The sequence below is a fragment of the Pholis gunnellus genome (assembly GCF_910591455.1).
Source record: "Pholis gunnellus genome assembly, chromosome: 1".
In the NCBI taxonomy this organism is placed as follows: Eukaryota; Metazoa; Chordata; class Actinopteri; order Perciformes; family Pholidae; genus Pholis; species Pholis gunnellus.
Genome location: NC_136528.1, coordinates 27,767,524 through 27,839,184, shown reverse-complemented (window position 1 = coordinate 27,839,184; position 71,661 = coordinate 27,767,524). Strand labels below are relative to the sequence as shown.

The following is a 71,661-nucleotide window of genomic DNA, read 5'->3' as shown; positions in this document are numbered from 1 at the left end:
ACCCAAATATAGTTTCCTCACTTTCACATGACCTGCGTAATTAAAATCCCCTGTGCACATTTTATGACAAGCTGTTGAAGTTGTAGCAAAAGCTATGTGTCCCTCTGTGAGGATGATAGACGGCTTATTGAAACTCTTGCATATGTAGAAGATGGTAATAGGTTCCTGTGGGACAAGTTGCCGTGGCCGTGTCTGAGACTGCTCTCTAGTCAAAAAATGAATACTAAATTGTATGAAACAGTCCAACCTATTGTACAAAAACCATCATGACATAGTAACATCTGTTTACTGATGCATGCATGCACAATTATTTTGCATTTTTTTCAATCAGCTTTATATCAGTTTGATGCAACTGTAGCATCTTTAATCTTTTCTAGTTTTTTTTCTTTTCCTCATATTTTCTTCATTTAAAATAAATGAGGAAGGTCAGATAAATGGTATTCATTTCACTTCAGCCCTTGGAAACAGCTTGATTCTGTAATACATTTTAAAACCCAACGATATATTTGTTAATTGGTGTTCAACTAGGTATACCTAGTATGTGCTATGTCCTCTTGTCTCATGAAAATATGGACTTTGTTCAGTTTGATTATCGTATACAAACCTCCCTTGAATCCTGGCTTCATATAAAGTGTAAAGATGAATCATGAAAAGAATGTGTGTTTTCTCTCAAACCCCCCTCCCCCTCAATCTCATCAGCCACCGTGATTAAGGTTTGGCATTGGGGATTGTGCTGTCTTTTTGGAGAGATATTTCAGCTGCATTTCTGACACTCTGAAAGGAGAGGAAGATAAAGGAGGCGTCGGGGAAAAAACTCCTTCCCGTTGTGTGAGTCCTAGAGAGGGCCTTGAACCCTGCCATTCACGCCTTTCTCTCCATCAGCTGAGTCTAATTGCCAGAGAGGACAGGAGACCCCAGGCCCGATCGTTCCTTATCCTCTTTAGCGCTTTCAGGCGAGTGAAAGGCGAGCTTCTGCTTTTGATCTTTTCTCTGATTTGCTTTTTCTTCTCTGTCATCCCTACCATCCTCTCCTCAGGAGTGACACCAGCTCCTTTCACTGCCTGCCCCCGTCTCCATCTGCCCAAAATAATGACCAAGGCCCAGGCATTATTAAACAGAGGTGGAGAAGGGAGGTCAGCCTTGGGAGTGGGAGAGGGAGAGGGAGGTCTGGCTGGGGACTCCAAACTTGTCTAAGGAGGGGTGCCCCTATTCCAAATCTACTCCGTAGCCTCTCTGTGTTCCCCTAGATTCATCCCTTACAGTTTTCATGGCCTTAGCCTGGAGAAAGCCCATTCTTTAGCAGACTACGGACGGGAAGGCTCGTCCTTTCCCAGAGGCGCTGCTACAATGAGACCCCAGGCTGCTTGAAACAATGAGGCCTGTGTGATCTCTCAGCCAGACTCAGGATGAGACGATGCCTTGCCTGCCAGTCCCATGGGAGGGTAGACCCAGTGGTCATTGTTGACAGCTAATGGACAGCATATTTCCACTGGCAGGCCCCCCTGCAGACTGTGTCATTTTAGGTTGCTTAATAACAACACTCAGGCTGGACCGACTGAGGAATTCTATCAAGACCAGCAGTTTGTTTGCAGATGAAAATCATTCCCCTCACAAATCTGAAAAGCTAACACTGGGGGGTGATTGGATGAATGCAGCTAGCGAGAGAAGACAGCATTCAGCGGGGGAAATTCAATATAACTTATGAAAAGAGAAACTGGTCATATGTCTGAAAAGACCAGAATTAGAATCACTTCTTTCAGCAGAAACAATACAATTACAGGCATTTGTTTTTCTTCCTGATCACTATAGCCGTGGTCTTTCTGATCGCCGCTCTAGGTTCCCAGATATACTGTATAATTAGGCTAAACTTGTGTACGTTTCATATTGTAAGTATTGATATTCATGAGCTCTTTCACTGCATTAGTGCACTTACTTTTAATGCTGTTGAAGCCCCTGTTATGGATCCAACAACAGGAACAGTGAAGTGGACTGTTTTGTTGTCCTCGGTGCGCTTTTCAGACTTTTCAGCATAAACACTGAGGGGCCGTGTGCTGAAGAGGACATATAACGGGTCTTAAGGGCAAATATGTGGCCTCATTTCTATTATGCGTGGCCAAAATCCCAATGAAGCAAAAATACTGCCAGTCAAAGATTTGCAATCAATATCAGCATATACTGTATATAAAATAATTATTTTAGATTTATAATATTAAGCATCCGTTTTAACTTTATAAGAAAATAACCAATAATGTTTGCAGGGATCAGGCTATATGACTACATCTTTTCATCCATCCTCTGCATGAAATTACAAGGCATGCTCTTGTATTTTCATTCCACGTCTCTATTTGGAGCAGAAAAACTGGTCTGTACACATTTTTACATTCGTCCCTATATTGTTTAATTTTGTCACACTGGTGGTGTTTTTTCTAAATAAATGTAAAACTCCATGAAGTTATTTAATGCTTGCAGATCCTAACAGTTGGGCTTTGACCCTCATTTCTCATTCATGATACATTTAAATGTTCCTGTTTTTGAAACTCTCGATAGGAGTCTTAAATTGAAACTATAACAATTTGCTGGGATTGTAGTGATCGATAAATACAATCATATTTCAAAGTTATTATAATTCATTAATTTCAGAAACTCCGCTCGTTCATGTTCTGAGCTAAATGCAGCATTCTAACATGCACGCAATGTTTAGCAAGCATAATGCTTACCATGTTCACAATCTGACTTTGGCTTATAATGGCACAATATGAAGAGTCAGAGGACCAACAAATTCATTACAATTTATCCTGAGGGGGGCTTGAATGTGTGCGAGACACAGTTAGTACCATAAAGGGTACAAATCCTTAAAAGGGCGTTGTTTTTTTAGATACCCAAAATCTCATCTAATCTTTCACCTATTGTTTTGATTTAGTTTAAATGTCCACTAATAGTGCACTGTTATATGCCCTACACAAAGTAATTATGAATATGAAAACATTAATAATTTAAAATTTCACACAGAGACCAGAGTTTACTTCTACCCAAGGTAATATGTCACGGTATGTGGGCGACGTTAAGGCCATCACAGTGATTAAGAAATGTTCAAATAAAGGAAGTGCAAAATGCAGTTTTTCATGTTCATATTTAACAAAGTATGCAAAAAATGTTTTTATTGCATTTATACTTTTGGAGATACTAAAATTAAAATTTGTATATGGAGCTCAAGATTTCAAAATGTTTTCTTTCACAATATCTAATATCAGCACCTGTTCCCCCCAAAGCTGCGTTCTTTCCCCTCTTCTCTTCTTCTTTTACACCTCCAGTCACCAGTCCGTCAAGCTCCTGAAGTTCACGGATGACACCACCCTCATTGGACTCATCTCTGGTGGGGATGAGTCCGCCTACAGGTGGGAGACTGACCATCTGGTGTCCTGGTGCGGATGAAACAACTTAGAGCTCAATGCTCTAAAGACAGTGGAGATGGTTGTGGATTTCAGAAAGAACGTAGCCCCACCTGCCCCTATCACCCTGTGTGACTCCCCCGTCGACGATGTGGAGTCCTTCCGCTTCCTGGGCTCCACCGTAACCGAGGACCACAAGTGCTTAACATCAGCTCCATCACCAAGAAGGCCCAGCAGAGGATGTTCTTCCTGAGGCAGCTGAAGAAGTTCAACCTGCCAAAGACAATGATGGTGCACTTCTTCACTGCCATCATTGAGTCCATCCAACTTTTTTCAACATACTATCATAAAAACTTTTTATTTTCTGACATATTAAACTTTGACATTTTAATGTCTTTTTTAACATACTATACCAAGACTTCTTATGACATGCTATACTATGACTTTTGTATTACTTTTTTCGACATACTATATGTGTTTATGACTTTTCTTTTTTACAGACTATATGATGTATTTTTATAACATTTTTATAATTGTATAACAATGTACTTTTCGACATGCTAAACTATGACTTTTTTGTGACTTTTTCCCTACTATACTATGACATTACGTTTTCAACATACTATAAGATTACTTATTTTTTACATTTTACTTTTTCAAAATACTTTTTATTATGATTTATTTTAGTTTTTTTGATATAATAATATATATGATTTTTTTCAACTTTTTTCGATATACTATACTATATGTTTTTTCCTTTTATTCAATATTCAAAACTACATATTTTTTGATTTTTTTTTCGACATGCTATATTATGACTTCTGTTACTTTTTCGACATCTATACTATGACTTTTTTTCAACATACTATACTGTTATTTTTTGACATACTATATATTATATATATTATACCAGGGGCCACTAATAGCTGGACCGCGGTCCGAGTCCGGACCCAGACGCCGTTGAATTGGGACCTGGACCTAAAACCGATAGATAATCGAGAATTATTACATTTTCACAAAGCATTTTGATTTTAACTGGTGCAGTTTTTCTCGCCTTTATGGCACTCGCTCAGCAGTCCAGGAAGCACACCGACCAATTACATGCATTGTAAACCATCTCACGTGATGCTATTAGCCAATCAAATATGATTTTGGCCAGATCATGTGACATATGAGGTCACTGGCCTTCGCTTTGAAGGCTATAGGCAGCAACATCTAGCGTTACACGAACGGAGGAGAAGTTTCTTTGAGACACACAGGTATTCAAGTCAATCTAAAGGACATTTTAAATCTGTTCAAAACTATTCTTTTTTTGTAAATCTATCGATAGTAGTCGCGGACATACCGACACACTATTGATTAAAAAATATCGCATTAATAAGCCTATCAATATCCGCCACATACTGTATCACACAGTATCTATGTGTAGTTTGAGCTCATCGTCCCTTCATTAGGTATGCCTAAATAAAGTAATAGTTATGGTATGATAGTATTAATAGTTAAGAAAAACAAACCAACCAACCAACCAAACTAAAGAAAAGTAAGTATATATAAATGATACTAGATATACTTTCCTGTCCTACCATTTCTTCATTATTTCTTTCTGGAGCACTACCTTGGCTTTTCGTTTGCCAAAGTTTATAGCTATGATATCTTTCATCACAGTTGCTGTTTTGGCTATTGGATTTCATAGTTTGTGTCTTGCATACGTCATTATGAAGCACGTTCATAATGGACAGTTATTGTACCAAAAGGTGATTGCAGTTTGCGAGAATGTGCGCAGTCTGTTAAGCTGTATCGCCCAGTTTATAGTTCATGGCAAATCATCCAATATCTAAGATATTTCATCCAAAGAGCAATTATTCTAGGGTTGCAAAAAAACACATTAAACAAATTCTGTGGAGTTGTTCTTAAGATTATCAAAAGGATATTTTAATTTCTATTGTGCTGAATCTGACAGTTTAAGAAAAACAAATGAATTGGATGAGCATGACGCGGCATATCTACATAGATAACACGTTAGCCAACTGAACCCACTGGGATGCCCTGGAAATACCTCCTGCAAATACCTCTCTGAGTTTAGAAAGAGAGACTTCCTAGTCTTGTCTAAATTGCTGTCAAGTGCTGGAGGCATTAATGTGTTTATTTCATGTGATGGCTGCTGAAGAAGAGAAAACAAAGTTGTATTTTTTTTTTTCTGTATTTTTCCGTTTTCCTTTTTTATTGATTTTTCTTTTTATGTGTAGGAGTGAGAGGCTCAGGCTAGAGTGTGATGGATCCTGGAGTGCAAGAGGAGAAGTGGAGAGGGAGGGAGGGAGGGAGGAAAAGGGCAGAGTGTTAGGTCAGGCTGATAGAGATGTCAGCACTGCTTCAGTAATCTTGTGACGCCCAAGAGAGCGGCAGAATAAAAAAAAATAGGGAGGGGATCGGGACGGCTGAAAGACCTGCAGCTTGGTGACAGCAGAAGCAGAGACCACCCCAACAACAGCATCAGGGGATGCTGGGGGGGCTAGGATGGGGGTGGAGGGTGTGGTGGGGGGGTGGGGGGTTGGGGGCGGGGGTGTGAGGAGTGAAGCCGGAGGGGGGAGCTGATCTTCAGTTACACATTATGGCTGATAGTTAACCCTCCTCCCCACAACAATGTGTTAGAAAGAGAGAGAGAGAGAGAGAGAGAGAGAGAGAGAGAGAGAGAGTGGTGAGCCAGTTACCAACGCAGTGGAGGATTTAAGCCTTGTCTACCTCATTTAACATCTCCATCATGCTGGAGTTATTTGTCATGGTGCCGACTGTAATGTGCCTAATGAAAAACACCAGTACACACAGCGGTAGGGATGCCACAAGAGATCCCTCAAAATGAATGAAAATATATCTAACACATAGCCTCTTTCACTTTTCATTTCCTGACCATCTGAATCTGGAAATTTTAAATATATTTCATCAGGTAAATAGTTTTTGTACAACACATATCTACACATTGTTTACACACACGGTCTTCATGCTCTCCTAGTACACATAATCACTATGTGCTCTCAGAAAGATTCAATCTACCAACAGAAACAATGCCATGTTGTGTATTAGGCTGTAAAAGTGGAGCTTTTGGCGTTCTGTTTAATGGGTGACCCCATTAATGAAATGTGATTCAGGCGATAGATGGATATCTGCAGTGAAATATCTCTCACTGCTCACTGGCTGCAGCCCAGACGTCGCCTTCTGCTCGCTCCTGTTGTAAAGAGTGATTTGCGGTGTTTGGCCTTTTGTCTGGGACAATTATGTTCACCATTAACAAGCTTTCTTCAGTTATTGTTCTCTGTAATCTAAGCTGACGGTGGAGATGGTGCTAAGAGATTTTGGGACGATATTGTGAGGCATATGGGGGGCAATTAATGCCACAAAGAAGAAGTTGGACACTGTTGACTCTTGTCTCTCACAGTTTGTTTGTTTTATTTTCCTATTGTTTGGAGTGCAGGTGAAAAGGAAGATAGTCGCACACTTGGTCCAAAAAAAAAGTTTATTATTGAGGGACAAAACAGCTCCTCAGATATTAAATAGAGGATAGTACACAGGTGTGCTCTATCACTGGAAAGCTTAAGGTAGTATTTTAAGGAAAAGCCCAGGCGCTCCTGGCTCCAAGTGCGTACCAAAAGAGAAGACCTCATGGGATAGACATAATATCTTACAAGTAGATTTAGCATTAACATATTAGAAATATTATATAAATATGAATGTGGTAGAAATAAATAACATATTAGAAAACACTTTTGTAAAAAAGGTTAAGGACAGACATAGAGTGAAGACGCCTATGTATCTATGTACTGTACTGATGATAAAACTCATACAATGTTAGAAAAAGGGTTTAAATTATTAGATCCAAAAAACCTCTCTTTTCAATGAAAATCTATCAAACTCACCCCCTCCCTGTCTCTACCCATGCACCGGAGAGAAGGAATTGCATGGCCAACCTTCAATGAAGTGTGCTACAATAGGATAGGTACTATTTTTGCATCTTATGGAGATTTTCCGCTCTACATGTATGTACGTACCGCATGTGGAGTGCAGCAACATTCATATATGTTCTTTCTCGCTTCGGCCAGACCGCGTCGGTCTAAGATTTCCCTATTTATGTCAATGACACGACCAAATTGGCTCAACAATCCAGGTGACACTGTCAACAATACACAAGTCTGTCCTGCAAAGAAGTTCACCCAGGCTTAACTTTTGTCTCAAAGCAATGCAGCGGCATCTGCCAACATGATGCATTGGCCAATCAAACACATGCAAGCCTTATTCCTGTAGATAACTTTGTAACTTGAACAGGGTCATTTTACTGTTTACGCAGTGGTCAGACGGAGGATAAAACGACTGCAGTTGAGGTAACCGCCCAGAGTTGTGAAATCTTGCCTCGTAGTGATATGAATACTGTGAAGTGTTTTGGTGTCAGATAACCCTTAAAGGTCATGGATGTATTGCACGAACTGGACTTCCTGGATCGAGGTTATAGATTTGGTTTCAGAGGTGGAAAGAGAACCAATGAACTCAGATGTTTTTTGAACAAAATAGATAACTAGATTTTTAAAGTAAAAAGCTATTTTCGGGCATTTATATGCTTTTATATCAATAAAGTAAGTTACTATGCTTTCCATGAAAATGGTGTTTAAAAAAAATTTGAAAGAAAGAAATGTTTAGTCTGAACATCCGTTTATGGTGATGGCGCTTCTTTGTGGCATGACTAACACCTCATACCTGGACAGCATTCCAGCATTCCCTCCATCCTCTTTGTCTGAGCTGCAGAGAGGCCTGCAGGATGCCCATCAGTGGCAGGGCTCAGATAATGACTTATTGATAGGAAGGGATGCCGGGTGCATATTAGCATGATGCCAGCTGGCCGCAGCACCACTGCTTCAACACCTGGAGCATTGCTGAGGCAATTACCTGTACAGGGCCTGGACACAGAGGTCGCACTGCTGTCAGTTTATATCTTTATTCATCCATCTTACTCTTGGTCAGTTTGGTCAAGCACAAATCCAATCTGTAATATTCGTTTCTCGAAGAACTAAATGAACAGAACTTCAAGGAAATGGGCAGCTTATATGCCACCAAAAGGAAAAAATAGACATAAAAAAGATGGGTTTCACATAAAAAAAGTAATGCAGATTTACTTACAGCTCTATTCATATTGTTGTTGTTTATATCTTTGTGTGACTTATTTGGTCATGGTCTCCTCAGTGTGCCGCCAACCAACATTTTTAAATCACAATTTACATGTCAAGATGTCATCATATATGTCACCATGTATTTTACATATTTCCATAAAAATGTTTTTAGGCTTGGCTTACACATACAGTTCTGCTTAATTTCCCCTCCTTCATAATGACAAAAACTCAGCACATCTAAGCAATGGAGAATTCCCACACCTTGCCCGGTTGACATCCATGTATTGTGAGATGAAAAACATTTCTTACAGGGCCAAAGAAACAAGTCTGGAGCATCAAGGGAGCTCGGGAGAGGGGAGGGAGGGGACACGGTTTGCGAGATTCCCAGCATGTCCACAGATGACAGTCCTTCGCCCAGGGCTGGCCGACGCAGCGACATTGTGCGCCTGTCATAGCTGCCCTTCAACAGCAGATGAAGCTGTCAGCAGGACGATGACTTTATTCTGACAGCCGCTCCACCCTCTCTCTTCAGAGCGTTGCAAATAAATATGTTGGATTTCAAAGCTGCCAAGGCAGACGCTGGATAGTGGGTCAGGGGGCCAAACACGGAGCAAAAGCATTCCCTTCCCCTCGTAACCTGTTCTCAATGAGCCTGGTCACCTCGCCAGGGCACCCATTCAGCGTGAGCCATCCAAAGGGCCCCAGGGCCCCCAGATCTCACACACTGCCTGCCGGGGGAGTTGTGTGAGGCTCTCTCTCCCTCTGACAGCCATCACTCTCTCTCTCTCTCTCTCTCTCTTTCTCTGTGGATCTCTGTGTTTGCCACGTTGGAGAGCCAAAAATATCCTCAGCAGAGAGAAACAGCGAGCACACCAGCAGTTCAAACCATTTATGACAGAATGTGACTCAGTCTGAGGAGGATGAAATCACTTCTCCCTGAAAAGTCTGAAAAGAAATATTTATTCATAAACTTTCTCTTGATGATGAAGTGAACATTTCATCATCAGAGCAACATGCAGGTTGAAAGAGAAGCGCTGGTTTGTATCTGGTTGTTTGAATGTAGTTGACAGACCGTCTGCAGGATTGGAGGCCTCTCTTCCTTCTCCTCTCACTTCCTTTTTTTCCTCTTGTGTAATCCAAAGAACCTCAACTGTTCAACTCACTTCATCTTCATTTTGCAAACTAACTAAATGTAATACAAAAAAGGTATCTGTTTCACATATAAAGGGGGTTCACATATATTTACAGTAATTCATACAAAATGACTTTTTTTCATATGTAAACATTTGCTCACCTTCAATGCTTTTTACCAGCATGCAACATGATAGATTCAAGAGATTCAGACATTCAACATCAGCTCATGAAGGTTTTGCTGCTCTAAATAGCTTGTGTGTGTGGTATCAGAATACAGCTGATTAGTCAACCAATCATTCAGCAAAAATTTGACAATCGATTAATTTAGTCATTCATTATATTTCCTCTCCGCTTTCCTCCTCTCCCTGCTGCTCATTCTCAAGGCCGGACGGCGGTGGAACAAATGCTTTAAATCTCGACGGCTGCTCTTCACCGGGGGCCTCGTCGGAGGTCTTTTCACTTACGTCCTGTTCTGGACTTCAATATATCAATATATTTGGGTTTGGGAGTTTTGGTCAGACAAACCGATCAATCGGAAGACTTCAGCTTGGATTTGAAAGGGATGAGCATTTTCCACTAGTTTCACATTTTATAGGTTAATGAAAAAGATATGGCACCATAAAAATAATATTTAGTTGGAGTTTATCCCTAAAATCCATCAGTTATAAAAAAAATCAAAAAAGTCTACTTTGTTTTTCTAGGGAAACAGCCTGGAAGTGCAGCACCATTTCCCATTTCTGACATTTGATACATTCAATAGCTGCAAGTACACGTTGTGCTTTTTTCTTTAATCTCAGCCCAAAGGTCCCTAACTATATTGGGTCAACTATGTCATATTCTGTTTTCTAAGCAGGTTGTGTTCTCTGAAATGCATTCCTTCACATATGGCCACCAAGGTAAGCCTTTGTGACAACAACAAGGAATGTGAAGGTCTAAAGCACAGAAGAATATCAGAAAACAAATATTTCTGCAAAAGGCATTCATCTTTCTTTCCTAAAGATTGCTTTTTTTATGGAGATTTTGCTTTTATTTGATAGCAACAACATTATGAGAATTGACAGAACCACCGTAAACAATATCTCACGCCATGGCTGTAGCCATGCAAGCCAAAGCCAGAATGAAGCGAAAGAAGGGTTCATTTCACATTATAGGCAATATTTGTATATATATATTTTTTTTTCTAACTTACAGATAGGCTGTGAGAGAAAAACAAATCCTGGAAGCCACCAGTGTAAGCACAGCACATTTCACTATACTCTGTTATTATATAACAGATTACAGCCCCCATTATATAACACATCTAAATGGAGACTCTTTGCACGCAACCAAAATGCAAAACTGATGCTTTTGGATTGAGATTCATTTTGTCCATTTGTTTCACATCATGAAATGTGACTTTTTGACAATATCATGAATATATTGTGTTCAAATGAAACATTGTAAGTATCCTGTTACTGAGAGAAAGAGAGTGGAAAGCCACACAGACACTCAAAATCCATGTACTTTGAACACAAAGACAGACGATAAGCCTGAGCTCTGCTGACTTTCCACTTTTTAAAATGGAAAAGTGAAGCTGTTCATATGTAATTTGCGTCCTCTGAAATACACACAGATAATGCTGTTATTGAAGCTACCCCGACATCACTCTTAATAAGGCCTACAAAGCCAATGTTATGTATGTAAACTCATGAAATGCAATTACAATTTTCAGTTTTGCACATTTACAGATGGAGCGTTTGAGCTTTGAACTGATTTACCTCGCTCACTGAAGTGACCATTACATTCCCCCTCAAGGCTGCACTGAACAAGGATTTAGGAATCCAAATGTGTCCTTGGATACACTTAGATAAGCAGAGAGGAGAGCCCCATCTTCATCAAACACTCTAGTCTCGCCCCCATTTACCCAAATAACAGCCTACTATCAATGCAGTCACTGCATGACCGGTGACATGACTTGAGATTTAAAGTAAGAAACAGTATCATTTAAACAATTCTGGCCCATTTGCTTCTCATTACATTTAGCGAACAAGTTCCAATCCAAGAATGCATTTTATTTTACACAGCCTTTCAAATAAAAAGAAAATATGCTGAGAATTTTAGTTTGACATTTGTTGTCCATGCTTTTTCATACACAATGAAATAACAATAAAAACGGGGTCTTTGACCAAACCAAATGAGGGCTTCATACATCATATGATGGATTATAACCTTTGTGCGAGATGCATGCTCCATGAGAAGGAATTGCTGCAAATGGCTTCCTGTGAATGGACGAGTGAGTCATGATATCTGGGACCATGAGGGCTGCTTGTCAGGAATAAAAAAAAAAAAAGTAACGCTGAAGGAAAATCTAAATCATTGACTCCAATTCAGAACAGAACAGTTGGAATCCTTTATGATCAAAATTCAGAAGAGTCTTCAAGCGAGTTTGACTCATTAGTGTTATGTCTTTTGTTTTACATAAAGAGAGGCTGAGCCAGCTGAGGCTCTCACAAACTTATTGGTTTTACAAAACTAAGCTGTCTCTGTCCTCTGCCGTTAAAGGCTGGCAACACGCAAAGCTGCACAACATTACCTATGGCTTTCAGATCAACACACTTCCAGCTTGCGGCTTGCCATGGACCCAGAGCCCCAACCCCCACACCACATGTCTCAGATCCATTGCCATGGAGTCCTTCAAAAGGAGAGCAAAACAAAAGTGACAACTTCTGAATTAAAACAAGCTAAACTTGAGGAATTTCAATGATTCTCTGTCATCCAGTTGGCCAGACCGGCAAGAATGCAAACAACCAGTCAGGAGACCAAGAGGTCACAGGTCACAGCACACAGACAATATTCCTGTGACCCATGAATGATCATTGATGATTAAGAGGTGCTGAGAAGGAAGTCAACGTCTTTCTGTCTTTGTTGGGAACAATGCAACGCGATAGGCAACAGCAAACACAGGAGACGAGTGCACTGGAAATCCTCTGTGATATTACACGTCGCTTTGTGCCGGGTCACCTCATTTTATCATTGCATCACTGCCCCCTGTCAATGAGATATTTAGTTGATATTTATATGTCTGACTTGTTTTCTTTTCTTATAACAGCAATTGACTTCTGTCTCTCTCCATGGAAAAGCAGAGCACTAACCTAAAGTGCATAAAAGAAGAAAAAGAGGAAGAAGTCATGAAGACATTTCTTTCAACAAAGTACAATGGGTGGATAAAGTGGGAGACAAGAGCCTTTCTATATATTAAGATTAGATTTAGATGAATCATTTCAGCATTTAAAAAACACCATGCAGAAGAGCCAGCAACCTGCAGTGTAGTTTTTTATATACTCGCAGCTAAAGTAATGCGGTCCATTACAGCAGTCCTGCTATGAATATACCTTCGTGAAGTTTTTGTTGAAACTGATGTTGTTGTGGTCATTTTGGTGGATGCAGTTCGTGGTACTGCCTGAATTCTAATTTTATACTGCGATGTTCCTAAAATGTAGTTCCCCCTCCACAAGAGACCCCTCCAAACGGTCACAAGATCAATCTGAGGTGTCGTGAGATGATTTTTGGGCAGGAAAAAATGGTTCTGATACCTTATCTGTATTGTTTTTTATTGGGGCCTTTTCTCAATTTGTTTTGTAAAATACTGGATGATTGTATTTATTTGGCCATCAAACAGTTACTTAAATGAGAAGTTTCAAGGAGAGATGTCTCTTTGCTTCTAACAACTCACAGACATCTGAAACATGACGAGAGCCTTTTGTAAAGAGTCACAAGCCAAAAAGGTTGGGAATTGTTAATCTTTTTCAGTATTATTGTATTTTTACTATTTTATTGGTTTGATCATATGTTTGTCATGTAAAATCTTCATTTGAAAAGCAACCAGTAACTAAAGCTGTCAGTAAAATGTAGCATTGTAAAAAGTACAATAGTTTGCTCTGAATAACTGATTTCAAAATAGCCTTGTTACTTCCATGAAAGATCACAGATTGCTTTCAATGTTATAACTTTGACAATCTCCCTGTATCTTGGACATTTTGAACGACTGACATTTCACTTGATACTTTGATATTTACCACATCCGATGAGAATTTATTGTGGCCTACTTTTCTCTCTGGTCTCATCTGACTTTGCCATAACGTCTGATTTACGGCTTCAGTTACTTTTAGTCATCCTCATTTTTGCTTTGCCCCAGTTGCCTTTTGAATCATAACAATATTTTAAAAAAACTTGTCAAAAAGGCAGATTTGCATCTTAATGGGTCTTAGCAACAGCAGAGGCCCTCTCAGCACTGTGCTTGTCAGAGTCACATGAAATGCTGCAACAGTAGGCCTAAGTATTACCAATACATACTATTTCACAAGGACCCCACAATCTATTGTCTAATCTATCTGTGTAATAACAGATCACTGACAGCAATGTATTAGTGCGGGATTAGCATGACTTTGGCCCTGCTTTCTGTGCACAATAAAAAGCTTTAATCTCGGCTCTGACTGGGAGGCGGGCCTGCCGGGCCGGGCCAATGAGGTGCCCCGGTGTCTGCAGCGTGTCCCCGCCCATGGTGGTGTCTCCCGTGATGGCGGTGTTGCGGCCCGGCCGTGCAGCAGACGCGGTGACAGACGTGCCCCTGGGATTCCACCTGTCAGACACAAACGCACTAATCGACAGGCCTCGCATAAACTGAACTCTCTGCCACCCCTCTGTCAAATCTTCATCTTCTCATTCGCCTGACAGACTCCCTCTGCCCCCCCCCCCCCCCCCCCCCCCACACACACACGTAGCCTACACACACACCCCTACACTGCCACCCTCTTCATATCCAGCCCAGACTCCGCCCATCCACCAGCACGCCAACATCGAGCCTGCTGCACCCAGATTCATTTTCGCGTCCAAAAATGACGAAAATTGTTTTGCTTTTGCTGTCAGGAATAATGCAAAATCTTCTGTGCAGCTTCTTAACACTCCTAACCCCCCCTCAACATACACACACACACACTCACTAACACACACACACCCGGCACCTCCCTGCCTTTCAGCTTTAATGTGACAGAGGTGGGCTTTAATGTTGGGTAGTAATTGGGTAGGAGAGGGAGAGACTGTTTGGGAGGAGGAGGAGGAGGAGGAGGAAGGGTCATGGTCAGGTTTCTCATGGAGGTTATTCTGCATCTGTCTCTTAGCAACGACAGACCGTTCTTTGTACAGTCCTTGAGTTGATTGGTGCTGTGTGTGTGTGTGTTTTTTCTCTTCCTCCTTGGTCGCTGAAACGTGTTTGCGAGGGGGCTCCTCGGCAGACAGCCTTCCTCCCACATTCGCTGCTTTTAAGAATTTGTTTTTTCTCGAGCATCAGATGGGCTCGCTGAGGCGTGGCACTCGCCATGGCTGAGTGTAAATGTGCATTATTCACGTGAGGAGAAAAAAATGACAAATTTCAAACAAACAAAAATAAATCGAGTCTTGCCAGAGATCATCTGAGATTCATGTATACTTAAAAGATGATTCATAATCACCTTTTTAAGTCAATTTATTTTTTATTTTTTAAAGAGATTAAATTGAGTGTCTCGCTGCTGGAGCGCATCACATCCCTGAGCATCTCTGCACTATCATATCCCCCTTTCTCTGGAGCCTTGTGTCAGGAAAAGGGCAGCCCGGAGGTCAAAGGTCAGTGGAAGGAGCTGGGGGAACCTCTTGATTCACAGCGTCAGCTTGAAGACATCAGAGCAGGGAGCCAGAGTGGCGTGATGTCAGTCCTACACATGGAACAGGATTAAAAGGGCAGTTTGGGGACAAGGAGGAGAAATAAAGGAAGAAGAAAAGAGCTTGGGCTCCTTTCCCAGCAGCTTGGATTCACATCAGTGAAGACAGACAGACAGACAGACAGACAGACAGACAGACAGACAGACAGACAGACAGACAGACAGACAGACAGACAGACAGACAGACAGATAGATAGATAGATAGATAGATAGATAGATAGATAGATAGATAGATAGACAGATAGATAGATAGAGTGAAAAACAGAAGTCTAGACAAACAATGTAATATATTTCCAACGTGTAATTGAATGACACAAATAAATGTATTTGGTAATTGTCAAACGGAGCTATTGATCACCCCTAAAAGATTACAGAAGATTTGTCTTTGATCTGATGAGGTTTCCATGTTCAACATGTCCCACTGACTTTGCTTTTGAACAGGCCTTTCTGCACAAAAGTGAAATTGCTTCTCAGATGTTTTCGCCTGCAGGTCCGTTTAATGCCAGCTTCAGACAGATGGAGCTTCATTTCAGCCATGAAAGTGCTTTTTTTTTTTTTTTTTTTTATTCTACTGGATCTCACAATAACGCCGAGTTCAAAGAAGGGGCATCAGAGCAATTGCATAAGCTGATAGAACTTGTATCGACTTATACAATATTGAAGGCCGTTGTTTTGTGTGACGTTTGGTGGTTAAAACATAACTTGATGCGTCTCTGAGAAAAGAGGATTCTGGGTGTTTAGCTTCAGTCTGCTATGATTAAAGGCGTTGGGTCAAGCCACTGCCCGTTAGCCTCAGTCATTGCATGCGTCTATTTCCTGAACAGGACAAAGTTCAGAACTGCGGCGCTTTAAAATCTTTACATTCATCGCAATAAAAGCGCAAAATGAAAAAAATCAATGAGTATTGTGAGGGAGTCATTAAATACACCAGTCAGTAAATCAATCATTAAATACATAAATAAATGGGAAAAGATCCAGGTTTGTATACAATGAAATGAAAGACTATAGGACACATTAAAAACGTGTGCAATCACATTTTTATCAAAAAAAGATTAACGATTTATAGAGAAAAAATACCATAAAGTCGGAACAGGCTTATTCTTTCTTTCGGCCTAAGCGCTCACACCCGCACCCTTTGTGAATGCATTATTTATTGTCATTTTTACTGGCGTGTTGTTTTACACTCTGAAACTAAAGCTGCTATTTTATAATCAGTTACTCTCAACATATGTAACATAATTATGTTTTTAAATGCAACATGAATGTGTTTCATTATGGAAATAAAATTATTCTTTTTTTTCATTCAGACTTGCTTTTCACAACAGAAACGTGAGACCAAAAATAACAAATCGTTGAAAAATAATGAAAAAGAATAATCATGAAAAGAAAAGTGAACGTTGCCTTTTTGGACGGTAAACAACTGCTGCAGCTGGCGAAGCGCTGCTGAAAGATGAATTTAGTATTTCGGAAGTACGCTGCGAAATCTTGAGTAAAATAAATGGTGGCCTATATATTGAGTCAATAGTGTAAAACTCTTATCAATACATTTAGTTTTACAATTAACATTTGATATCATATTTAGCTTATATATTATCGATAGTATATGTATTTATTTATTACAGCCTATCTAAAGAATGACACATTTCAGCCACAACTCTTGGCCTAACAATGATTCAACACTTTATTTAGGAGCGGAGCATCTCTAAAATGGTTTCCCATTCGACTTATTAACAGGCACCTATCCCACAAAGACACGTTCACCAGTTAAAAGTAACAGGAACACACGAGAAAATGAATACAAATATAAAACAGACGATGTGGATTTTCATTATCTGTCGACTGCTTTTCATAGAAAAGTTAAACTACAACAACCAACGATATTCAGGATTTGTTATGTAAAACTGCATCGTCGCTCCACAAAAGGCAAAGAAGAACACGATAGAAGTGACGTGTTTTTGGTCCCGATGATATTCGAGGAAGGTATCCCCATTTCACTTTGATCCAAATTGATCTCAAACCTTTGTTTCTTTGTAAACCTCCTGGATTTATATAATCGCCATTGTAGTTCAATAAAGGAAAGTTGTTTCTAAACATTTAAAAATAGATTGAAGAGTGACAACTGTTGGTTTAAAGCATGTCATTGAAACGGCTCCAAAAGTCAGCAGTTATTCTCATAACAAATAAACTACAGGAGTGCAGCCTCGTCCCAGCAATTAAACATCACTTATTTATTAGCATGCAGTTGTAATTGCCATAATTATATTGAATTTTTAATTCCCACAACTTTGCTGTAAAAGCTAAAACTTCAGCAGTGGCTTCACTTTGGGCCCCTGCGGAACTGTAACTATATAGGCCTACATTGGCTCTGTCTAATGTATTGCTCAGTACCAAAACACTGCAAAATAAAAATATATATTTTTTCACCATTTCACTGTTTTTATATATATATATTACTTATTTGTGTAGGGGGGGTGAAATAATTCATCAGATAAATACTATTACTATTAAGTGTATTTTATTATTTGACTACTCTGACGTGTGAGTTTTTGCCTCTAGATCAAATAGTGAATGTAGAATGTGGGGGGGAAAAAAATCTTTAAAGCGATCTGATTGGCTACACATTTTCAATCCTGAAAGCTGGTTGGCTGAGTCCAAACCATGCTGCGAACAGCAGCAGAGAACGGCACTCATTTATTTATGACATGGACCAATACTGGCAAATACGGAAGAAAGTGAAAACCCATTTGAGGAGCAGTGCTGCTGCTCCTGCTGCTCGGAGACCGCGCTCGGAGCTGAACTGGCTTTCCTCCTCCATTGCACCCCTACGTACTCCTTGGTATTTTCTTCTTCTCGGACCTGTACGTGTGGGAAAAAGCGCCATTGTTTTACGTTGGCCCCTTGGCCCAGAACACCCAGGGGCCGTCGAGCGCCCAGCTTCATCCTCCTCAGGGTAAACTGTTGTGACAGAGCACTCAGGGGCCCCTCATTAGCTCTCTGTCCACTAAGAAGCAAAGAAACTGCTTTAATCCCCTCTGTCCGCCTCAATCTGGCAACACAGAAATGATTATAATTCCGTTTTCCTTCTGCTCTCTTGTTTTATGTAGTTTAACCACCTTTAAGGATGAACACCATGCTTGATAACAAAAAAAAGCCTGTTTGTTAAGAGGTGTTAACTTAGTGACAAGCATGTCGAAACTGGTTTAATTTAGCAGAAAATACATTTGTCATTGTATAACTGGAGGTTATAGTTTCGTGTATTTCTGGATTACTCCCTATATGAGAACATATACATTTTGTGCATGTTTCGATGGTTGTTTCATTGTTTTTTATACATTTTAATTAATATGCAAAGAATCAATTTGATCCAACGATTGTTAAAAGAGTGAGCAGCTGCTTTCAAATGAAATAAATACATCTCATGGTCAACCGTGCGTGCGCTGTGCATTTTGTCAACGTTTTAAATATGTTTCAGTCGGTTAATAACTGCCTGATCAAGCTGCAGTGTATAACTGCAGAGACATGAAATGTTTTCCTGTAGCAGATCTTTAAATAAGGCACAATCATACCAGTCCTGTCAATATGGAAGCAGCTTGTCTGAATTAAACATCTGGTAAGTGACAATATCACGGTCACAAACAGGCTCCAGATCGCCACACGTACTAACTCCTGCTCACACACGGTCTGAAACAACATAGAATTGAAATGGCAAAATAAACCAAATACACTTTATTTATAAATCTTGAGTTATAATTTAATACGGTACCAATATGTTAACCAATATGCTTTCACAGTACATCAGAGTGGTTGTCAAAGAAGAAAATACAAATACACACACACATACACACACACACACACACACACACACACACACACACACACACACATGCACGCACATTCACACACACTTTCGGTTCAGTAATACCCTGCAGTAGTTTATTGTGCCTTTAAGTGGCCTGGGCTCATAAATGCATGAATAATAATGAAATTGATTTGTTAATTGAGCTGGGATTCAGTTCATTTATCCCATTAAGAGGCTGTAGTTACAGTATACATTGCTCCAGTGCTCTTTAAATCTCTCTGAGACAGTCAGCGTAAAAAAGACCTGGAAACATAAATGAATCAGTTTCATTTAGTGTTTGGTAATGCATTTATCGTTAATCCAGTGAAGTAATGTCATTACTTTTCTTCGTAACAAGTTACCAATCTAAAGAATAAGATCACCCCCTTTGACCCCTCTAAGTATGAAAATGTCGGATTAACGTTCAGCTATCTCACATTTAGCTTCTTGTCATCATCTCTCAGTTAAGATGAGAAATGGCAAAATTCACTAATTGCATGAGAAATAAAGATGGAAAACTGATTTTTTAAATTGTTTTTAGAGGGCAAAAAGAGTAGACATGGAAAATATTAAGGAAATATTAACTAAAAATATTTAAGGAAATACAAACGTCAGAAAGTAATGATATTACCTATGAAAGGAGTAATGCATTACTTGGCGCAGCCTAACACTGATCATGAGAAGTGCATTTTCCAAATATTTCTTTGCTCTTTTTCTTTTCATCCTTTGTATGTCGACAATGCAAACAGAATAAGACTCCAAAGTAACTAAAACAGAGCATCAATCTCACCCTTCGGTCTGTACACAGTTGAGCAAATAGGTTAAAGTCAGTAGACAATGGGTTTCAAACGCCTGTGTTAAATCTTTCTTAAATGTTCCTCAAGTCCAAAGTGCCATGTCTGGAAGGTATGAAAACAAAAAAACAAAACTACAAAAAAACAAAACAAAAGATCAACACAAGACAATCCCTGCAGTTTTTCTCACTGGCCGGGGCAAAAATACGTAAAACATTTTAAAAAGGAGCCGAAACATAATTTACAAGCACGATAAATATACACACAGGGTCCAATAAATATCGTTTGTTATCCCAAAACCATAGACTGAGTGGTCACCACGCTGCAAAAAAAAAACAGCCAGTCATTTCATCCAATGAAAAGTTGTTTCTCCTCAAACAAGTGAAAAAAATTCTGCCAGTGGGGACAAATCGTTTAACGTGGGCAAAAAGGTTCATTCATTTCAGGGACCTTTCTAGACACATAGGGACACAATGCAGCATAAAGAAAGATAACTCCTCGAGGAAATGGCAGTTGGTACTTTATAAGAAAATTATAAATTCAGATATTTTTCTTAAATTTGAAATACCTATAGTTATCTCATTCCACTGGCAGTTTTTTCCCCTCTTGTTCAAAGCAAAGCAGCGATTTCACGCCGCACTGACATGACTTGATTTGAGGTGTGGGACCTTTCCTGACCTTAGAAGCACCACTGTAGCTCTCCCCTCTATTGAATAGGCATGTACGGCCAGTTGAAGCTGCTCCCGGACAGCAGCATGTCCCTTATCAGAGTTTCTATGGGTGTTTTCCCCACAAGACGGATGAAGAAAAGCTGCTCTATGACAGAGGAAGAGACGGTGCGGAGGGAAGGCAAGCGGAGCAGCAGCTTCCCAAACCTGTTAGGCTGGTTGGGATACTGGCTCCTCACATACTCCTCTAAAGCACACTGGGATTTCTCCTGCAGACCTTCCACATGCGTCACGTCCGACAGACCACAAGCATCTACAGACAGAGAGAACGACAGCGAGACAGGCAGGAGAAGAAGCAGTTTAGGACCAGAGGTGCAACCAGGAAATCAAAATCAACGCCAAAAAATGGTTTAATGTCGCAGGTATTTTGCCAACTTTGTTAGTAGGGAGTGACTACAACATGCAGCAGCACGGGGAGGACAGAACAAATGAGTGGTTGATGTAGCGTAGGTCAACTGTGACCATCACGAGGCAAAAAAACACAACAAACAATTATATTTTCTGACAGAAATCATTACGTTTTGCTTGTGGACGGTATTGTTTTCCACTTGAAACTATTTACGGTGTTAAAGGAACGGGCAGGATTGCAGACAAATGAGCTTTTGTGGCTGACTTGAACGAGTTTATTATCTTATAATAAGCAGATCTGAGTAAATCTGGGTGATATAGTCACAGATCAAGACAGCAGGTACACATAACATAGCCAAATCAGTAAAACCGGCTGGGGTAAAAACACAGCAGCTTGGAGTAAATTAAAGATAATATAGTTGTGCCGTCGGGGATTAATGATGGCACTATTGCTCCCATCAAATCCCCCCAAAAATGACGTTCAGATGAAGAAATAAGGAAAGCGTATCGATATGTATGAGAGCACAGGCGCAGGGTCACATCCTGTGTAGTGTTTCTACACACAGCAGATCCCTCTGTTTGTACTGTAACGCTGCAGGCCGGATGGCAGCAGGGGTTAAAGAACAGTTTCTGTGTCCCAGTTTAAAAGACACGTGTTCAGATGTGCTCATGGGGACTAAAATAGACCTACACAGGAGACCTTTTTTTCTTTTCTACTCGGCTGCTACTCATCCTTTTGATACTGGTAATGACCCAGCCGTCAAACACCATTCTGACTGTTATTAAAAGGCTCGAGCCCACAGCTTCACATATTTTGGTAAAGGTCGTTCAGCTGTACGGCAAATTCAAAGATCTAACAATTTAAAAGAAGAATACAAATAAAACCATCTATTAACATTTATCGTTTCGTAATTCATGTTTGAAGAGATGACAAGGATTATTTTTTAACAATTTCAAATATTTTTCCTATTTAATTATTTGTATTCATTATTTGATAAATAATAAATAATGTAACGCCTAGAAATTAACTTCCGATAATTGTACTGCTTTATATTTGGGACTTAAATAATAATAAACTAGTCAATAAGATAAAACAGTCTATTTAATTGCTGATGCATATTTTATGTGAAGCAACAATGGAATAAAATGTTAGCCTACATGCTATCAAAAGGCAAACGCTCAGCCCTGTTTATATTTGCATAGGCTACTGTGTGTTTTATTTCTCAGTGGCTGCAGGGATTATGACGTTTGTAAACACACAAAAACTCACTTACAGTTTTTTAAATCATATAAAAGTATGAATAATTCACTTCATGATACTGATAAATATAACTATGTTCCTTTAAGGGCTGACAAACTGTATGAGGTCATAGGTCACTGTGGTCACTAGCAAAGACATGAATCCTATGAAGTTATAGGATGAAATAACTTATCAAATAGAAACAAAAAAAGTTGTTTATTTTATTTCTTTCTCTTTTGGTTTTATAATGATTCTGGAGGTCAGAGTTCTGATCAAATTTAAATTTGCAGAAAAGAAAAGAAAAAATGTTGTGCATCTAACACGTTTTTTATTTTCTTCTTCTTTTTTACACTAAATTAGAAAGACCTTAAATTAACGCTTAGCATACCCTATCTTTAACGGAACATAAACTTAATCCCAAAATATTCCATTTAATTTTTATTTTTTTCAATGTGTATTTTTGCGCAACATACACATTTAATTGATGCTCTGAAACAGGGCGTCCATGATTTTCTTGGAAAACGAACAATTTGTGTGAAATTATATTTAGAGGTTTTTAAATAGCTTTTGTTTCCCACTACCCCAATGCTCAGACGTCATCATGATCATATTTATATTAATATATATTTTTGGCCGAATTCATGGTCGTGTCCGTTCAAATAAGACGGTCTTTTATAAGTAACGCTTTTCTTAAACATCTGCGATCTAAAGTCATGTGTTGTTGGCATTTGTATTAGTTTTTTAACTTTAACAGATTCTTTTTTTGTTCATACTTGTTTGACTTTATATCGTGTTATGTACTACACCACAAACACTGCACACAGTCACAAAGATGGAGGCTTACAAGCACATGTCAGCCGTCCGGGCATCCATGTTTGGGTGCAGAGAAAGAGCGTTTACCTGTGGTGAACAGAACGATGGCCTTAATGCAGCTGTACTCCGCCGAGTCCACGTGCAGCACCTTGAGCTTCTCCACCTGCTCCTGGAAGACCCGGATGTGGTCCATGAAGGCCACCACCCGGTCCGCGGACATCGGGGAGGCGTGCAGGCCGGCGGCGGCCAGCAGCGGCGCGACGTGGACGGGCATGGAGCACTGGGCGGCGTTCAGCACGAACAGTTCGCTCCACGTGAGGCGGAGCAGGGCCACCTGGTCCGTCACCTGCAGGTCCGGGAAGAACGGGATGTTGCGGGCCCACTCCACGGCGCTGAAGAGCATCCGGGCCGCTAGCTCACAGATGTTCTCTATGCCCATGATGTTGTTGCTCTGCAGGCACTGGGAGCCGAACCTGGAGGTCGGGTAGGGCTCGGCCCGCAGCAGCAGAGAGATGTATCCCGATAGATAGGAATGACACTGAAGGGGGTCTCCGTTTGTCAGAGCAAACTGGCCGTGATAAGACTGGGTGGGAAGTCTGCCCCTCTGGACAGCTGCAAGAGAAACAGCAGAAATGTCAAATCAGGCTAGGAGGCGATTAATAGGCTACAACACAGATGGCATTTACAGAAGACAAAAAACAATTACACGACAGCAGAGATATCGGAATAATAAAACACATTATAAACACAAACTATTATCTTAGTCATTTATAATTCATGTTTACGGTCAATATGGTGGACTAGCTCCTCACAAATAAACATGAATAAATGTTTTGGACAGCTCCTGGAAAGATACGTCACATTCAGCTCGCTCGTGAAGTATATTTCTAGGCCACGACCTGCAAGATAATGTCGCGCGAGAGTTTGTGAATCGTAGGCTACCTCATTTCAAATGGTTTAAATTTATTTACGCCTTTAAATCATGTCCTCTAATATGAATTTAACCTGACGTTACTTTCTGGCGAGTTACTTCGCGTGAACCCACTTTGATAGTAGCCTACTACTGCAGGGCCTTTGTTTTTCCTCCTAAATTGTTGGTGCTAAAATCTGTATTCAACTATATTGAAAATGTAGGCTACAATAAAACTGTTAAAACTCTTAAATGTCCTTCAGTTATTTTCGGAAAGCAGTAACGCTAGGCTACACAGGCTGTTTGGCCTGTTCGACCAGCATAGATTACAGTAAATAAGAGCGCGCGCACACACACACACACACACACGCGCGTGCGCGTGTGCGGTCACAGTCCACACATAATCTACCAAAAACACCATGTACTCTAAAAACACAAATAAAACGAAAAAATACATAAAAATGTAACCAAAATGTAGCAAAATTACTAAACATGTGACATGTAAAGCAGCTGTGTCTGAGCCACACAATGGCCATGTAGGACGGACACACAGCGAGCGAATAGCAACAACAGCCATGCTACAAGATGCTAGGTTAACGGTAACATTAATCTCTCTCTAACATCACAGCTGGTTGTATACGAAGGCTAGCATGGAGACTAGTAGCCTGTCTGACATAAATAGTCTGATATGATTAGTATGCGCGGAAAAAAATATCTCTCCAGTATCAGTGAGAAGACAAAGGCAACACAAACTGTGTCCTGGAATGAATGTAGACATTAGCTAGGCTATACACAAATGTAGCGACGCACGACATTTATAGCACTTTACAGTCGTGTGGTCAAGCTAAATTATCTTGATAAATAGAGAGCATTAAGTGAATTTGAACAGTGTCCTAAACCGTGTAGTGCTGGATAATACGATGGGATAATACCGATAGCAACAACAGGATGACGCCAGCCCGTACCTTCCCTCCTCATGCCAACTTTGAGGCATTTCTTGAGGCGACAGTACTGGCACTGGTTGCGGTGGTGCTGGTCTACGGGACAGTTCCTGTTGGCCCTGCAGGTGTAGGACAGGTTCCTCCTGACGCTGCGTTTAAAGAAGCTCTTACATCCCTCGCACGTGAACTGTCCGTAGTGCTTCCCGCTGGATTTGTCCCCGCACACGATGCACTCGATGTGCTGGCTCTGCTGCTTGTCCATGGACGAGGAAGAGGAGGAGGAAGAGGAGGTGTTGTTGTTATTGTTGGCGGCGGTGGTCGCGGCGGTGGTGCTGGACGGATTGGGCGGCGGTGCGCCCTGGTGTGCTGCTGCTGCTGCCTGGGTTATTTCCAGAGAGGACACCGGGTTCATGTGTCCCGACAGTTCCGCGGGCATAGAGAGAGATGCGACCTGGGACAGCGGGGAGGAGAGGGTCCCCTGAGTGTCCCCGACGCCCTCGGTGTTTCTCCATGCCACCATAGCCATATCGACAGTCTGTAAAACTTTGAGCGCCCAACTTTCCCTCTTTTTACGCTATAATTAACGCGCACTATTTGTCCTCACGAATTACTAACACGCGTTCAAGAAAACCGCGCCATTGTGTGACATAATTAAATACAAATTACGCCTGAAAAAAAAAATGAATGGAGCTCATAAGATAACGGCAATGTAATTATAACGCGCGACTTCACAAGTAAAGAGTCGGCAGTCACCCAGAAACAGCTTCGGCGCCGTGGAAATCCGAAAAAATAAAAGCTTCATTCAGACCGAGATAATGCACTGTAACATCCACAGCGGGAGAAATAAAGACAGACAACACAGAGCCAACAATCCACGGAGGACTGTAATGTTGTCCCCAAAATATATATCTATATGATCTGATCCTTTCTGTCCAGTGTGTCCAGCTTTACACAAGATCACCGTGCGAGCAGAGCCTTCATCAGAGGGGATGTCGCCGGATCCAGGCTTCCCAGACGCTCCTTGTTCTGCCGATCAGTCAGGAGTTACATTAAAAAGACAACGGAGGAGAGGGTGGAAGCGACGGTTTGATGATTTTGATGATGCTTTGCTCCCGGGACGGAGGAATAGAGTGGTGCGTCCGCGCGTCACTGGCTGTGACTCGGTGACGTCGTTGTTTGGAGGGGTTGGGGGGGGGGGGGCTAACGCGAGGAGATTCGGGCTCCAGTTGGGTTTCTGTTGATACTACATGGCTGAGTGCTGTGCAAGTTTTTAGCTTCTCCTTTCCCGGCTGTTTTTCTAGTCACCTTCTCTTCTCATTCTCTCGCTTTTTGATGTATGCGCACTGCACCTGCTTGACTCCGGTATATGCAGTGATTCGGTCATATATACGCTGAATATACATAATTTTAGCTTGTATGAGCCTCTCACGAGGAGCGAGCGAAACAGACACAGAGGCAGCAGATACTAACTGCAGTAATTTGATGCCACCTAGTGTCATGAGTAAATTACACAGGACATTACCTTTTTACGTCAGGACGCACTTGATTTGCGTTGGTTTAAGGCGATAAATCCACAACATTTCTAATGAGCTGTCCACAACATGCATGTTATTTAAAGTGTTCATGTGGACATTATGTTAAATTCACTGCTCCCCTCCCATCTCTGTTGCAGTATATATACAATTACGCATATTGACATATTGTAAATTAAGAGGGGAAAAATAATATTGTTTGCTGGATTACATTTTGGATTACATTTTTTTTTTAATTTTAAGGATTTAATCAGAATTTAGTCCACTTTTCAATTTGCATGTGGAAGATCAAATTTAACTGTGTTCATGAAAAATATTATTATTTTTTGTAAATTAGAAAGTTATTTGTAACACTAGCGTTACATACTTACAATTTTACCAAAAAGAGAAAAGTTTTCCTGTTGTGTTATTGTTTTGCCCCCACTATAGTTATATAAAATCACATGTCAAATCCAAAGACCAAAAATCTTCTAATCTTATCCATTTCACAATACCGACAGTAAATGCACGATTGCACATAGAAATTCAACACTTTCTTGCATTGATATGCACTGTCATATGTACAGTGTTGTCCTCTAGTCCCTGCCGTCTGTGTCTGCACTACTTTTAGGCCCCTGATATGCTTCCGCATCATGTCACTAAGAGTGATTCCTGTCCATTTACTTATTTTATTTCCATTTTCAAAGATTCAATTATCTTGATGCTCACAGAGGCTCTTGGAAGCAAGTCATCGCCATGTGAAAATGTCTGCACGGCCCTTTCACTGTTGACTCACGCTCCATGAGTCCTGAGGCCCAGTGCGCCGTCACGTTCTTCCAGACGGCCAGCTCTGCAGTCATCCAGTGACTGCTCACTCGCACACACACACTCTCACACACACACACACACACACACACACACACACACACACACACACACACACACACACACACACACACACACATACAAAAACAAGCTCTGCTCTGCCTGCTAACAAAACACACGGCTGACGTCCAAGACCAATCAACAGTGGAAGGTCATGGCTAAAGTGTTTACCGTAATGGATGGCGATGATGCATTCCTCCACGTTTAATTCACTGAACTCTCTAGTGGCGAGTCCAGTTAACATTAATCACAGATTTGGGAGTATTGGGTGACCCGTTGCCCTTTAAGACTTATCGCACATGGGGAGCTGAAAGCTAGCTAATTGGAGACAAGTTGAGGGAAAGTATGGCCAGGAGAGACCTGCTGTGTGTGCAAAACCACCGGGATGCGAGTGTTTACAGCACAGTGGGAGGCAGCGGCTGACTTGCTGCTGAGAGATCTGCAACATTCTTCTAGGTTTCAAGGTGGCCATGTAAACATATCGTTGAATTACGGCTCCCCGCTAAGCTCTTAGCTCACCAGATGGTTATCTGTTAAATCCACCCAGTGTGTAACGGTAGGGCAGATATACAGTATCAGTATGACGGGCCTGCTCAAGATGGGAGGAATGGGGCAATGGCAGCCTCTGTGCTTGTCCTTAAGGAGGAGACCTAAGTAGGAAATACACACACACACATATTCTTTTTTTTACCATAGTCTTATTGGGAAATGCTGTAGTATTCTTGGTATTTAGAGTCAATAGCTGTCGTGTAAGCTCATTATGTTAATGAGATAACGGTTGTCATCTAAAAGTACACCGTAGCGTCTCTCATAACCTCTGGCAGTGTCACCTACTAGTGCTATAGCATGTCACAACTCGGCATGTGGGCAACAACAACATATAGGAAACACATGATTGTATGGGAAGATCAAGCAAAATACGACAGGTATTTGGTTGTTGTTTTAGCATTTTTTCAGTGGATGTGTGAATAGACTGTGTGTGTTGTATGATGTTAAACAATTAACAACGATAAAAACCAAACAGGACAAAAGGTGTAATGCACGAGTGAGCGACAGAAAGCTGGGAGACGGCTGATCTTAAATGCATGCTGGGAGGCTGGCCAGGTGCAGAAACACGCAGGCATGACCTGAACTAACTTACAGTGTCCCCTGTTGTCTTCTCCATCCGCAAGATGTCTGCTATAGAAACAAAATGGACTCCAAGAAGGTCATAATATCCGGTGCCACACCGGAATCCAAATTCACACCAATGACATGTATTATAAATGTCTGACATTACATCATGGGGGTGGGGTTCCAATAACGATGTTTTTTTTTTTACACAAATTCAAGTGTGCATTTCCTGTTTTGGTGCAATGTATTGTTATTCGCAGAGTTCACCTTTGTTGACCAAGCAGATGCAGAAACTGAGAATTTCTTAAACTAGATATCAGGCTATATTTAGTTATCCCACTACCAGGCATTCTAATCCATTGTTTACAGTCTGTGATCCTTTCTCGGGGCTTAGGTACAGGGGAATATCTTACGTAATGTACGACCAGGCCTCAACAGTTTCATCAAAACTAACAGGAGAGTGAGGGAGATGTCAATCAGCTGCTGTTAGTACCCACCCATGCAGTGGGAGGCCTAATGAAAACGCCAGTGTGCGTTGAACATGGCTAAGTAAGGACTTTGAGATTACATCTAATCTGAGAGCTTTAGTTTTGTTTCAAAAACGTTCATGTTTTATATTTAAAGTTTTACTATAATTAAAGGTCCCTTATACGACATTCAGAGCATTAATATAGCAGCAAACAACTATTAGCTATGTAAAGATATAGCGGAGTAATGTCTTCCTAAACAGAGAACAAAGTCGCTCTCCCTCTGTCTTTGTTATTATCCAAGCTTCTCCGTGCTCTGTTGACATAGCCGGGCCGGCTGCAGGTTCTTTTTTTTGTGCATTGTTCGTGCATGTGCATGCGCCCTGACGCTCTGCTGCATCAGGGCGACTGGTTCCCCCGTCGCTCAGAGGTCCCTGCGGCCGATCGACCCGGTCACGGCTGTTTTCTGTCCTGGCCCCACAGTGGTGGAATGAACTCCCGACTGACGTCAGGACAGCGGAGTCGCTGCCCATCTTTAGTCAGGCTGAAAACTCACCTCTTCAAGAAGTACTACCCTGAGCCTTCCACTTAGCACTTATTTTATTCGTATTAGCTTATTGCACTTATTGTAATCGTATTAGTTCGTTGCACTTATTGTATTGCGGGTTTGCTCGTTGCACTTATTGTATGTTTGTTTCTGCACTGTGCGTTTGCCCTGGTTTATGCTCTTAGATACTTGTTTAGCAAAGGAGATGCACTTATGACTTCTGGTGACTAGTTGTTCTCTTGAATACCGATGTTGAATACACTTATTGTAAGTCGCTTTGGATAAAAGCGTCTGCTAAATGACTGTAATGTAATGTAATGTAATGCATGTGAGCGTGACCCACTGGCTAGCCCCTGGCTGCCGCTCTGCACCGCACTCATACGCCGGATACAGCGGTCGTCGCGGAAGCGTAGCGCTCAACCTCTGGTTCTCCCTCAGGTTAACACTGTTAGCTCTGTCAGCACTGTCGCCGTTGTTTTGCTAATGGCGCTGTTAGAAGTGATATGACTGTATGCACGGTTAGCTGCAAGCCGCCAGGGGAGGCAATAGATGTGATCGGAATTTTTAATCGAGCACGCTTAAGTAAAGGTCAAAATACTACTATGAAGACCATGTTTACTGTATAGAGTAGTGACGCTAAACAAAATGTCATTTGAAATTAGAGATATATGTGTTCAAGTAATAAGAGACTGTAATCTTCTCATGTTAAAAAATCTGACAATGGATGCTTGAGAGAGCAGGGTAGTCTTCTTGCTGTTAACCTTGCAGCCATTAAAACAAAGCTGGAATCTCGCAGCCCAGCGGGGACATAGACAGAGAGCAACAATAAGCTGTCAGTTAGATTAGCACACCTCAGCCGCTGCTTCACCTGTGACCACTGAACCTTCTCTGAACCCCGGACGGCTGACCTCTGACTCTTCATGTGGGGAATTACATGCTTATGAGGCACATCGTGCTTCAGGTCAGTGTCCAATGATAGCACAATGCTAACGGCCCTCCCAGTTGTGAACGGAGCCATTCTGGCGAAGTGCAGGGATCCTCATTAGGACTTGCACAAAGCCCTACTTAACCTCTGACCTCACTGAGACCAGCACTCATTATCTGGCACAAGATTAACCCACATCTCTGAGTAAACTATGTAATTAAAACAACTCTCAACTGAGACACAATCTTTACAATGAAATAAAACAGACTTTTTTAATTGACAAAGACTGTTGTTGCTTTCTGTCTCTAATGAAGCAGCATCAGCACTTCAAATATTTCATTCATGTTAACATCTACATGGCGTGCAGAAATACAATAATTGCGATAATAAAGTGTGTTGATTGTATTTATAAATAAGAAAACTGGTTATTTCAAAATACTGGTTGTTCAGAGGTGTGTCATGTATTGTGCTTTAACAAATTTAAATGTAGATGCATAGGTGGGAAAATATTAGCTGGTCTTTTTCTTTTTTTTAGCATAACCAAAAATTGATACCACTAAGTTGATTACTGCATATCTGTATAAATATCTGCTTAAATTACAAGCTAGCCTTAGCTAGCTTACATAGATCTGGATGAACTGTTGGCATAACTAAGTAGTTAAGTTGCTTAGCTTAGCTAGCTTATTAGCTAAGTAGCACCACTTAGAGACACAGACTCAAGACAAGACAGATAGAAAAGAGGATAAGAATTACATACTTTGAACTATGCTGGTGCCAAATAAAAATAACTATTGTCAGCAAAATGATGAGGATTTATCATGATATAATATCTTATAATATAATAACGGCTGTGTGAAGGCCAGAAGGGACATGGACAGTTGGATGCTTGTCTGAATGAAACAGAGTTTTTCTTGGTGCTTTTCAAGGTCAGGTGGCATAAATGACTGTAATTCAGAGAGACTCTGAGAGTGTCCCTTTGCAATGGTCTGCATTTGGGAAACAGTAGCAGACAGGCAGGTTGCATAGTCCTTTAAAACAGGCCATTATGGATGGATAATTGCAATATAATGATTTTAATTTGGCATTGAAGTGATGAAACGGTGAGATTTTCCAACCGCTGTTCTCTGCAGCACTCTCTTAGCACTGACTTGCGTCTTCATCTTTGCAGGCAAATGCACAGACACAAGCCCCCCTCTCTACTCTTCTACCGACCACATGCCATTCAATGCAAAAGACACTTCTTTTGTCCTTCACAGCGGCACATTTCCTCAGACTGAGAACACTGTCCGGCATTTTTTTGATTGATCATGTATTTGTATCTATTCATAGAGGCCAGATTCATCATTCCAATTTGTCAAGTTGCTGCACTGCTGAGTTAATTATGTGCAGGACAGCCTCCTGTTTAGACTCATCCGAGGTTTTCCCGTCCTCACCTCGGCTCCAAACGAGCAGCCAAAGCTTCACCGGGCTACAGGAGCTGCTTGGCACCATGGGTAATTAGTGTGATGAATGCTTTAGCGGAACAAATCGTGGCAGTCGCCTGTCTTGCTCATCGTGTGGCTGTGCTGTCGTAGCTCAGGGGCTGTGGGCTCATCAGGGTAATGGATGATTCTGCTGCGGGACCATCCCTCAACCAACAGCGCCACTACTACTCCGTAGGAAACACCGGGTTTTACAGGGTGTTTTTTCACCCCTGCCTGAAACAGTACTGCTTCTTAATTTCCTGATGCTGGTTATGGATGCCAAGTGTGTGTTTGGTAGGTTACTTTCACACGATAACAGTTTAGAAATATGTAATCAAGAAAGTCCTTTAAGTCTTGGACACAGGAAGTGCACCCCCCCCCCCCCCCCCCCCACCCCTCCCATAGCCTCTCAGGACTGCATCTATGTAGATGCAAACATCTTCATACTAATCCTCTGAGGGATTGTTTTCCAAGCCCGGGTGTAGAGCCGTTGCTGCTGAAATGATGGATCACATTATTAGATTAGAGGAGAGCAAGGACAGGCAGCAGCTGGATTTGCAATTCACAGTCTCTTTTGTACATGGACCTTTTCTGCATGAAAGGGATAATTGGGCCGTTGTCACTGAGATTGTTATTTTTTTGTTTTTTTTAACAATGCAGGGAACCTTGTAATAAATCAGGTCAGCCGTCGGAGCCACGTCACGGGACAAGACATTAGTGATATATGCAGAATAATCCTTTTTGCATACAATGTAAAGAGGAATACATCATCATTTGTTCGCAGCCGGGTGAGTCCAGATATCCAAATTTTTTTTTCCAGCAAATGAAGGGCATACGGTGATTTTGTCTTGTGGATGAACCGGAGGGCAGAGGCAGCCTTGAAGGTCTCGCTCTTTGAGCTGTCATTTCAGCACCAGCTAATGGCCTGTGCTAAACTCTGTGCCTTGACTTCCGAACCCACTGTGACAGCGATGAATAATGTGCAGCACATAAGGCTGAATTCCCAGCCATGTCATCCATGTAGCGGAAGCTGAATAGGTTGACTGCCACAGACAGGTAATCCATAGGTATATCAGTAAGAAAAAGAAAAAAACACAAGTTCAGTGAATTGTTTCGATAGCAGCCAGACCCACAGCTAACAGAGCGTGAAAGACAGGCAAGGTCGTGGAAAGGTTACTTCTGGGTCCAGGAGGTGAGACTTCAGGGATGCGGACACGTCAGTTCAGCGGAGTCCTCGGGTCAATGTGAAGACAAGTGGAAGACACATTTCTCTGTCAGCACGCAGAGAGCCTGCACGGGTTCAGGCTTTCGTCGCGAAGTCCCAAGTCATTGAGTCAATAGCCAAGGAACATGACACAACCTCTCAGAGTCACTCGGCATCAAGCGGAACAGGGAATGGCATGCTTTCCATTTCACTGCACCGTGGCCCCGGCGAGACCCCATCTGCACTCGAGAAACAGGAGCGCTCTCAGCCCCGGCTCTCGCATAAAAGCAACGTTGCGACCTGGCCCCGAACACGTCCATCGCTCCTTCAAAACAGAGGTACAAGGTGATCCACCGGTCAATCCATAACCCCGGTTATTATCTCCGCTGGCTGTCGTAGCGCGGCAGGAAGGCCCGGGGATAAACACAGGGCTTGGATGACAGGAAATTAGATCATGGCAAAGCACAAGCACATTTCAATTAAACCCATGTCAGGATTTATCTTCTTCTGTCAGTGCGTTTAGAGGAGAAAATAAAATGGGACCTTTCACCCCATCTGACCGGGCATTCACCGAGTGAATACAGCCCTTCATCACAAGCATATCTATACATGTCATAAAGCAAACTGCACACAAAAACTAATACAAATGACAGATCTTATATCTTTTTAGAGTCCTGAGAAGGTAAATTATTTAGTGTTTCACAAGATAAAAGCAAAGATTTGCAAAAAAAAAAAATCTTTTTATTTTCTGGCTTGTTAATCATCTCACGACCCCTCAAATTGTGACCACTTGTGGGGTCTCAATCCCCATTAGGATGAAACATACACAGGGAGGCTAATTCATTAGCCTCTGGCTAAATATTGCTACTTCGGTATTTCTGCTACCCTAGTTTTAGCGCTACTAGCTGCACGGCTCTAGGGATGGCATGTCAGTTAGTCATCCACTTTGGCCCAGACTGAAATACCTAAACTATTTGATGGATGGCTATGACATTTGGTACAGACATTCATGGTCCCCAGAGGATCAATCCCACTGACATTGGTGATCCCCTGACTAGCGCTGCCATGAGATTCACATTGTGAATTTGAGCCAAATGTCATAAAATTTCCTCCAAATAGTCATGCTGCCTAATTTGTCCAATACTTTGGTTTATGACCAAAGTATTGGACAAATTAACATTCCCACCAGCCTCAGCTGTACTTTGTGTTTAATGCTGATTAGCACATGTTAGCATAAGATGGTGAACAGGAACAATATTTAACTGCTTAACATAAGCATGTTAATTGTCCTTATGAGCATGTTAGCATGCTGATGTTAGCATTTAGCTGAAAGCAAGTATAGTCTAAAAGAGCCAATGGCATGGATTCAGACTCTTAGTCTTGTTCTGCACAACTAACCATTTTGACGTGTAAAAATATTTCTGGCTGGTTTAATTAAAGTTCATGTGATTCTGGCATATCAAAAATTCAAACTGATATTTTAATGGTGTTAAGAATTATCACCTCAAAGTGACAATGAAATCTAATCAACCACAAAATCAGCATAGATTTGTTGATAGTTGTCATATTAAAAACAAAAATAGTATATTTAATGTATTTACAATAAACATACAATCATGTAATCTTTTTCCAAGAAATATACAGAACATAAAGCTTTTAAATATAAATTCATATTATCCAAAGAAAAAAAGAAAAGAAAATAATTCCAAAGAAGCATTAGAGCATATCCAAAAACCTTTAGTGATGCTTTGAAAATATAGGTGATATTTTCTTATTTCAATGCCCTTTTCTTTTCAAAGGTCCTCTGCATAGAGCCATGAAATCCACACATGGAATACCACCCACAGCATAAGCAAGCACATCACTCTAAAACCCTCACTAACATGGTTAGCACATGGTTTCACTTTAATCAAAGGCAACATGCTGCCTGAAGGCTCAAACCAAAGGATTATCTTTCTGCATATGAAGAGTTTGCTTCCAAAATAACATCCAACATTTACAAAAAAAGCGACTGTCCGTAAGAAATAATTAATAGCAACAAAAACAAATGATGGGCCTATACAGGATAACTGTCCATCTACGTCAAAATGTCTCTTGAATGATAAACCTCAAGAGTTGTTTTAGTTTTTTTACCCACAAATGTCATATTTTGGCAGTAAACTCTTCATACGTCAATACTTCTGTCACTAAGGATCCGCTATAAAAGTCAACCTGCTGTTACCACAAGGCAAGGTCATCAACAGAGAATAATGAGAAAAATCGGATGTAAAAAAACAAAAACATTTATGCTCCAAAGTTATTTTCTCATCACAAGGCAAAACAGTCCTGTCGCCGCAGGTGAATACAAGGTCAAGCAAGCGCTGTCACGCTTGCCAGCGCGTTAGACGGACCCGGAACACGTTGACTTTTTCTTTGCGAGTGTTGAATGTTACAGTGCACAGGTTGATATGGCACAACGTCAGGAGGTCTCCGAGGAGAGCTCAGTATCCAGGCACAGGTGCAGGACTGCTATCAGTGAAGTCTGGCTGATAATCTACGGTCAGCCTTGTCTACTGTACAATGTCAGGCTATAGCTCAACATTGGTGCCACTTATTTCAAGCAAAGTGTTGTTTTTATTTGGACCAAAGCAACAAACAGTTATCAGCTTGGCCACTGATGGAAAAGACAGATTAATCTAAATTAGACAATACCTTCACTAGTAGAAAAGTCCTACATATTAACAGTTATTACATCCTAAATAATACTGTTATCTAGACCCATATACAATATTTTTATAGGCAATATGTTTTTTGGGACACTTTTGTATGATATGGTGAAAGTAAGTGGAGGGATATCACAGAAAGGCTACATACAGCTGGAGGATCTGCTCTGAGCTCCAGCGTGGTGAGACAAAGTTCTCCGCAGGACATTACAGAACACTTCTATGGTGTCACTTTGGCACTTGTATGGCACTATTATGTACAGAGGAGTCAGCACTATGACACACAGGATGTCACAGATATCAAAGACAGCGCCACCTGTTGGGGGGGTTACTGAGGAGGAGATGGTGGCCAGCTGGTAATGTTAGTTAACACCCTCCTCCTCGTTAGAAGCTCTTGGCATAATGTCCGACTGTCCTGAATGTCCTGCTTGGAGCCAATCTTCCCATCAGGGACAGTCACATTTTGAGCTCGGAGACGGTTTCAAACACTACCTAATCAGTGCTCGAATTTAAGTCTCTCTGCTGTGCTGAACATCTGTATTTATGCTCTCTTAGTTCACATCAAAGCAAGCAGAACATTAGTCTGGTCTGGCACGGCTCTGTGTTGAATGTAGGTCCATTGTTGATCTCAGACATTCCCAGACAACTGTCTGTTTTTCCCCCATTTTATAGAATATTCTCTTTATTAGTTATGATGCTGAAGCATCATCAATGTATAGTTTAAATCCTATAACTATTAGTTCATTGAAGTGCTAAACTAAATACATCACATGACTAGTGTGGATCCAACATAGATTCCACCATTTGCAAAGAAATGTACTCATAGAACATGAGCGGCAGCATAAAATGAGACTGAATCATGGAACTGTAACTATAAAGTAGAGTTAGACATTTTCAGGAATACGCTTTGTTTGCGAGCTTGCCGAGAGTTAGATTAAAAAAGACTGATACCACTCTCACGTCTGTACGCTAAATATGAGGCTAGAACCAGTAGCTGGTTAGCTTAGCTTAGCAGTAAGATGGAAAACTAGTTTAAGAGGTGTCGGTAGGTGGATTTTGTTACAAAGCCAGGCCATCAATTTGCCCCTATATCCAGGCTTTGTGCTTGGCTAAGCTAACCGGCTGCTGGCTTTAGCTTCATATATGACGTATAAGCATGAGGGAGGTATCGATCTTCTTGTCCAACTCTCGGCAAGAAAGTGACCAAGCTTACTTCCCTAAAATGTCGAACTGCTCCTTTAACCCCCGCCTCCAAACATCAAAGGGATGAAATCAATCGCGATGGTGAGTGGTTGGACAAAGGTCCATATTTTTGATGCAAAACATATTAAATACTTACAAAGTAAGCCAGGAAAAACAATATATTCTCTTTATAAACTGGATATGTCAGAAATCAGAATCCCATAGAATTCCTAAAAACTAAATTATCATTTGACAAAAAAAAAAATAAAATCTGTGTTTAGACAATCACTGCAGTGTGAGTGAGTCAGCTGAGGTTTGCTAAAAAATCGTCAACATCACAATGCAGTATGCATTATAAAGCTTCTCCATGGTCTAAAATAGAATTTGGAGGCCATTAGAGTTAAATGTGTATTTAACCATTACCATGGCCACCAAACCACAGAGTCTGTGCAGCTTAGTGACATACTGAATATTTCTTTTTTAACATTGCATGCATTTACCAGCATGCTTTTAAATGAACTAATTCTGGCTGGACACTGTGCGTCATGCTATGCTGTGTCTGCTGACAGCTAGCCCACCACATTCATCATGTCTCAGTGCCTCCATTTGGCATTCTACTTAAATGCCTCCACGCTCTCGGTCTGTGCGCTCATGTGAGCTTTGCTGCTGTTACCGATTCTATCGGTGAAGGCCTCCTCCCCCACAGCCTCCACCTGCTATGGCCCTACTACGGACATTTACCCTGGAGAGTCTTATTTGCAATGTTCCCTGCTTGTTATTTATCAGGTTGCCGTGTATTCCATGCATTACTGCTGCAGGGGGCGTCCCCAGGAGTAGAATTACACCACCAAGTCAAACTGTATTTCTGTCTTGATTTGCCATCGACACGAGTGTTCCTGGCAGAATTATAATGGCGGCGGTGAGAGAGATAAGTCATGAAACTGAGATGTCACAGGTTCGGGTACTGAGTCGGCTCAGGTCTTGTCCAACTATTCATAGGTGGGCCACCAAACTCTTTCATCCTCTCTCACAGTCCGTTGCTTTTTAGATCACCAGCTAAACTTCTAGCAGGACTTCTCTTTTTTTATTTACTTTTGGAAGTTGCACCTTATTTCTATAAATGCCAGAGTAAGGACTGACAAAATGGTTTGAAGTAAAAAACAAAACAGTTCTGTGACTCTAAAACAAAACAATTTGTCTCAGAATCTTGTCCAGCATTCATAGCAAAACTTCGCACTATGACACAGTAAAGGGATCATTGTTACATACCGGCTCAACACTCCTCTACCTTCAACAAATGTCCTAAAATGCCCTCTACAACAAGAATGGGCCAATTACATTGAAAGCTACTGAGAAAGATTTTCTAAAATCTTAATATGTGCAACATCAACTCAAACCGAAGAGTATTTGTTCCAAGATGGGATATCCACCCTTTGATCTTGTCAGATGACTGGTGGCACAAAATGAAAGATAAAACCAATATGTTCTGCTCACTGTATTAAGTTATTTTGTAATTGGTTAGAAATGATTTGGTTTTGTTTTGGGGTAGAGGGCTTCGTATTTTGTCTTTACTTATTATATATTTTGACTCAATGTAACCAGGAAACAGGGCCGCCTAGATGTAATATGTTGCCCAATACTTTATATATTTAATTATTTGTATCAACTACTGGATTATGTTTAATCCTGTACTTCTATTTCTTGTTGCTGAATTGTTGGTTCTCCTTTGCGTCTTGTGTGGTGTGCCTACATGGGCCTCTGTAGTCAATGCATATCTGTTGTCCCTAATTCGTTGTGTTAAACTTAGACAATTGAGTGAGTGAACACACAAGTCTGTTAATAAGTCTGTAGTAGGGTTGCTTAGTAATTAAGACCGTATGTACTTTGTGTCTGGAAAAACTACTCCAACCAATAGCTAAAGTATGCATAAGCTAATGATGAACAACCGTGCTGACTGTCATCCTTTCTATCTGGCATCTGGACCTGAGAAGTACTTCCTTCTAAAGGAAAATAAACTGTCTAATAAAGATAATGAATGACCAAAATGTCTGCCTCTCAAGGAGCTCTGTTCTCTTAATAAATCTAATTTGAACTGAACTGTTAATGAAGTTGAACTAAAGAAGAGCGTTTCAGGGGAGTCTTGGTGGATTAGTGGTATGATGCATTAACTGCAAAGTAATTCCGTGTAATTCCTCATTTCTTTCCCCACGTTTGCTGTCGAATTAAGGAAATGTAAAAAAAAAAGAAAAGAAAAGTCAGCTTATAATTTCGTTGACCGGATTGGATCGTCTGTATTTGAGTAAAAAGTGCAATGTGGATATAGAGCATTTGGGGAAACGTCTCTTCAATTTTTTTCATTATGTCTGATGTTTTGGGCGAGAAGAAGATAAGACCCTTACTGAGAACATTCTTCTACACTGATACGACACCGAGGAAACATCGCACGTCAGATCAGTCGCACATTAACGGCCTCAGCTCCAGTGTGGAGCTCCAGTGCAGACCACCACTATAAAACAGACTCCATGTTGTCACACATCTCTTGGTCCTCCAGGTTGTATATGAACTTTGTCCTGTTGGCTGGGTTCTGGGTGATCTCCTTGCCCAAATTGTCCAGAGTCACATTGGAGGCGAAGAGTTCGGTGGGCGTGAGGTAACCCTCGCTGTTCTTGATGTATTTCCTGTAGTTCTTTCTCAAACACTGCCACGTGGTGGCGTACAGGATGAAGGCCGACGACTTGAGGGCGATGGCGATGCTGACGTACAGGTGCCTGTAGGCCACGTTGTCGTACAGCATGCAGGCTCCCTTCTCGCCGCAGACAGAGCTCCAGAACAGACAGGTGGAGTCGATGCCCATGCCGAAGATCAGCGGGGGAGGGATGAAGCCTGAAGAGGGAGGGGATTACGGATAGACAGCAGGTCAGAGGTTCAAAAAGCATATTAGTTTGAGTTTCCTTTATATCCGAACAGACACAGACAGACGCAGTTCATTTAAGGTGATCACAGAGCAAAGCTACAGGCCAACAGTGGACATGTCATGACCACAGCAGTGTAGTACAGAATGTGTAGCAAGTCAAATGAAGAACAAATCATTGTCTGTGGTTATAAATGCATGACAGTGAAGTATATAAAGTCAATATATACTACATTTCTTACCAATCAGTCTCAGGAGCAGGAACAGAACTCCGAGGGCATAAGATTTCAGCTCGGGACTTACAGTTCTGAAGACAAAGACAGAATTGGCATAAACGCTTTGTACTGGTGAGGCAAAAACAAAAGGTTGCGGCAAGTAGCCGGTTTGTACGTTTTATGAAACCGTCAGTCTGATTTCTGTAACTCGGGCCATCAGTTCTTTAAGTTATGATAACATTGTTCACACTAAAGCAGCTCCTGCTGTGATCTGGGAACACGATGACAATGCAACAACCAAGTTTGAAATCAGACAGATTGTAAACAAGCCAGCAGTTTAGACATCTTCCACTTTAATTGGTTTTAAAACAGAAAGTGAGCAAACCCCAAAAGTTGGTCATTTGTGCTTATTGTATACAAACAATGTTGTGCACACATAACTGCGGCAAATACAGTAGGTGTGGTAACTGTTTAAAATGTGAAGGATGTGTACAACAGACAGTTTGGCATCTTTACCATTTACATGACACATGGGTGTTCGTTTAACAGAAGAGTTGGACATTGTGGGAAAAATGCTTATTTGTTTTCTTGTTGAGCGTTAGATAAAAACATTGATACCACTCTCACAGCCAGCAATTAGTCAGCTTAGCTTAGCTTAGCGTAAAGAATGAAAACAAGGAGCTTAAGAGGTGCTGACTGGTTGATTTTGTTTACCTCTGTTTCCAGCCTTATGCTAGCTAAGCTAACCTTCAGTTGACTGCAGCTCTATATTTAGAGTACACACGAGAGTGGTATCGATCTTCTAATCTAACTCTCGACAAGAAAGCAAAAAAGCATATTTCCCGAAATATCAAACTATTATTGAGAAACAGGAATAATCCTCTCACTGTTTGTGTTCTTGCCCCTGCTGCCTTCCTTTTTAGCAATGTCGACATGACACAGACCACAGCATATAAATTGATAAGTACAACGCTATTTATTTTGCAATAACGATGTAATTATATTGACATATGGCAGAGAGGAGGAAAATAGCCCCCAAATTGTAATAAACCCAAAGTATTGTTTTATATATAGTCAGATGTGCATCATTTAATATATTTATGTAGAGTGATGTTCATACTGATCTGCTCATCTACATGCACAATGTTTATTGACACTGTATGCGTGGTGCCCTGTGTATTTTGTAAGTCTTTTTACTAAAGATGACTAAAGTGATTCCATCATTTTGCATTTGAGCAGCTTAGAATGTCAATAGCTCCCCCTTATGGGCAGACCATGTATAGCAACAGGCCTCTTTACCTGATAAGGATGATGACAGAGGGGGTCTGGGCCATAGCTCCGATCATGCTGCACACACAGATCACACATAGGAAGGTGAGGAAGGCCTGCTGACAGCCTGGACTCGGACACTTCCCCGGTAAAGCCACCGCCTCTTCACTGGTGCTGGATATACACGAGCAGCTGGTCAGGTTCTGACACAAAGACAAGAAATTAGATCAAAATGTGTCTTTTTATCTAAACCAGGCCTGACGCACAGTGTATATATGCAAGTATGCATGTATGTATTCTTGTCTCTGGCATTTGGTTTGAGCTCTCCCGTGTCAAAAGGTGGTCATGACACAGCTCATTTCAGTCAGTGTTGACTGCTTCACTCACTGGTTTGGTGCAGCCAGCAAAGCAGGCTGAGAGGTAGGTGATTCCATTGGAACCACAGACGGGGCTCACTGATGCTGTGTAGCAGTTACAGTTATTGATGCACGCCGACTCAGGTCGCTGCCAGGACCGCAACGTCCTATGGAGGAGGTCAAAGGTCATTTTGGGGAGCACATATATGTACGATGCTCACATCAAATGGAAACAAAAAAGAAGAAAACAGTGTTGGGCAAGCTACTCGGAGAGCGTAGTGAGCTAAGCTCCTAGTTAATCTACATTAAATGAAGCTTCACCCCCTCAGAGAAATGTAGCAAACCAAGCAACAGAAACTTGGCAAAAGTAGTTTAACTACATCCAAGCTCATTTTTCTTTTTACAATGAATTAGATTATGCTGTCAATATAAAAATATATAATATAATTAAAATATATGGAGGCCTAACATAAAGTTGGTTATACCTAATAATATAATATCAATTTGAACCATAGCAATAGCCACCTGCCTTGCACTTATGTAAACTGTAGCTTACTACACTGTAGCTTATTCATATAGTTAAACAGTGTATGCTCATGGCCGTGATGACAGGCCTACAGCTCAACGTTTGCTAACTTTAAATCAAGTAAACTCAGGTGTCTGTACTCTGCAGCAGAGACGTCGTAAGCATCAGCCCAAAGATTGGTACGTGATACGCGCCACACAATAGCGCTTCAGTCGGCGTAAACGTCCGTGCTGTTACTGTTAATGCACAATTATGGAGAAAAGCTCCGTAAATCATGAACACGACCTCCGAGCTTAATCACCTTGATCATAGTGACAAGAAAGGTAGTGATTGGCTCTTGAATTCAGCACTGATACACAAGATATCAACGTAAACAGAAACGATAATAGCTACATGGCTATAACTAAACGAAGAAAGTTGCAATCCGTAAAATTACTTTAAGTATTTTAGCATACTTTTTAGCGTCTAGCATGTTTGAAGTGCAAGTCATGTTTAACTTGAACGTGTTTATCAAAATATGCATCAGTTGGTTTCCCTGCTTACTCGTTGCCGTAGGCTACAGTAACCCCGGCGACAGGTCCGGTGTCACAGCCCAAGAAGAGAAAAGAGACGTAGCAGGCAGTGGACACCAGGTTGACCAGCATGGCCATGCGGACAGCGCCCAGAGCGGACAGGTTCAGCTTCTTCACCAGCAGCCCCCCGAGGAAGATACCCAGACAGGCACAGGGGATGGCTGTCATACCTGGGGAGGAAAAGACAATGATTTGTATTTTCCAAAAATGTTGATTCCTTAGTAGAGGTATATATTTGCCTTTCTTTTCTTTTGTTTGATTGTTAAACAGAACAATGGAGGTTCTGTTTTGCCCTCCACTCAGACGAGATAATGATACGCCTACCTAGCAGCTGATTGGCTGAGGAGGTGGTAAGGTTGAACTGCTGCTCCAGGTATTTTCCGAGGAAGGCAGCAAAGCCGGCAACCACAGCGATCTCCATGCAGGCTGCCAGCGTGATGCAGCTGAACACCGGATTGGAGAGAAGGTGCCTGGTTACCCGGGGGATTACTGCGTCAATTAAGAAGAAAAGGGAGAAAAGGGATAGGAAGGACAGAGACAAATTAGAATATCTTCTGAGATTCAGCAAATCTAATGTTACATTTGGAAATTCCCCACTTCTCTTCAATCCTTTTTCCTTAGTATCTCCCCCTTCTGATCTCTTTACCTCTCAGATGCTCACAAACTGAGAGTCCGCTGTTCATATCGAAGCCATGAATGGCCCCGTTGGGTTTAGAGCCCTGGTACTCAATGGTCAGCGAGGAAGGCAGCATGGCCTGCTCACTCTCCCCTCCACCGTCCATGTCCTGCTCGTCCAGCGCCTGGGGGAAGCCGAACATGAAGAGGGATGAGACGAAGAGTAAGGCACCGCAGAGGAGGAAGCCGGCCCACCACGCCCCGATCCAGCGAGGGTCATCTGGGGTGATGTCCAGCTTACCTGGACAAGAGGCAGGGACATTTACCACAAAGGAGGGATGTTGAAGGATGTTACATACATCGAATTTCACTGATCAATGTGAAGAAACTAGAATCCAGAAGAAATCTCTTTTGTATTCTTAATTTTCCCACTATGGTCAATACAAATATTACTATTGCGATGGAAATTAACACAAATTCAAGGATGCATCTAAAGAAATACAAAAACAAAAGGCAACTGCCAACTCACTGGTGTCGATGAAGACAGCATCAACGTAGACTTTGGTACAGACAGAACCTAAGATGAAGCCACAGGCCGGGCCGAACACTAATGTTGAAAATAAAATACCTGCAAGACAGAAAAAGAAGGAGAGAGAGCATAAATAGTCTAAATGGATATAACAGCAGTAAATTGAAGTTTTTGTAATTAAGTATATTTTAGCTGAGCTTAGTTGTACAGTCATCAGAATACTTCAACAATTTAAATTAAGTATATACAGAGTCAACATCATTACTTTTACGTTTCTTTTATCTATAATTTTGTTTAATTTGTAAACGTTAATGTATAGCTCTTAAAATCTGTTTTTTATTTGCTGCTGTGTATTTATACCTGCTGTTATTGTGTTTTGGGTGTTTTATTTTATTTATTTTATTCATTTATATGAGTGTATATATTTGTGCATGTGTGTATATGCGTATTTGTGCGTGAGGATACATTTGTGTGAATATCCATCTGTATAACACAGTAGTCTTTTTTATGTCACTAAATGAAATAATAAAAATCCTAATTAAAAATGTAATTAAAATCTACCGAATGTCCATCAACCAGAAACTAAAAGGAAAAAGCTTAAGACTTGGAGTAAGTGTATTTCACCTTGTACTTCAGCAGAGGGCAGCATTGTATCAAAACTGTGAAGTCACTATTACAGAAGCCTGTTTTATTAAATATGTGGTAATATGGAGCTTGGTACCACACTTCTGCTTGTTAAATCCACTGACCGAGAATGAAATGCATTCTATTCAAGTAAAGATTGAGTACTGAATTCATGCCAAGGGACTTTAAATTTAATCAGATGTCTCCCACTGGCAGATTTATTCACATCACTGTAATATGCTGCTCATAGGTTGCACAGAGTAATTGATCTAAGACTAGATTATCCCGCAGGATCATAAATAATCAAGCAGGAAATGGGTTCTTAGTGTGAGAGCGGTGGGGAGCCACTGATGCAGCAGCTCGGGTTGATTTTCTCTTGAAAGCAGCGCTGCCCTGCTTTGGCCCAGAGGGTGAGAGGTTTCCAGTAAGCAACAGCAGACTGTGCAGGGATATATGTGTGTGTGTGTGTGTGTGTGTGTGTGTGTGTGTGTGTGTGTGTGTGTGTGTGTGTGTGTGTGTGTGTGTGTGTGTGTGTGTGTGTGTGTGTGTGTGTGTGCGCGTGTGTGCGTGTGGCACTAAAACTCAGTTATCCATGCTGGTGGTAAGTCGAACAACAGAAGTGAGCTCCAGTAGCCTGACCGCTAATAAAAGAGCCCAGAGCAGAAGTGGCCGCTCCCCACTGAGAGACCGAGAGGGCCGGTCAATCACAGAGTCACTGTGATTCACGACTAGTGCCTTGAATAGCCACATCCATATTTCTTTTGACAGATGTGGGGTCTTAAAGGGAGCACAAATATGTATAATTAGTAACTCTAATTATTACAGTTGGATTAATAAAGATGGACTAGAGAGTTTTGTGATGATTTCACAACCACATTGTCCAGTTTTCAAGTATTTTTTTTCCCCAATAAACCCATAAGCAGAGCCAATCCAAGCCAACCTCATCTACAAAACACCAAAGCTCCATATTGCGTAAACGTCACTATGGGCACAACCAGCTTCACTGTGACTCTTATAACGAGGGGAAACAGCTGACGACAACAGCAGCAACATGCATGATGACGGAGAATAACCGCTAAGCTTTGTTGTGGCGTGAGAAACGACGGAGAGCTCATAATCCTAAAGCAACAGCTGCCTGACGCCCATCAGGTCTGTTGTCTACAGTTGGTACTTCTCAGGCCATTTCCTTGGAGACACGGCTGAAGGCCAGTAACATTCTTGCTGCCATGAACTACCGGAGCTTTAACCAAAAAGTACAACTTGTATTACTGTAGGCCTATAGTTGAAACTGTATACACTATTTAAATATTGGACTTTATTTACTCATATCTGAAAGTGTGCTTAACTTTTGCACATCCCCTCCTCACTACTTGTGTGCAGGACTGTGCACACAGCTGTGCAGTTCTTCCATTTAAAAAAAAAATTTCTGTTGTAAATATTGATATTTGATATCATGTCTGTTCATTTTTAAATGGGGTTTATTGCTATGCACCAAAACACCGGTGTATCTTTCTTGTATGTGCAAACCTGCTCGGCAATAAAACTGTTTCTGATTCTTAAGTATCTCTATGCTGAAAGAAAATTGGACATGATTATGTAAAATGATAATATTTAGTTTGATATACATTTTTATAATATCCCAAAAAATGTCTGGGAGGAATAACAGTGTGATGCATTTTATTGTGATTGTGGACATACATCAGGAAGTGTTTTTGAGATTTAAAAATGATTGTATGGGAGTATATTTGAATGTAAGTAATGTTTAATACAGTGCTAAGTTTACATATTAGATGTGACCAAAACCCAGTCATTTTCCCCTCAATTTGTCTAAACCTGTGAAATTACAGAGCATGTTAGCACTGCTCTGACTTTCAACATTGTGCTGTTGAAATAGAGGTTACTGTGTCGTAATTTGAGAAAATGGTGCAAACAACAGCAACCACTGCAACAATGTTATGATGTATGCACACATTTCTAAATACATTATTATATTATAAATACAAAAGTGTCTGAGGTGGATTTTCAAAGGATTGGTTTAACTTTTGATTGCTCATTAGAGGCCGCATGTAAATCCCTTTGGATTCATTGACTTTCCAATGATTGCAGTTCTGCCTCAGTGTAGCCGAGGATGAGAGCTGTCCTCAGTAAAGCAACAGTCGAGCAGCACATATCAATGGATTGATGCCTCGAGGGCATTAGGTACAGGGAAATGGTTTACAGCTGGGAAACCAGCCGTTCAGAGTGATCATCCTGAGCTTATTTAAGCAGTGATGACACCATTTGTTACACTAAAAAAAGAAACACTACAGAAAGAAACACCTGTAAAGGAGACTTTGCACTCCAAAACAATATAAACTACAGAGTGCATTTTTTGGAAAAAGGAAATATGATTGCATCAAGTTCTTCATTAGTCAGAACAAGGTATTGAAGGACTTTACTCCCCTGTGTTTCTAATTATCTTTTGAAAATCCCCCATTAGTTAAACTATACTTCTGTCACTAAAGTCATTTTTTTAAAACAACGCTAATGTTATTTTGGAACCAAATTCTTAACTTGCGATTGCAAACAGGATGAACTAAATGCCACAGATGTTTTATGAACGTGTTTATTTTTTGTCCCGAACCATCTCAATATAAGCCAACCAAAATGTCTAATAAAAGGATTTTGCATGAGGTTTAAAAGGGCAGAGAAGAGTGCAGGTTCAATTAAATTAAATCTGACACGCATCTCAAACACACTGGGCTGTTTTAGCAGTACATGCTCTGCCCTGGAGATGCTGCGCACAATGAAATATTTCTTATTTATATATATATATATTTATCCTTAATGGATTTTCAATGTTTCTATAAAAAATAAATAAAAAGAAGACTGCTGTTGTATCCTTCTTGACTATATTTTCTAACTGCTTTGTCTGAGAGCTGTGACAATGAACACAGGCACAAAATAAAGGTACAGTAATGCGTTCCCGCTAGACAACAAACTAATGGGAGATTAGTTTAATTTGCATCAGAGACCCGGGCTCTATGTGCCACAGCGTCACGTGAACCTAGATGACTGAAAGTAACTGTAAGAGAAAGGCACAATTCACAGGATCATTTATTAAAGTACCGACACTCTGGGAAAAGCTTTCGAGATGACTTAGATGTCCATGTAAAACTCTGGCAGCTTGTCTGAGCCAGCCATTTGGAAATGGCTGGTAGAGACTCTTCACTTAAACTGAGAGCTTGTAAAGGATGTAACAGCCCTTCCGTTCTGTGAAATTGTGTAGCTAAGTGATTTTAATACTGTATATATTCTGCAACTTGGCCTAAACATGACATTTTGTTCCTAAAATCCTAGTATTGTTATTAAAGTTGTCCTGAATATATTGCTTTCAATATGAAAAGTCCAATTATACATTGATTACAGCCCAAACACACGTGTACAAACAAGAACAAGGAGTGATGTCAAGCCAAAAGCTTTCTAGATATCAGCCATGTTGGCGGTTAACTGGATGGTTAGTTATGAAAATATGAGGAGTAAATAATGCCAGGGGGAAATTTGGTAACACCATCTTCTATGATGATGTCTACAATGCATTACAAACATATAATGTGTTATAATCTGCTTACAGCACTGTATAATCATAGTAATATCCATAATGACTTTTAACAATAATCATGACACATAAATAAGTTTATATGGTCAAGTATCATCATACTTCATGAGTGGTGACACCGCTAATTATAAATTAAGTTAAGCTAAGCTTGAAGTAAAGTCAAAAATATATATATCTTTTTTTGTTCTTGCATAAATTCAATTATGCTTTTAACTTTATTTAAAGCAAACAATGACCACTTAAAGTAACTTATCATCCCATTATAATGCATTATAAGTGGTTTTAATGCATTGTAAAATTATTACAATGTATTAAACTATGGGATCTATAATACTCTATGATCCTTGCAAAAAAATATGTTGTTACTATATTAAATATCCTATGATTTTAAATGGTGAGTCAGTTTTGTGGTTTAAGTCCACTGTGACAGATCACATGATACCATGGACACACACAAAAGAGCAGAAACAGTGTGCGTTACACATATTGCAATCCAATAGAACAGTCCAGCAATCCTGCTCATTTTCAGCAGACATCTTACAATGCAATCATATCCAACACAAACACAAACTACTGCCTCAAAAATATCACAGTCAATTCAAAACCTCTTGCACACAGTGCCAAAACCAATTTAAGGTTTCACCCACAGACAGAATGAGGGCACGAGTCCCCAAACACACCAAATTCCACACATTTTCACTAGAAATCAGAAAGGAGGTGTCCATAATGTATTACTATAATTAAAATGTTTCATTGTATTAGTTAATTTATTTGATCGGTTATATATATTGGTTATTTTATTTCCCAGCGTAATGGTAAATGCTAAATGCTGTAATACTGGTTTAACGTCTTCTTCTAGCGAGCTATTTTGGTCAATTCTGTATATACTTCTACTCTAATTTTCCTAATTTTCCTCCTGTGGATCAATAAATATTACCCAATTTATTAGCTGATCTAAAAGTAGTTAGATGGGGATCTAATTTACTGAAGACTAAGTGTGTATTTAACAGCAGGGATGAAACAAGTAAAGTAACAAGCGGTAAACAGATTTGTAGAGGGTTCATTTTGAAAAACAACAGAAATCAATATATACAATGTATTCAGTGCTCCGTAGTCACCTGGTCATTTTTATTGTTAATATTGTTCCTTTAATCTAATAAAAAACAGAAGGGACTTAACGTGATGGTAATGCCTGCGTTCTGTACCCAGCTGCAATGAATGCAGCAGAGACAAGGTCATACTGTATGAGACAGGGCTCCTCCACCTGGTCACACTGCCAGCACATGAATAATTTCTCACTCAGACTCACATTATGGCACGGTTCACTCACTGGCACTTTGTATCTTGGCATAGGTGCTCCTAAAAGGTGCATATATAAAACAACCTGGGCCGGTCTGAGCAGACAGCGTGTGCTGAGTCAGCGTCCATTCCTTCCTCTGCTGTCCTACGGCGGAAGAGTAATAACTCCACTGGAGTAAAAACATTTTGCTGCAGTGGACTCTCTCAGCCTCACAGCGCTTCATTACACGCATTACGGCGATGAATAGCGGCTAAGATATGAGGCAGGAAGAGAGAAGCTGACCCAGCGGCTGCAGAGCCGTACCCCTCTGGCTCCCAATGCTCTTTTACTTTACTGTGCTGTTGTGTACTATCGGTTACGGTGCTTTACAGTCCTGTATTGTGTTGTTGCTGCTACTTAGCACTCTGCTGCAGACCTTAAAATGTTCCTGTTGTTGTCCAGCCTAAGCAAGCCTGAGGTGCATTTCTGCGTTCACATAATAATGAGACGGTGTAACAGCATTGTCATGTTGGTTTGTCGCGATTTCAACAGCTGATAAAATAATGTTAGAAAAAGTATGACGATAGATCCTCTGATTGAAGGACGACCCTGCTCTACCACTGAGCCACAGTCGCTCACCAAAAACCAAAGTACAATTTATCCTCTGGGGACCATGAATGCCTTCACAATATTTCATGGCAGTCCATCAGTTGATGAGATGTTTCAGTCCGGACCGAAGCGGTGAGCTGACAGGCCATCCCTCGAGGCATGCTGATAGTGCCACTGACAAATCATTTGTATAGCTCAACTTTGACTTCAAAGAGTAATTTTAAAAGAGACAAAGTTGCTTTTCTGAGACTACAGACAAACGTAAATACATGAAAAAATAGAAAAAACTGACGGCCTTTGAGCGGCCTACTGAGTCTAAACTGTGTAGTGTTTCTGTGGTGCTCACATATAGACTGACTGTATACTGTATCGAAAAATATTTACATCTTCCTTTAGCGAGATACAAACATTTGCACAGCACCACACACTGGACCTCATTGGGATGGAAAGCAGAAACGATTTGGGGCTATATTATTGTAAACACCTTCTTTTTTTTAAAATGGCGCAGAGCATGATTACTGTAATTGAATGGCTGCTTTTCTGTTGGAGGCTCTGTGAGCGATACAATACATGGGAGGATTAGTTGCGTTTGTCTGGGGTATCAGTCACGCAGCAGACAGCAATCAATAATCCAATTACAATCTGGCTCGGACATTACACTGTAGTCAAGAGAGCTCTGGAGCAGGTTAGTCTTTCTATGGGAAGCCATTTTCTGGTCATATAAGCCGGAGGTCAAGACTTTAAATATTAAAGAGACATGGACACACACATGGATATATACTGTATGCGCAAACACACACACACACACACACACACACACAAACACACACAGACTCAACATCATGGCCAATTGTCCATGTACTAAAGGTGCTGCAGTTTCTATTAGCCACAGGAGCAGAGTGGCTCTGTTGGATGGCATTGTTGGTCCATCAGTCGGTTCACCACTTTCGTCCTCACTGAAATATCTCAACAGCTATTGGTTGGACTGCCATTAGATTTGGCACACATACCCATAGTGTCCCGAAGATGAGTCCCTATGACTTGGGTGATCCCCTGACTTATAGCACCACTATGAGGTGGACATTTGTGGTTATATGCGGCCATTTTAATAACTTCAATTATCCACTGATTCTCCTTTTGTGTCATCATTAGGTATTAGTCCAAACCTGCCTCCTCAGCTTTTAATTGTGAAGTGCTAATTAGCAAATGTTAGCATGCTAAACTTAGATGGTGAACAGTGTGAATATAATAGCAGCTAAACATCAGCAAGGTAACATTGTCTTCGTGCTCATGTTATCATGCTGACATAAGCGTTTAGATCAAAGCTCTGCTGTTGTGCCTAAGTGAAGCCTCACAGTGGCAGGACGCTCACTCACTCTTCATTGTATCACTGCTGCAATAGTACCGTTTTGGTTTTTTTTTAATCTATGTCTGTTGTCCTCTTATCTGCCAGATGGCACAATGATCTGATGGCCAGATAACTGAAAAAATAATTTTTACCAGTCAGCTGCTAGATCTGTTGCTCACGTTGATTCGCACAAACACACACACATAGAGTTCTGGACACTGAGTGAAAGCCTACTTAACATTTGAGAGAGAACAGGATACAGCACGAGACAGGTGAATGCTGGAGGACATGTGCCACGACACCTGAGTACTGTTTGCTGGTTTGCTCTCGAGTATTCCCAGAGTCCTCAATCTGGCATTCAGGCAGTACTGATCCATGTGAAGTGCCCATAACAAAACAGTCACTCCTTTTATCATCTGGTTTGTCAGCGAGCCCCGTCGACAACTGCTACTTTAATATTTAAGCATTTGGTTAGATGTTTGCTAAACTACTCCTAACTGCTTCTCTGTCCCGCTGCATTATTCAGGGGGTTTTTCTTACAATGTTACCGTGTTTCCACACGTCGAGCTCGTCAAACAAGGCCACCACCCTTGAAACTGGGAAAAGGAAGAAGCAGACATACTAAGCAGCACATAACATACATGCACTGTGTGGAGACTGGGCTCCAAACAATTCCAGAGCCACAACGGACGATGCAGCAGTCACATTGTAGGATGTAACCATGACGATCAATATGCCTGGCTTGATTTAAAAAAAAAAGAAAAAAGAAAACTGCGAGCAGAGAGTGGGTGGTGTGGAGAAAAGAATAATAGACTATCTGTAAGTGTCAAAGAAAGAAGCTTGGGGGATGTTATGAAAGAGACGATTCCTTGTGGACTGGCAAAGGGCGCTGTGCACTGAGGACATAGAACAGTGGCCGTGATGTCAAATCTGAGTCAAAATCTCAGTCCAAAATGCAATGTTTGCAAATTTACAAACAGCTGAAGAAGGTCAAAACAAAAAAGAAAGGAATAAATGGTGGTATTTCTTTGAGGATTGCCGTTAAGAGATGTCCTTGGTCAACTGACTGGACTGTCAGATCCAGTCCATCACAGGACTAACAGAAACAGACAATCAGACTCATACTTACGGACAGTTCTGACTCTTAAAGTCAAACCGAAATCACAGTTATTCATTCTCTAACCGAGCGGAAAGTTTAGATTCTAACTTTAAATTGTTAGTTTGTCGGCCATGTTGGTCGATCTTGATATGATGGATGACCATGACAGACATTCATGGTCCCGAGAGGATGAATCCTACTAACTTTGGTGGTCCCTTGAATTCTCCTCTAGCGCCACTAGCAGGTTAACATTTTGTGGCTTTGGGGAGAATTTTTTATAATTTTGGTGATCTTTTGACTTCTCATCTAGTGCCATCATCAGGTAAAAATGTCAAGTTGTCCACTAGCTTGGTTTATGACTAAATACCTGCAATACTAATTAAATTCCCATTAACCTCAGTTGTACTTTATGTTTAGTGGTCTTTTCTCTTTCTCAAAAAAGAACTTGAAGTGTAATTTACAACACAGATCTACTTTATATGCTGTAGCAAAAAAGGAGAACCTTAAACTTTATTTGAAATGCAATTGTTTAGAAGACTGGAAGAAGCATAAGCAGGAAGAAAATATATGCGTTTTAAGTTATTTTACAAATGGAAAAAATAGGCAATTTTAGAGATGGTAAATGTGTAGTTGTGCTAATGGGTTATTACATTATAACGGGGCGATGCAGCACAAGCGCATCACAATCAGAAAAACGTAGTGAGTTCCCTTCAATTTTCTAAAACAGCAAAGAAATATCAAGTGTAATGTCGAACATCAGGCATCTGATATGAGTTGGCCTCTCGCCAGGCTGGGGGGTAGGGTGGGTTGTTGGGTTCTGTGCTAGCCTTGTTTGCTCCGTCCTCTGTCCATCCCTCATCTCCTCCCTCCCTCATCTCCTCCACTCTGAGTGCTGCTGACAGAGACTGTACAGATCAAAGCATGCACAGAACAAACCGCAGGCCTTCTCACCCTGCAAGAGGTCTGCGCTGAAACGCAAATAGAGACGCCGCAACTAGCCAAGGACGAACAGAGAAGCCTGTGAGGAGGAGCAACTAGCCACATGGTAACCAACAAGGCTGTGTTTTTATCTTGTTTTAGTGCCTTTGTTCCTCCCATAAGGACAAACTGATGAATCCACAAGAAGAGGAGCTTAAGGACAGCACAAGAACTCTTACACAATAAAATAAACTACAGCTGAGCTTTGACGTATTGCTGCATCAGCTCTTCAAGGTTTTAATGTGATGGTGGTTTTACTAGTGTACATTATCATACAATAATTGAATGTCTTACTCAGCTGTAAAATTTGCAATTTAGTGCGAACTGCAATAAGAAGAGATGCACGATTATGGAATTTCAGAGTCTATAACAATGGCCGATAATATTTTTTTTTTAATTTCTGTTAACATACCACAGTTGCATTTTATTTGCAAGCGAAAATACTCCAAATTATCAGATCTAATTACAGACTAAGAACAAAAAAACTATTTTTTACATGTATATTCCTTACTTTTGTAATAATGGGAGTCTTTTTTTGTCTGTCCATCTCCCCAGATGGAGCTCTGCTACTAGCAGGTCGCTGAGCGGTGAGACGAGCAGGAACGGCACAGAGCCCCGCTGCCTGTCTCTGTACTGTTGCCTTGGCAACTTTGGCAGACTGACTGTAATGTGTGTTATGTCGACCTCTTGGTTTCTGCTGTAAGTATAACTGCAGTCCTCTGTTGCTGACCGCTGAAAACTTGCCGAACGAATGTGGGAATAAAGCGCTTCGCTCGAGGGCACTTGGGTGAGAAAGGACAGGATCAGACTGAGAACTTCCCCGTCAACCACATCAATGAAGAAAATATTCGATCAAATAAATTATCCTTTGTAATCTCCTGTTCAGAAGACTTTCTAACCTTAAATGTGCAGTCCTTTTGTATCATAATACTTATGGCATTCATTAGCCACTACAAACTGAGCAGCATGGCAGTGTATGACACAAGGCCTTAAGTAAACAAGATCATAAACTAGCCCAAGTATTGATAGACTCATGCATCCCCTCACACATAACTAACATGTTTAATAGCCAGGGACATTTCCATCCACTGGCCAAACTCATTACCGGGGCGGGATAAAACCAAGTCAATACTGTGCAATGCAGTATCACAGAATCTGGACCTTGCTGGACCTGTCTCATCTCCTATAATGACATACAGTAATAGGAGAGTATCTAACTTTCTTTTTTTTCCCCCGAAAAATGTAATCAGATATTCTTATTTTGATCTGGACATAAAACTATAAACATACATTGAAAGCAAACCTGCATCTATGAGTTAGATTTACTAAACAGGATAAAGGCACAAGTACAAGAAAATCCCCGCATCACACAAACTGTGTCTCGATAAGTGCTACAGGAGAGGAGAGGAGAGGCAGAGAGCGTAGACTACTATTGTTAGGTTCCTGATTAAAATGGCCACTTCCTCACTCACTAATCAAAGACTGAGTAGTAGAGTAGTAGAGAGTAGTTGGGACCAGCGGCGGACCACAGACAAAGTCGACACATGACCGGACGCTCTGATTGACAAGTGATATCTGGTAAGTCGACTGTGGTAACACCACAGCAATCAGCGGTTCTTATAAAGACTACAGATATGTGATTCATGAACTACTTGGAATTAAGATAATAATCCACACTGATCCTTTTTTAGACTTTTCCTGCTCCTCCCACACCTTTGGGGCTGGTAGTGATTTAGTGATTGAGGAGCACATGAGAGGCTGAGACACTAGCATGAAGGCTAAGTCGAGGTCAGTATCATTACATAAAGAGCTATAGGTAGGTGCCCTATGATTTCCACACCATATGGTCACTAAAGATTGAATTCTTTCATATGAGTTGTTGAAATTGTATTCATCCGCCACATGATTAGACCTTTTTTCTGATGACAAAATGGGCTTAAATCATAAAAAACACAATTCAGAAAAATAGAAACGGAAAACAAACAAAGTGGAAAAACATTAATTGGAATGTGGAAAAAAATAAAATAGGTTTATTCGGGCCCTATATACAGTATGCCTAAAATTGTTCTGATAAGTGCTTTCAAATGGTAGATGAATTATTTTCAAATTCAATTGTTCTTATTATTGAATTATTTCTTCTCCTGACAGCCAATTTTTTTTTCCCAAACATGAATCTGTCCATTATTTTAATAGTTCAGTATTGTATGCAAGACAACAGGTATGTTTATGCATGGCAGTGGCACTAATAGGCCATCACTCATTTTCGTTTCCACATTTATGTTTAAAATGAAAACGTCAATTTGAACAGCTCGTATGCATGATTATCATGCAATTGACAGACAATGTTGATGTTGGCATTGGTATCAGTTAACAAGGTATGTTTATAAATGGCAGTGGCACGGCCGCCCTACTCACTGTGCCTTCACATGTTTAAAATAAAAACATGAATATATCAACCTGTGTATTATTTGAATAGCTTAGTATTTAATGCACAATAAAGAGGTATGTTTATACATGGCACTAGGCCCAATTTTATATAAAACACAATTTTATACAATATATATAGTCGGAGGTCCCTGCTCCATCTCTCTATCAGTTTGGGGGTCCTTGGCCTGACAAACGTTGAAGACCCCTGCTCTAGAGGACAGGTGAATGATTAATGTCACAGTCATGTTTCATGTTTCAATCATGCCAACATAATCAGCCCATTTACTTTGATAGACATTGTGATTGTACAGATTCTATTATGCCATTAGCCTTTGTTTCTTATTACTTCCAGCTAACTGGAATGCCAAGTCAGCCAAATATAAGAGCATGAAGACTCAAACTGTTGCTAGATGTGGTTTCATTCAGGGATCAAAGATCTTTGTTTTTTCTGCTTTTTTTTATTGCTCAACCCTGTTTTAAATAATATTCTTCATTGATTAGTTTAAAATTTTAGCATAGCCAAGGCTCGTGTTGTGGTTGTTTTGGACGTCACAGTCAATATTAATGTCTGCTTATTTATTTTAATCCAGCCGTGCGCTCCATCTTCTTGTGTGGAGGGACAGACAACTGGTGTTACTGGCATTTGCACCCAATCTCATACTTCAAAAACAGTATATTAGAGCCTAGTTGGCGCCTCAGGCTTAGGTCATCGGCCGAACGCACAACATTACAGAAATTGTTCAACATCTTGGGGAGTACACATATTCACTTTCAAGCCGAGATTTAAATTAGAGAATCGATACCACCCTTGTGTCCGTGCGCTAGATGTGGATATAGAGCCAGCAGGCGATTAGCTTAACTTAGCATAAAGACTGGAAACAAGGGGAAACAGCTAGCCATGCTCTCTCCAAAGTTAAAAACATCCTTCTACCTGCACCTCTCAAATTTGACTAATTAAATAAATGTTTACATAAACAGAAATGTAAAAGCGACAAGATGTGGTTTTAAAGGGAGTTAGATGCTGGAGCTAGACTAGCTGCCCCTGCTTCTAGTCTTTAGGCTAAGGGAGGCTACTTGCCTGCTGGCTCTAGCTTCATATTTAGTGTACATACATACGTGTGGTATCAATCTCCTCATCCTATAACAGGCCATTAGGCCGAATCATTTTCTCAAAATGTGGAACTATTTCTTAATCTCTTCTGTTTTTTTGTCTGTGATTCTAAACCTGAGTCTGTTGCTTGCTTCATGAAACCACAGCATATTTATCATGTTTCTCACACGCAATGATGGAAGCTAGAGAGCAAAAAGCTTTTGATTTATTGACACTAGTGACTTGGTGTGCTCTGTTCAGGTTGTGTTAAAAATTAGTTTGTTCACGTACTAGACAACGCTAAACAACAACTGCCATAAACACAGACGTCACTAACAGCTTATGTGTTTTGGTCAGTGCTACTCACCTATATACAGCGAGGAGTCCTTCCTGTGGACATGGTCATCGATGTAGGCCACTCCCAGAGGCTGGACAGGTGTGGCTCCGATGCCCAGCAGAACCTGGGCTCCGATCAGCAGCAGGTACATCATGTTGGTGTTGGCTCTGTTGCCACATTTAAACCCAGAGTCTCGGTTCTCTGACCTGGAGTTGTTGGAGCAGATGTCCCTGCCATCCTCAGCGTGCCACGAGTCCCCGGCCTCGTACTCGTACTGGTGAGTCAGGAACTCCGGCAGGGCCGACAGCAGTGCCCCCAGCGCCATGACGATCCCGCCGCAGCCAATCAGGCGGGGTCTGTGGGCCTTGGCGCCAAAGTAGCTGACAAACAGGATGAGCGCCAGGTTGCCGATTTCGAAGCTGCTGGCGATGACGCCCACATCTGCACTCTGGAGGTTAAAGCGTCTCTCCAGAGTGGTCAGAACACTTACCTGGCAGAGGGAGAGAGAGAGCGAGCAAGTGTTAGTCATTTCAAAACTAGCATTTCGGATTTTAAATGACATCACATCCAACCCACTAACTTCTTTAGTGCAGGTTTATACACCTGATTTTATATTCAGCAATTAATAATGTATTGTTTCTACGCTAATAATTGCTGTACCAAATCTGTCAGAAGTATGAATTACGATATATTTTGCGTTACATTTAAATGTTTGTGCTCAACATTAAAAGCGAGGCATTGAGATTCAGGTGCTATTCATTAAACGCCGGCCATCTGCCACTCGAACCAACATCAGCAACATGTTTATGACACACAGTAGCTGAGCTGCTCCTGCTCTAATTCCAACACCTTCATCCTCACACGTCTCCTTCTTCCCTTCCCCACAAAACAACCCTGAGGCTAGCCTGATGCCGACCTGAGGAAAAGAAATGTGTGCATGTGTGTGGCTTGAGGCAAGAAAGCCTCACGCAGCTGTTCTAATTATGAAACGGACACAAACGCGTCGTACCAGCTGTGTTCTGGGTGTGCAAGTGATGAAGTGGCTCGTTGCATCAAATGTGCGCCGGATCGTCTACAGGACTGGCGGTAAAAGGTTGGTCAGGAGTTATTTTAAACTTGTATTAATCATTCATCCACAGCAGAAGGTACAGTATGAGCCCTGATACCTCTTGAAGTTATTCCAGATGAAAAGGAGCATTAAACCATGGCTATGCAGCTGAAAGTAGAGAGATTGTGTACATGGTCCATTCATTTTTCTATAGCCTAATGCTTATCCTGCTTATCCTCCAAACTCCACTGCAAAATCAGACAATTTCTTCAAAAAGGCTGCAACTAGCAATTATTTTCATTAACCATTAATATGTCAATTAACTGTTGAATTGTTTCTTCTATACAATGTCAGAAAATTGTAACAAGTACCTCAAGTCACAATTTCCTAAAGCCTAAGATGACGACTTTAATGTTCTTTTTTTCCTAACAGTACAGAAAAAGCCCCTAAAGCTAAAAAATCCTAACATTTAAGATGTTGGACCCCTTTGTTCTTGAGTAATTGATCAACAGGATAACAAATCAGAGATTTAGATCATTTTAAAGTTCGTAAACAATGAGGACGTATGTAAGTGAGCACACTCAGTTTGGCAACAGAAGTATGGCAGAGAGCAATAATTTGTGACGCTACGCAAGTGCATTAACCACCAAAGATGGTTGCAGCCTAACAAAATGTCAGATCTGTGTGACATCGGTGAGTGTGTAGAACACATCAGCAAGTGACCAGAAGTTACCACGAGCAACCACAGACACGTGCCACCGAAAGTCACCAGTTAACACGGTCACTCGTTAAACTGAAACACCCGTTTCTCCGAAAAGGTTGTGATCCTGTCGGAATTCTGTAGAACTTGAATCCGCTGTTGGAAAATCAACTCTGAAAAGCAAACATGCAACAACCAGATATTTTGATACCGTTAACAGTTTTAATTCGATGTTTAAAGCGTGCTAACTCGTCTGGATGGCTGGGACAAAAACGCTGCTTCCTTTGCCAACATTCACAGGCATATTTTTTGATGACACTGGCTGTAAAAGGGTCTATATGTTAGAGTTCAATTGAAGAGTGTCTCTTAATCTTACCTAATAACTGTACTATGAGAGAAAAAGCACATGACAGTACATGTGTGGGGCTGACGCACTAGACGGTCTGTTAACCATTATTTTAAATGACTACTTTAATCTACTGAACATTCCGTGCACACACTGTCTCCACTGTTCACTTACAAATATTACAAAGTTGTATTTCATATTTCCCTGATGTTATAAGCTGAGAGGCCACAGTTCAAAGGTCACCAAGGCTAAACGACAGGGTTAAGACTTACTCTTGTGGTCCGAGAAGATTTATGTGTGACGCTGTTATGTGTGATGGCTGCTGATGGAGAACAGCCGCTTAACACCTTTTAGATTTAGATGCTTTAGTCCAATCCCCTCCAATGTTTACAGACAATACAAATTGTTAGAGAAAACCTTTCACCATTTCAGTTTGATGTACATAGACTTAGCCCTGGAAGGTTGATATGCAGGTGCTTCTCTGCTGACAGTGATGGCCGTCAGTCATTATAGCTTTGTCCTCTTTCAAAGTTACTGTAAGTTACTGTAATGTATTTGTAAAAAAAAAAACAGAAAACAATGTGCTACTGGAAAAAATAAGAATAGAGAATGAATGTACAATGTGAACCAACTTAGTGGCAGAATTAAAAAAAGAGACAGGGAGTAAAAGATGATGACAAACTATATTTTATACAGGAGAGGACAGGCAGTGCTTCTACAGTGCTTTTGTCTGCAGCGAGATTTGCTAAAGGTGCACTTTTGGTTTGGGATGCTGGTTTAGAGGAGGAAGATCCACTGCAGTCTTCAAGGTAAACACTTATGCACTTTAAATTTGGGACTGGTGCAAAACACATTAAAACCAGCTCAGTTGTGTTCCTGCCAAGAGCTGCAGTCTCAAACAAAAAAACATGGAAGAACTTTTATTTTGGCAAGTTGCATCTTTTTCCAAACAATGTCTCCATTTCAACTTCTCCACTGGGAGATGTGACCGTGTTTGATACAATTTAGGCATTTTTCTTTCTCGCCCAAACCAGCACACAAAAGCTGCACCAATATAATAGTCTGATCTGATTAAGAAACTGACCTTTGACCTTGCCTCTTTTTTAACTGCCTTCCTAGACTGCGCTGATATGAATGTGTAGATGAGTTCTTTATCAAGAGTTGTGTCCCTCGTGAAGAATAAAATGAAGCCCCATGTCTGCATGTGCTATTATTTATCGTACAAAGACTGTGCTGACAGCTGTCAGGGGCTTTGGCTTTGATCAGGCAAATAATAATCTTGATTTAAGAGGCTTCTTTCATGTTTATACAGATTTACAATAACTGGTTGGGCCATATCTGACTAATGAAGGTAGACCACACAGATACTAACGACTGCTGTGGTCGGCTTTGGCCACACAATAAACAGCTGACATTACACACATTGCACTTCAAAATTCATTAATCGCCTATCTAAATCTATCAAATATGTTTGTTTTTAACGTGTTTGGTGTTAGGGGAATGCTTTAATTTCACCTCAGCATCAGTAAATTTGCATGAAATGGATAATTTCATGAAATGGCTCCTAAACTCATTCGACCCATCAGTTCATCTATGGAATACAACTTATCTCGTATATTGACATCAGTATAAAGATATCAATTCATACAAACTGTCACTGGGGAATGCAGTGTAAATACAAGAGAAGCTATTGTTGCTTCTGTTGTGGTGATCACGTCATCTGCTAGGCCTATCTCCTCCAGTGTCAAAGGCCTCCTGCATTGCTGAGGCATACGGGTGCAGGATGTAGCAGAGCCGGGTGGTCGGATGGACCTCCTGACCGGCGTTTCGTAACCTGCTCTACAACAGACCATCCACATACGCATACATGAAACAATAACAAAAAAATCTCCACCAACAACGTGGAGCCTACGGTCGCTGTGACGCGCTTTGTGTCATGCAGATGGTGCATAGGCCTGATGGATAATACGCAGCAAGTCATCAATCAGTGAAAGCGCCGCGTCCCGTGGCCGCTGGAGGATGTGATTATTCTAATGCGAACAGAATAATATCATTATTAACCGCATCGGCGGCGGCACCGCATAGTTACTCACTGCCTGCCTTGTGCCGGTTTGAAGGGCGCCGTGTTAACCCGATGTTACCTGAGATACACCGAGATGCGACGTTCCCGTCAGAACAACATTGTGTCCGCGGCGGCTGTTAGGTAGAGAGAAAAAAAAACCTCACCAGATAGGCGCCCACGGTGCCCTGTGCCAACATGAGCGCGCATTCCGACACCAGGAAGATCTTGATGTTGGAAAAACACGAGGTCTTCTTCTCGCTGTCATCCTGCTCCGGGTCGTCGGTGCTGCTCCGCTCGGTGCAGATCTGGTTTTTCACCTGCATCCTTCGGCTCAGGCTCCGGTCGGGTTGGACGGCATGAAACTGAACGGGTCCGGTCCGGCGGAGAGCATCTGGTTGTAATGGCGAGCTGGCACTGCAGAAGGAGTGCGAATTCTCCTGTCAATAGCCCGTCTGGGCTGGAATATACAGAGAGAAATACTGCTGTCCACTCAGCATTACGCACAGTCCGTCAGCGACCTCTCTTCACGAGCCTGTCCAGCCAGTGCGTCTCGGCTACATCATATTTGAATACGTAGGCTGCGCGTGTGTGTGTGCGACGGCTGCTGATGCCCGACGTAGAACTACAGAACGCTGTTTCCCTACATCCGGGATGTTACATCTCCACCCAGGACCGGTACCGACTGGATATGGTTTCTCAGCCCGGTTCCGAACCGCAGCTCTGCGTCCTTCAAAAAGCGGTGTTACGATGCTCCTCCTCTTCCTCCTCCCATCCACGGACCAAAGCAGAACGAGGGAGGTGTAATCTCTCCCGTCTCATCATTTTACCTGTGCAGACTTTCAGCTTCCTCATTGCTACCAAAAAAAATGGCAACATTTCATCAGAACTGAAGGTTTTTCCAAAAGCACACAGTGACGACAAAATGACACAGCAGATCTTCACTCATCTGATCGTATATCTTAGATCAGGCTGCCTTTGCAGATTAATTAGCACGTAGCTCACATAGGCACCATCTCCGCAGGACTTCACTTGACCAGACCAGTATTTTCTATCTAGATTCTACAATATTTCATATTTTGACATCGGCCTCTGCTGTTTCTGCTATTTATATTTACTTGCACTAAAATGAGATTCACTATAAGCTGAGAGATAATGATCAAGATGCTCAGTCACTCAGATCATGATATCTATAGAAGTCAGAGGCAGACCTGATTGGCTGACAGTGGAGCGACATGTTTTCAGAATGACCAAGAAGAAGAGAGAGAATAATCAGGCAGGTGGATGGTACTTCTCTATTAACATTATGTTACCTTTGTATTCCTTCTTATTAACACTTGAAGTGCCTATTATGGCTTTATTATTGCTTTATAATTCACTGGTTACACCAAATGCTGTATTCTTTTATTTCCAAAATGTTTGATTGGTTGTTACGTGTTATGTGCTTTCCCCCTCCTGCCTTTCCTTCTCTCTCCCTCTGTTGTTTCCTCTTCAGGTGCCAATGAGGTGATTGGTGTCCACCTGTGCAGGCCAGTCACGCTGCTCCATGGGTTCCACAGATTTCAAGTTGGCCAATCAGCAGAGTAGGGCCCAGCTGACAATGAGGATGCCTGAGGTGTTCCCTCTCTTTGTTATGTGCCTGTTGATACTGACACTGGTGGGTTTGGGGAACCCTTTACATTTGTACAAAAACGTAGTTGTTTTTGTCTCGATACATTAGGTCTGTTAGTCGGCTCTGTATTTGTTTTGGTAAAGAAGTGTTTAGAGAAGCATGTAAAGCCCTTTTGTTTGTTTTGTTTTCAGTTAGCCAGGTTTGGTTTTGTTAGATTGATTTCTATTTGTTTGGCATGACCACATGTGTCCCATTCTCTCTCACTTTGTTTGAGAACCTTTTGTTTGAAAATACCTGAGTTTAAATAAATATTGTTGAATCGTTACTTCCACTTTTGACTATTTCACATTCTTTGGTTGTCATGTGTTCGTCCCTACTGATCCCCTGGACTAATAGAAAAGGGGACGTAACAATAACGATTTCAAATACCTCTTTCCTAAATACCTGGAATAACATGAAGGGCTTTATTATCATGGTTCAACATTTAAATGTGTCTGTTTTCACCTCTGTCTCCTCAATTTACATTGAGCTATTTGTGTCATGTCACGGTGCAAATCCTTTTGAAAGCTTCCCTTTACTTCCTGGTGGGGTCCAAAGAAAAAGAAGAATCACACTGAAATGTCATTATAGAGAGAGAGCAGCAGTGCGTGTGTATCAACACCGTCTTTATCTCCCAGAGATGATGGTCATTTCCTGCTGTGTGCTTTAACTTGAGGCTAAATAGATGCCATTTATAATACATGGAATAAAGTAACTTAATTTTAATTATGGGTTACGGGGCAGCGGCAAAAAGATAGATAGATGGATAGTTACTTTAGGACTTTAGGACTTTTTTTTGCTACAGCAGCATTTATGGTACATGTAAAGCAATGAAAATAACAGTAAAAAATATTAAATATAAAAAAATGCAAATAGAATAATATTAAAATTAACTAACTCAGCGTAAAGATTTAACCAAAACAAACAACAGTGTATCAGTGTTATAGTTGGTGATTTGGCCAGAGGTGATTTATTATAGAGTCTTATTGCAGAGGGCAGGAATGTTCTCCTGTATCTGTCCTTGTGACAGCGGATCTGGATCAGTCTGTTGGAGAAAGTGCTCCGCTGTCCCTGCAGTAGGTGGTGCAGAGGGTGATCCGGGTTATACCATATGGATAATAGTTTCTTCAGAGTCCTCCTCTCCACCACCTTTTCCAGATTGTCCAGTTTGCAGCCAATGATGGAGCCGGCCTTCTTAACCAGTTTGTTAAGTCTGTTGGTGTCTCCAGCTCCAATGCTGCTCCCCCAGCAGACTACGGAGAAGTACAGTGCACTGGCCACAACAGACTGGTAGAACATCTCCAACATCTTGCTGCACACGTTGAAGGATCAAAGTTTCCTCCAGAAAAAGAGTCGACTCATCCCCTTCTTGTACACAGCGTTGATGTTGGTCTTCCAGATCAGTCTGTTGTCGATGGAGACACCCAGGAACTTGTACTCCTCCACGTCCTCTCCCAGAACTCTCAGCGGTTGTGGAGCCGTCGTCTTCCTCCTGAAGTCGAGCACCATCTCTCTGGTCTTGGCCACGTTCAGCAGCAGGTGATTTCTACCGACCCACTACACAACGTCCTCCACTACTGCCCTGTACTCCTCCCGTCCGTCCCTTATACACCCGACCACTGCAGAGTCATCAGAGAACTTCTGCAGATGGCATGACCCCGAGTTGTACTGGAAGTCAGTGGTGTACAAGGTGAACAGGAAGGGAGACAGAACAGTTCCCTGTGGAGCTCCAGTATCACTGACCACCGTATCAGACAGCTCAAGGCCCAGTCGGACAAACTGTGGTCTGCCTGTGAGGTAGTCAGTGATCCAGGACCAGGAGACGGTGGGCGTGTCTACCCCCACCACCCGCAGCTTCTCACTCAGAAGCAGTGGTTGGATGTTGTTGAATGCACTGGAGAAGTCAAAGAAAGTGATTCTCACAGAACCACCGGTTCCATCCTGGTGTGACTGAGCTCGTTGCAGCAGGTAGAAAAGAGGACACCACTTCTGTGCAAGGGTTGGGGTTTGTTTTAGGGGTCTTTTCCTTCAAGGTTACTACAGGGTGGCACTGAGCAGCAGTGACCACAGGCTCACTTGATGCTTGACTCTACATACTTGACTCTTCATGACACTTGCAAAAAGAGCATGAGCAGTTACTCCTCAGTCAGTAATCGGGGTTCTCCCCCTACGTAGTGCTCCAACTAGCCCTGGGACAGAATCCACAGAGCACACTCACCTCTCTCTCCTTAACCCAACACATATGGGCACACACATTTGAACGAGACACACACACTCGGCTTCTTCTTGTTGCCGTCCGGGTATCCAAGAAGAGTAGAGACGATGTCCTGCTTTAATCCAAATTCTCGAGAATGAAAAATTTGAGAAATGTGTCCGTTTAGGTTCACAAACGGAAGTGAAGACTGTCTCTCTTCGCACTACCTGTTGCTGGCTGCATGCTTCATTTACGGCGGAGAGTCCTCTCAAAAAGCCCCAGACCCCCCTCCCCCCCAGACCCATTGTATTGTGCACACTGCCCCCAGTGCACGTCATGTTACGGTAGTTTTAGTTTAGGTAATCTATCTTCATGCATGGCTGGAGTGTACTCAGCTGGCTTCAGGACGGTTAACAATTCAGCACAAGAGCTCTATTACACACACCAGCAGGCCAATGTATTGTACTGCTGCAGCTGTTCTACATGAGAACACTCAAGGTGAAACATCATTGTGGACAAATGCTCAGGGACCATTATAATCTACACCATATGCCTCTATATTTTGACACTTGCGGTGGTATGAATCTCTTCCTTTAAATGATAAGACGGTGGTTTGTAGCATGTCAAAGGGCGTATTACAATATACTTCAGTTACACCCCCATTATCAGCTGTTCTATCGTCTTCAGTTTTATTTGACCAATTTAATGTGTTTTAATTTATTAATCTCGTTTTACCTTGAGTAACATAAATATTCACTTTGAGCACCAATCTGTATTTGATTTTATAAACATATCCACGGGTTGGTCTGGTTTGTAACAGGGATCAGAATGATGGACTTCATCCACCCTGAAGTTTGTCACGCAGAAGAAATGAAAATGACAGCAGAGTGATAGGACAGAGCACCACAGAGACAGCAGTAAGAAAAAAAAATACACAGGGTAAAAATCCTAATCCTATCATAACCGTGAAATAAGAGAGCGCTCAGTGCCAAGGTCACTTACCACTCACCCCACAGCTCTTTGGCTTACGATATTCCTCAGACCATTCAGATGCTCTATCAGGACCAATTCAATAGCATCTGCAGCAGCACAATCTATCAGGCAAACTGTGGACTCAGCAGGGGGAGCGTCCATTTCTCATGGAGTCACTCAGAGTACCCGGGGTGATTTAAGATCAGCCACAGTGCTTGCTGATGCAGTGCAAGCCAACTGAAGACATTATTTTAGGATGCCTCTTAATCACAAGGTCCACAGAGAGAGGAATGCATTCATGCGTTTACCCTGTAACAAACAAATAAATTACCAGAACACAAAGGCACATGATGTTTATATTTAATGCGAAAACTTATGTAGGTTTTGTTAGATATATATATCAGAATCTGAATCAGAATCAGCTTTATTGGCCATGTATGCGTGTGCATACATGGAATTTGACTCCGGTTACACATTACTCTCATCGTACACACACACACATGAAATATATACAATAAACAAGAGAAATAAGAAAAACAAGCACATTAAAGACAAAGTAGAACAGAGAAACTAAGCAGAAACATTTAACATTTAAGTACTATGTACAATATAAATATATATCTAAGACTATATATGAGCATACAGAACAACAACAATGACAATGGACAATGGATTTGGGATATTAGTGCAGAAGGTGATAATAGTGCAAATAGTATAAATGAAGATGCAATATGTCTGATTAATTGTTCATCAGAGTGACGGCAGTAAGAAGCTGTTCCTGTGTCTGGTGGTTTTGGCGTACAGTGCTCTGTAGCGCCTACCAGAGGGGAGGAGTTGGAACTGGTTGTGTCCAGGGTGTGAAGGGTCTGCAGTGATGTTTCCTGACTCTGGAGGTGTACAAGTCCAGGATGGGGGGGCAGGCTGGAACCAATGATCCTCTCTGCAGACCTGACAATCTGTTGTAGTCTGTTTCTGTCCTGTTTAGTGGCCGATCCAAACCACACAGAGATAGAGGAACAGAGAACAGACTGGATGAACTTCCTGAGCTGTCATCTCCACAGTTTTGAGCTTGTTTAGCTCCAGGTTGTTCTGACCACAACAGAGAATCAGCTGTTCAACCTCCCGTCTATACGCAGACTCATCACCGACCCTGATGAGGCCGATGACCGTTGTGTCGTCTGAGAACTTCAGGAGTCTAACAGACGGGTCCTCTGACGTGCAGTCGTTGGTGTAGAGGGAGAAGAGCAGTGGGGAGAGCACACATCCCTGGGGGGCGCCAGTGCTGATGGTCCGGGTGCTGGATGTGATTCTTCCCAGCCTCACCTGCTGCGTCCTGTCTGTCAGGAAGTTTGTGATCCACTGACAGCTGGAGGCTGGCACAGTGAGCTGGGAGAGTTTGGGTTGGAGTATTGCTGGGATGATGGTGTTGAACGCTGAGCTGAAGTCCACAAACAGGACCCTTGCATATGACCCTGGGGAGTCGAGGTGTTGCAGCATAGAGTGCAGTCCCATACTGACTGCATCATCCACCGACCTGGTTGCACGGTAGGCAAACTGCAGGGGGTCCAGCAGGGGCCCTGTGATGTCCTTCAGATGGGTCAACATCAGTTTCTCAAAGGATTTCATGACCACAGACGTCAGGGCGACGGGCCTGTAGTCATTTAATCCTGTGATGGAGGATTTCTTGGGGGACCGGGATGATCGTGGAGCGTTTGAAGCATGAGGGGACTTCACACAGCTCCAGTGATCGGTTGAAGATCTCCGTGAAGACGGGGGCCAGCTGGTCAGCACAGACTTTCAGGCAGGAGGGGGGGACAGCGTCTGGGCCCGGAGTCTATATATACACACATATGTGTCTTTTCTGTGCCTGTTGAAAACAGGGGCTCTAGGAACGTCTTCAACTCTCGTGTCAAGAGTGTGACACAAAAGAACATGTTGAAGCTGTGCTGAAAATATATTTCCTTTTTTTCTTCATCCGGACAATTGTCTGAATTATTGATTAAAATACACCCGGGTACTAAATCAATATTATTTTACACGTAAAAGTAAACTATCCCTAAAATACTAATAACGATATAAGTAATCCTTACTAGAAGAAAAGAAGCGCCGTAAACGCAGGTGAATTGAAAGTGGTTGTTTTTCAGTGAATTTGTAATTTTCACATCTGTAATAAATGCTGGAATGTGAAAATATATTTTGATGCTTGAAAGCCATTTGGCAACAAAGCACATTTGCCGTCACTTTTCAGGCATGGTCTTTTTTAAGCAGAACTAAAAAAAAGAAATCTTTGAGCTGAAGAACACGGTGCAGGCGAACGTTGTGTCTCTGACCTTCTGACTGTTGGCTGCCGGTCATGTTGGTGATGAAGTGACTTGAGGTCATGCTGCTCTTGACCTCACACGACATTTCAATAATGAAAAGCATCATTAAAATGACTTGCATGATTTATGACAGAGTCTGTATACTGAAGCTTCTGAGCTGATTTTCTATGAAAGCAGTGGGCTGTAAAACAACTCCCATGAGATCTGTGGCCTTAAAAAAGCTTTGTTTTTAAATAAAGTGCACACAAATTATTACAATATCACACACTACGCGCTAGCCTAGTATTTTGGTTCAAACCTCAGACAAACAGGGCCCTATGTTAACGTAACATAACATTTTTTTTTTTTTAAAGTCACAATTATGTGTATCTCTTAATCTGCCAATTAATTTCTCAATCAAACCTCAGAGAATACTGAAAACAATCTTGACTTCCTAAAGCCCATGGTGGTGATTTTAATTGGTTGTTTTGTCCAATCAAAGAAGCTGAAAACACAGAACGTTTGACAAATAATTGCTGATTCTTCTAAGATTTCGCTAATCTTAGCTAATTAAGTTCACTAATCAACAAGTGACTAATTGTTTCAGTTGTAAATAGTTAAGTGATGGGTACAAATTAAAGGCACAATCAGTGATGCAAGGATTTAAACCTTAAAATGTTCTTGTGATCGGCATGGCGTGAGAGATCTCATGGTTGGTTAGTCCCCAGCTTTGGTCTAGACTGAAATGTCTCAACAATTACCAGATGGTTTGGTATGAAAACCTGGACAGACAACGATGGTCTCCAGAGCATAAATCCTCTGAGATCCTCTGACTTTTGTCCAAAGTGCCACCATGACGGTGAATTTTTGGGCTTTTAGTAATTGACAACTGTTGGATGCATGTTCAGCTCAGGATTTACTGTACTTTGGTGATCACGTGTTGCACAAATATTCAACATCATTGAGCAATCAATCCCGTTGCTCTGTGACTGCATGTTTGTGCTAATGTGTGCATATGTAAATGACTTGCAGGAACAGAGGTGGTGAATAATAACTAGTCAGCAGTCATTTTGCATTACCTTTATTACAGATAATTTAGGCATGTGCGGAGTCTTATGTTCTGTTGTCTCAACATTTGAAAGGATATTGTGAAAGAAAGGGAAATATTCAGCATTGATTCCATAACTTACAGCAGCAAAAATTGACAGAAAAAGAGAAAATGAGCATACTAACAATGTTAATGTTATATGCAGATGTTAAACAGGTTTACTGTTTATCATGTTCAGCGTCTTAGTTGGGTGAATTAGCATGCTGACATTTGCTAACTAGTACTAAACACAAAGTACAGCTGAGGTTGATGTGACTGTATTATTGGTTTTGCAGACATTTGGTAATTTGCCAAATTACTGGATACATAAAAACTGTGGCCCGACGATGGTCGTTACTGTATACGTTTTTTTTGTATTCATCATATTCAGACCGTGTATACAGAAATATTCACATCCATGAATATTAAGTTGAACATCATTCCAGTACAGGAATGACTGGCTTCTTCTCCAGGAGGAACAGGAGAAGAAGAAGCCCCAGACAACGTCGACATCGCCAACAAAATTCAGACCTCGAACAACGGCACCGATGAGATCCTGCCAGAAGGAGACCCGCTGAGCACCATGATGTGCTGGTCCCAGAACTGCATGTGGAGGAAAGCCTCCCAACGGCTTGGTGATGATCCCCTTTACCGAGAGCAGTGAGTTCACCAGCTGGGAGAGGCAGAAGGTGGACTCCGCCATGACGGCCTTCCGCAACAGGACCTGCCTCCGCTTCATCTGCCGTCAGAACAACTATACGACTACATCAGCATGAAGAACTAAGCCGGATGTTTCTCCGCTCTGGGCAAAATGGGAGGCAAACAGGTGCTCTCTCTGAACAGGCAGGGCTGCCTCTACCATGGCATCATCCAGCATGAGATCAACCACGCTCCAGGAGCGACCGCGACTATACACGCCAGGACCAACTGGGAGAACATCAACCCGCAGATGGCTTACAACTTCCACAAGCAGGCCACCAACAACCTGAACACTTATACGACTACTCCTCCATCATCATCATGCACATCATCAGTACAGGAAGGACTCCATCACCCCCATCGTCTGGACCGGCCAGAGGCAGGGCATGGCCTCCTGGGACATCATGAGGATCAACACGCTCTACGGCTGCTAAAAACAACGTATCTCATCCAATGTTTTTCATTTGGACAAACAAATGAGCTCAATGCCAAATTTTACAAATTCACATTTTTCCATCCGGCTGTAATAATTTAAAAGCTACTATGCTTCTGATTTAAATGAGTGTCGATATGTTCTTTCAATATTCTTTAATATATTAATATTTAAACTCAAATGACTAGTTTTCATCTTATTATTGTATACACACATTAGTACAAACATGAAAATCTAGGCTGGGACTCACAGACCCCAAGAAAAGAAAACTGGCTGCAGGCAGTGTATCTAATGGTGTAAACTACTGTAAAGTAACAGGAACACTAACAGTCTCTCACAGAGACATCTGAAGAGCTGTTCCTTATTTAGCTCCACAATGAAACAGGTGTTCAGATCCTATAGCCCAGTGAGGGTGTGATGTATGTGGGTGGGTGAATGGGGGGGGGGGGCTTCATCTGCTGTTTTAACGCGAGCGACAATAGATAATATCAGCTTTTAAGATGGTGTTTATAGAATGCAGTCTATTGTTTCCAATAGTGGTTGAGTTACTGCTGACTTTGGGTTTTCTTAGGCTCGTGCACCTTGGATGAACTGTGGGGGTTGTAACAGATTTGCTTCACCTTTTACCCCCCTGAGAGGCAGCCATCGCGTGTTCATCCCATCTGTTTTCATCTTCCCCGCGGTATCTCTCACCTCGGCAGCCCGTCTGCCAACTCCCTCTGCCATGAAGTGTAGTACAAGTCAGACCAATTAACCATGTGCAACAGCGAAATG

General features: G+C 41.4%; 2 protein-coding genes and 1 pseudogene across 4 annotated transcripts; 1 reads left to right on the top strand and 2 right to left on the bottom strand.

The window, feature by feature from the left end:
* Nucleotides 1-20,743: 20,743 nt before the first annotated feature.
* Nucleotides 20,744-25,543, bottom strand: LOC306699075 (nuclear receptor subfamily 2 group F member 1-B-like; the record flags this gene model as incomplete). 2 transcript variants are annotated; one of them, XM_079163574.1, is made up of 3 exons in its annotated part: nt 20,744-21,018; nt 23,254-23,778; nt 25,009-25,543. In XM_079163574.1, 3 exons carry the CDS (start codon nt 25,541-25,543, stop codon nt 20,744-20,746), a joined length of 1,335 nt encoding a protein of 444 aa, XP_079019700.1. The 2 variants fall into 2 exon arrangements, with proteins under 2 accessions (XP_079019700.1, XP_079019701.1); XM_079163575.1 differs by having other exon boundaries at nt 25,042-25,543.
* Nucleotides 25,544-39,522: 13,979 nt separating this feature from the next.
* On the bottom strand, nt 39,523-61,877 carry LOC306699226 (solute carrier organic anion transporter family member 3A1-like; the record flags this gene model as incomplete). Its single annotated transcript, XM_079163771.1, has 10 exons — nt 39,523-39,899; nt 40,170-40,234; nt 41,442-41,614; nt 41,799-41,934; nt 42,837-43,035; nt 43,190-43,354; nt 43,512-43,781; nt 44,010-44,108; nt 57,429-57,888; nt 61,719-61,877. The coding sequence occupies 10 exons, from the start codon at nt 61,875-61,877 to the stop codon at nt 39,523-39,525; spliced, it is 2,103 nt and encodes a 700-aa protein (XP_079019897.1).
* A 7,415-nt stretch (nt 61,878-69,292) lies between these two features.
* On the top strand, nt 69,293-70,888 carry LOC306697254 (high choriolytic enzyme 1-like; annotated as a pseudogene). Its single transcript has 2 exons — nt 69,293-69,296; nt 70,229-70,888. The product of its transcript is annotated as a high choriolytic enzyme 1-like (transcript).
* Nucleotides 70,889-71,661: the final 773 nt, after the last annotated feature.